At 44.2% G+C, this 61,669-nt stretch overlaps 3 protein-coding genes across 3 annotated transcripts; 1 reads left to right on the plus strand and 2 right to left on the minus strand.

The window, feature by feature from the left end:
- Positions 1 to 3,289: 3,289 nt before the first annotated feature.
- Positions 3,290 to 11,068, minus strand: LOC124045159 (zinc finger protein Eos-like). The gene is made up of 8 exons (XM_046364402.1): positions 10,759 to 11,068; positions 9,557 to 9,611; positions 9,275 to 9,385; positions 8,201 to 8,479; positions 7,882 to 8,049; positions 6,857 to 7,015; positions 6,500 to 6,637; positions 3,290 to 6,383 (listed from the first exon to the last, which is right to left on the minus strand). Exons 2-8 carry the CDS (start codon positions 9,594 to 9,596, stop codon positions 5,440 to 5,442), a joined length of 1,839 nt encoding a protein of 612 aa, XP_046220358.1. The 5' UTR covers positions 9,597 to 9,611; positions 10,759 to 11,068; the 3' UTR covers positions 3,290 to 5,439.
- A 679-nt stretch (positions 11,069 to 11,747) lies between these two features.
- dnajc22 (DnaJ (Hsp40) homolog, subfamily C, member 22) lies at positions 11,748 to 16,161 on the minus strand. Its single transcript, XM_046366086.1, is given in 6 exon segments — positions 11,748 to 11,864; positions 11,867 to 11,956; positions 12,201 to 12,306; positions 12,703 to 12,889; positions 13,400 to 14,036; positions 16,023 to 16,161. Coding segments are annotated over 5 exon segments (1,038 nt in total). The 5' UTR covers positions 13,959 to 14,036; positions 16,023 to 16,161; the 3' UTR covers positions 11,748 to 11,768.
- Positions 16,162 to 16,504: 343 nt separating this feature from the next.
- Positions 16,505 to 50,891, plus strand: lmbr1l (limb development membrane protein 1-like). The gene is made up of 13 exons (XM_046366085.1): positions 16,505 to 16,929; positions 39,952 to 40,036; positions 43,368 to 43,401; positions 43,704 to 43,843; positions 44,344 to 44,571; positions 44,733 to 44,801; positions 44,900 to 44,964; positions 45,502 to 45,574; positions 45,721 to 45,807; positions 46,024 to 46,178; positions 47,356 to 47,587; positions 48,492 to 48,653; positions 49,414 to 50,891. Exons 1-13 carry the CDS (start codon positions 16,864 to 16,866, stop codon positions 49,497 to 49,499), a joined length of 1,482 nt encoding a protein of 493 aa, XP_046222041.1. The 5' UTR covers positions 16,505 to 16,863; the 3' UTR covers positions 49,500 to 50,891.
- Positions 50,892 to 61,669: the final 10,778 nt, after the last annotated feature.

The following is a 61,669-nucleotide window of genomic DNA, read 5'->3' on the forward strand; positions in this document are numbered from 1 at the left end:
TAACATTTGTTTTTTTTTATGGTCATCCAAGTTTTTTTTGCTCAAAAATGCGCAAAGGGGATATATTTACAATTATAAGCCTGGTTTGAGCCCTAAATGCTGATTGGCTGAAAGTCGTGGTATATATCAGACCATATACCATTTGTATGACCCCAAAATATGTGTTACTCTTCTAATTGGTAACCAGTTTATAATAGCAATAAGGAACCTGGGGGGTTTGTGGTATATGGCCAATATACCACGGCTAACAGCAGTGGTATATTGTAAAAAATACGGGATGTTGTTGACAAGCATATTCAGTTCATATACAGTGGGGCAAAAAAGTATTTAGTCAGCCACCAATTGTGCAGTTTCTCCCACTTAAAAAGATGAGGCCTGTAATTTTCATCATAGGTACACTTCAACTATGACAGACAAAATGAGAAAAAAAATCCAGAAAATCACATTGTAGGATTTTTTAATGAATTTATTTGCAAATTATGGTGGAAAATAAGTATTTCTTGTTTTTTAAAATTGTGCTGTCTGGTTTGCTTAATATAAGGAATTTGAAATGATTTATCCTTTTTCTTTTTATACTTAAGTATATTTTAGCAATTACAGTTACTTTTGATAATGACAGAGAGCTTCAAGCGGGGTGGTTTCTGTAAGTCTTCCCAAGTGGTTTTCACCCACTGTTGCTTGTATTTTGCTGTCCCATTCCTCCATGCAGATCTCCTCTAGTCATTGATGTTTCCCCTCGGGCTTTTCAATGAGCTTGATGCATTGATCAACTCCTTTCCAAATATTTTCTGGGGTTTAATCTGGACATCTACCTTTGACTCACTCTCAGCCTCCTTCTTGAAATCCTCTCCTCTTTTGACCTCACCCTCTCACCTTCCCCTCCTACTCACAAGGCGGGCGCTCGACCTCATCTTTACTAGATGCTGTTCTTCCATAACTGTTGCGGAAAGACCCAGCCATTGTCTTCAATGCCCTTGCTGATGGTAGTCTTTGTTACTTTGATCCCAGCTCTCTGCAGGTCCAACACTTCACTGTCCCCCGTCGGATGGTTCTGGGATTTTTGCTCACTCGTTCTTTGATCATCTTCCCTCTGACCTTCTCCAACCTATCTCCTGAGATTCTGCCTCCTCAAGCCCCAGATCGAGGGAGATTATCCTTTGGTCTTGTATGTCTTCCATTTCCTAATAATTGCTCCCACAGTTGATTTCTTCAAACCAGGGCTCCGGGCACGGAAATGGAGGAAAACTCGCCTGCTTTCGCTCCCTCCTCTCTACATTTTCCTCCTCTGTCTCTGCTGCTAAAACCACTTTCTACCACTCTAAATTTCAAGCATCTGCCTCTAACCCTAGGAAGCTCTTTGCCACCTTCTTTCTGGTGAATCCTCCTTGACTCCTCCCTTCTGCAGTCTTGGCCATTTTGGAGTTTGGAGTGTGACTGTTTGAGGTTGTGGACAGGTGTCTTTTACACTGATACCAAGTTCAAACTCTTTGCCATTCTCTCCAGATGAAATCTCGCGTCTTGGAGGCCCAACAAGAGGACCCTAGCCTCTTCTTCTCCAGACCATTTACGGAGGTCTGTGAGAGCCAGAAATCTTGACTTGTTTGTAGGTGTCTTCAAGAGAGCTTATTTTGCACCCTTCTGAAAAAATAAATCCCTCCGATGTTAACAACTACAGACCAGTATCCCTTCTTTCTTTTTCTCCAAAACTCTTGAACTGTCATAGTCAGCTCTGCTATCTCTCTCAGAATGACCTTCTTGATCCAAATCAGTCAGGTTTCAAGACTAGTCATTCAACTGAGACTGCTCTTCTCTGTATCACAGAGGCGCTCCGCACCGCTAAAGCTAATCTCCTCTGCTCTCATCCTTCTAGACCTATGGGAGAAACTGCCTCTCCAATTGGTGGCTGCATCTCTGGCGCGGCCCACTTGGATTGCCCTACCTGAAGCCAGCTCCACCAATGTCTCGGAGAATCTGTCTCCTCACCTTGCTCTCACCTGGTCCCCCAACCTCTGTTTAGGCCCTCGCATTCTGCACAAGTCCTTGGCCCACCTCACAGGAGTTGCTGGTGCTATGCAGACGACACACAATTAATCTTCCCTTTCCCCCTTCATGACCAGGTGGCTGGACGACACGCATCTCTGCATGTCTAGCAGACATATCAGTGTGGATGACGGATCACCATCTCAAGCTGAACTTCGGCAAGACGGAGCTGCTCTTCCTCCCGGGGAAGGACTGCCCGTTCCATGATCTCGCCATCACGGTTGACAACTCCATTGTGTCCTCCTCCCAGAGTGCTAAGACATCATGCCTGGACATTTTTCCTAGGCTACTGTCAGTGGTGTAAAGTTCATGCTCTACAACATGAAAATACCTTTAAAGTACTACTTAAGTCGTTTTTTGTATCTGTACTTTACTATTTATATTTTTGATGACTTTTACATTTACTTCAACTCATTCCTGAAGTAAATAATGTTCAACCTTATAGTTTCTCCTGACACCCAAAAGCTCTCTCCACTGGCTTACATTTTGAATGCATTACAAGACCATGGTGCTTGACGGAGCTGTGAGGGGAACGGCACCTCAAAATCCAGGCTCTAATCAGGCCCTACACCCAAATAAGGGCACTGGTTCATCCAATCTGGCCTCTGACCACTGAGGAAGTACAGTTGCTCACAGTCAAAAAATGCTTTAATTGTAAATTATGTGTTGGAGTTTGCCCCTGGCTATCTGTACATTTAAAAACAAGAAAATTGTGCTGTCTGGTTTGCTTAATATAAGGAATTTGAAATGATTTATCCTTTTTCTTTTTATACTTAAGTATATTTTAGCAATTACAGTTACTTTTAATAATTAAGTATATTTAAAACATTTTACTAAAGTAGGATTTTACTGGGTGACTTTCACTTTTACTTGAGGCATTTTCTATTAAGGTATCTTTACTTTTATTCAAGTATGATAATTGGGTACTTTTTCCACCACTGGCTACTGTAGACTATCTGAATTAAGATGTAGGCCTATCAGGAGCTATGCTATAGGCAACCTACATCTATCTAAGCAAACCATGGCAAACTTTAATTACAATCATAAACCCAGATATTAGTCTGTAGCCTATGCCTATTGAAATGACAAGTCAATCTGCTAAATAGGCCATTTATTACTCTTTGTAGTCTTAAAATCATATGGCACATAATAATGGCACAATTGCCAGAAAACATTTGTTTTTTTTAAAGTTTTTTTTTGCTCAGAGATTGAGATCCTCTGTACAACATTCATCACTCAAACTCTCCAATCGGATATATCTATAGTTATGCACATGCGCAAAAGGGAATTATTTACAATTATAAAATGGGGTTTGAGCCCTGAATGCTGATTGGCTAAAAGCCATGGTATAACAGACTGTATACCATGGGTATGACAAAAATGTACTTTTATGTTGGTAACCAGTTTATAAAAGTAATAAGGCACCCTGGGGGTTTGTGTATATGGCCAATATACCACGGCTAACGTCTGTATCCAGGCACTCCGCGTTTAGTCAAGCTTAAGAACAGCCCTTAGCCGTGGTATATTGGCCATATACCATACCCCTCGTGCCTTATTGCTTAATCATAGCAGTCAAATAAATTAAATCGACAGCCATTGATAGAAAATTATCTGGCGAGTTTAATAAGGACAAATGATCATTTCTCTTGCGAATTATTCAAATGAGTTTATTCGGAAAAAATATTATTTTGATTTTTAAAAAACGACTTAGCTTCTAACGTAGTTACAAGTTACGTTGATTTGTTGATTTTCCTTCTTTATTGGCTTGATAACATAATGAAAAAATAGTTTTATTGTATAAATGTGGAAACTCTTCTCTTGCTGTAAAAAAAATGTTGGCCTAGTTTTCAGTCCTTTTGGGGGGGTGTTTTCTGGTCATTGGGCTACAGATTTGAGCAAAACCTGGCAACCCTGATTGCTCTGTTGGTGCTTGAGGTTACTTCACAGTTCATACATAATTCATTTGTCATCACACAGTGGAAAGGATAAATTAATGAGAAACTGATAAGCACATTCATACGTCCTATAATTATCCTATGTACATCAAGTGCATTCATAGTACAATTTGATTAGAGTTTTTTACCAATACATTTGTTTGTCATTTTTCACAGGAGGATGCAAACAAAGACTAAACATTTCACATAAAACACTGAATTTGGTCTCAAACATTGTACACTTCACACACTGCAAAAACTCAAATGCATTTAGAGGTTTTCGGTTGCTTTAAAATCGCAGGAGGTAACATTTTCTGGATTAATAATGGGCTGCTTGTGCTGTGGCTGGACAAGATTTGGGATATAGCTGACCACATCTACCAAAACTATGCTAAACGCACACTACAACATACATATATTCACATAACTATACAAAAGTAGAGAAACTTCGATAGACTGAAATATTTTTTTAAGTGCTTTTCTCACTATTCAGTTTCCATTTGTGCAAATGGAGTCTACCCATCAAAGTAGTCCTCGTTTCCTGGGCCATTCAGTGCAAAATTACAACATTCTGTGGAAGTTGACATCGAGTCACCTCTGTAAAATTGGGATGGAGATTACAAGACATGACATATTGTCAGTCACAATATGGTCAATAAAGCACCCATTTTAAGTGGAGGGACAGACCAATACATTACCCAGTTCTGTAGATGGCCCGTCTCATTAAGAAAATCCTATAAAACACTGTTCATCTGGTGTGCAGAGCATTCTTATACAAAGTCATAATTTAAAGCGTTACAATATAATTTATCAGTGCTTTACAGCAATCTCAGACAACAAAACCCTCCAAAGGTAAAAGTCATTTTCACTTCACACTAATATCACATTTAAGCAAAGAATCTAAAAGTGCAATCCTCAATCGCAATGACCACCTCAGTCAACTCCTATCTATCACCAGATGGTTCAAGAGTCTGATCTGCACCGTAAATTACAAGGCTCCTATTAACTCTCTACTTCTCCACCCCTGAAATCTGTAACCATCCACAGTAAACGATCCACGTCACCTAAAATATTGAAGTGCCCTTAAACAGGATATTTTACGTTCATCATAATCTCCTTTACACATGATCACGTACTCTAAAAAAATAATTAAATTAACGGTTTGCTGCTATGTAACAGTTAAGGCAATGTGTGTCTGTCTCTGTGTAACGTGGTGCAGAACAAACCTGAGCCCATGTCTTCTTAAAGCAGCAGACACCTCCCTCCCTCCCTAGCCAGTCCCAATTCGCTCCCACCTCTACCCTTGGCCTTAATGATGTGAATAGATCTGTAAGGTGGAAGCAATACAGAGAAAGCTCCACCAGTACACCGATTATCCCAATCCAGACCCTTCAGATTTGTGTAAACATTGAAGGGGAAGGGTTAGGGCCAAGTTGGGACCGAATCTCCCCTTTAACTCCCCTCGTCAGCCCACCTGGTGCTCCCCGCGGATGATGTGCGAGGTGAACTGGTAACGGCCCTGGCTGTGGTGCCCACAGACGTTGCACTGGAAGGGCTGGCGGAAGCCATGGCAGCCCATGTGGATGGTGAACATTACGTGGTCCAGGAAGAACATGCGACAGTGCTCACAGCGGAATGACCGCACTGCTCGCCCCTCCCCGTCCACCACCTGTATAGAAGCCTCCCTGGAGATGGAGGGTGACCCTAAACCGGGGGTCCTCGATCCCTTCACCCTAGTTGGGATGGTGGTGTCGATGGGCACGGGGCAGGCCCTGTCTCCTCTCTCCCTTTCTATGTCTGGGTCGTTGGCCTGACTGGGGTTGGGACGGAGATGGGTGCGGCTGCGGAGCAGGCCTGGGGTTGGGTAATGTAGATGAGGGAGGAGGTGGGGGTTGTTGGAGTTTCTGGTTGGAGCTGTAACCCTGGTGCTCTGCTGCTCCTCTGCTGTGCTCTCTGTGTCGGACTTGTCTTTGAAATCGTGGCAGCCGTGGCTGGGGCCGTTGCTGGGGCCGTTGCTGACAGTGAGGCTGTGGATGTTGCTGTGACATGAGGGAACGTTCTTGTGTCCTTCGCCTGCTTCCCGTCCAGCGAGCTCCACAGACACGGCCACATCTCCAGCTCCACCATTGACCTGGGGACCCAGAGGAGTCCGGTGGGTGTAAACAGAGCTGATGACTGGGCTGGAGTCGGACAGGCAGGCAGGGTAGGACAGGGCCAGCTGAGGGGGCTTATACCCAGGGTCCTCACCACCTCCACACTTGCGGAGGAACCTGCCCCCAATCCCTGCTAACCCTGTAGCACCAGCTTCTCCATCAAGGTCAGAGTGCAGGTCTCCATTCTTATCCTCTTCAGGGCCAGGTGATGGTTCATAAGGTAGATCACGGTTGTTGAGCCTCATGTGCTTTTCTCCTGTAAAGAAAAGGACACATCAGGGTTGACGACCTCAGGTTCATAGGACTTATCATCATGTTAAAGCAATGTTGGGCTTCAGGAACATGGAAATATATAAACAGGAGAAAACTCACCCAGAAACTTCTGTGGTGTGGACCTCTTTCGTTTGGTGACGCCGTTGACCAGCCTGTGTACGGAGGACTGTTTTTCAGTGGACGGCTGGAGGACAGGCTCTGGTTCAGGGATCAGCTCCATGCCTGGGGACTCCTCCCCTACACAAAACATAGGATAATCTGTTCAAATACATTGACATAATACTGGAAAAACAGTCTTCTGGGCCACAGTACATTGACTGGGCCAGTGAGCTCAGATTGAACTAGCACAACATGAAGGCGCAAAGTGCATTTCAGCATGTTTGTGTCGTGTGGATGATGACAGAGTCAATGTGTGTTACCCTGTACATTTCACATTACGATGTGTGTGTATGTTACCCTGTGTAGTGGGGAAAGTGCTGAGTGCTGGCTGATTGTTCTGTAGACTCTTTAAGTAGTTGTGGCTGCGTTCAAGGTGTTCCTCCAGGGTACTCTGCTGCTTGTAGCTACGACCACAGTAACTGCATTTGTAAAGTTTACCCACTGTCAGAGAGGGCACTGCAGCACAGAAACACAGCAATTCATGGGTCAATCAATGGGTAAATGCATCCTTCTCTTTTGGTCTGTTTTGGTAAAATGAGGTCTACAAAATATGACAAAACTACTGATTGTTTCCTAGGGAAGTTAGTTATTCCTGCAAGTAAGTCAAATAAAAAGATACATGTAGTTGTGCATAATGAGTTTTATTCAATCATTCAGTACTAGTTCATGACCTAGTCGTTACACTATGTACTCCCCCTTCTCCGTGAATTCCCGAAGTTGTTCTCTGTTCCACGCCTACGATGTTAAAAAACACTCAACTCTCCACCGCAACGTTCCACCTTACCAAGCAGTCGGAGAAACTGACGTCATTTCACCGAAATCTGACGTTGTGCAAGTTTGCTTTCTTCGAAAATGAACCTATTTGTTCAGAACAGCAAGGCAGAGACCCACCAGGGCTTGCCTGTCTCTATCAACAACTGTTGAATACATGTCTACATTAAATTGAAAAACACCAACAGGACATCCTGTTTTGAATACTTTTAAATGTCATTTCTTGCACATGTGGTAACTTACATTCCTGTAAAGACAATAGTTATCTATTTCCTCTGAGCCCCACTCTAGAGCTAAATTGACTTTTCTAATGCAATCACTTGCATTGTGCTATAGATTTGTACTTTTTCTAGATGCAATATGATAAAAATGTAGTACGAAGTGCAGACACCTAATACTGAGAAGTGATGGTATTACAATACTCTTACATTACATAGTGAGCTAATACCTTGTTACAACACAATGGGACTGAGGCTGGTAGAGGCACTATTCCCCTTCTGGTCTCACCAGTTTCCTGGCTTGACATTAGAAAGCAGGCTACTGTGTCTTACCAGTGTGTGTGCGGATGTGTCCAGAGAGTGCGTCCCGGCGGCGACAGGCGTAGTTACAGAAGGGACATTTAAAGGGTTTCTCTCCAGAGTGCAGCTTTGTGTGGCGCAGCAGGTTCCCCTTCTGGGTGAAGGAGGCTCCACACTGGTTACACTGGAATGGACGCTCACCTGACACACACACACACACACACACCTCGTTATCCATGTCAATACTACCAAGTTGTAGCAAGTTAGTCGATCCATATCGAATCACTATTTTTACAGCTAAGCCAAAGGAGTGTGGTCTATGAGGTCTAACCTGCAGTCTATCCATCCTCACCTGTGTGGCTGCGTTTGTGCACTGTTAGTACATTGGGCCCTATGCAGACCATTCCACACACGTCACATTGGAGCTTACAATTGGGCAGTCGGATGGGACCGGCAGATGCAGGCTGAGGACTGGCCAGCTCCCCGTAACCCTTTCCTGGTCCCCCCCATACCCCACTCCCCTCTTCTGTCTTGTCCCCTCTGTCATCATCCCTCTCTCCATCTCTTCTCTCTGGCTGTGGAGAACCTGCAGACTCATTGTCACTGTAGAGTTCTACCTTAATGGTGCTCACTAAGGAAAGTGGAGACAGGCGAGAGACGCTTTGTTAATAATCATCAGAGCTTAGCATACGGAAACCTATTTCTTAAATTGCACTGAAGTAAGTCTTTATATATTGAAATACCAATAAAAATGTATCGTAAAATAATTCCTCAAGGGAGATAACTGCCAGTGTTCTTTCAGTCAGTTTTGCATGTGATATATTAAATACAGTACAGTCAATAGGTTACCGAGATCATGGATAGGAGACAAACATTGAGTATACAAAACATTAAGAACACCTGCTTTTTCAATGACATAGATTGACCAGGTGGATCTAGGTGAAAACTATCATCCCTTATTGATGTTACTTCAATTCACTTCAAATCAGTGTAGATGAAGGGGAGGAGACAGGTTAAAGAAGGATTTTTAAGCCTTGAGATAATTGAGACATGGAGTGTGTGTGTGCCATTCAGAGGTTGAATGAGCAAGACAAAATATTTAAGTGCCTTTGAATGGGTTACGGTAGTAGTACACCCATTTGTGAAGAACTGCAACGCTGCTGGGTTTTTCCACACTCAACTTTTCCCTTGTGTATCAAAAATGGTCCACCACCCAAAGAACATCCAGCCAACTTGACACAACTGTGGGAAGCATTGGAGTCAACATGGGCCAGCATCCCTGTGGAACACTTTTGACACCTTGTCGAGTCCATGCCCCGATGAATTGAGGCTGTTCTGAAGGCAAAAGGGGGAAGGGGGAGGGGTTGCCACTCAATACTAGGAAGGTGTTATTGTTTTGTACACTCAGTGTATAGCAATGACTGACCACTAAGAGATCTGTTTGGAGAGGACTGTTTACAGTTTGGAGTGGTCAATGTTGGAACCCTCAGACCTCCACAGAAATCACCTCGCTCCTTTGCCGACTCTCCTCCACTGCCTGTGAAGACACACGTACGTACGCACACACGCATACACACACACAGTATGCACTTGTATTTCATGTATTGAACCAGGCCTAAATATAATTAGACCGATTGTGTTACTTCTAAAAAATACTTATTGGAATAAGACTTGGTAGAACAAGAAACACCCACTGTTTTTTCCATACCTGACATATGTGAAAATCCATTGCAGTCATCAGCATTCATTCTCTCACCAGCTGACTATGGCACAGAGAGAAAAACAGACAAGTCAGAGCAATGATGTGGTCCCACTCATGAGATATTCTAGCATACAACAATTGTTCATCTTGAGCATGCTCACTTGTCATTCAAATTGATGCCATTTGGGGTACAATTGTATGATGCTCACCATGTTAAATATATTCCTTATGGCAGCTTTCTTTTTCAAATATCTGACTGCAGTAAATGCAGTAATAGATTGTTTGACACAAGTTTGTATTGTCTGTCTAACTGGCTATTTTCTCTAGTCTATCTAGATCACCTATACTCAGTTGCCAGGAAATGCACAGAAGTTCAACATTTATAGTCAGTGCTGAAGTGTGACACTTGAACTCTCCTCCCTCCTCCACCACAGACCCAGGAAATGTGGAGTACATGTTTTATCACATTTCTCTGGTTTATCATCATGATAAGTAAATCAATCATAGCATTGTATTATTTTCATGTATTTTAAATGTTACATGGATCTTCTAATCAAACCCAAATGTAACATTTTGGTTACTGAGTGATCCTGGTGAGGCCAATATAAAGCTATCCATCCATCAGCAAGGGGATGGACGGTCTACCCCCCAGCCTTTGGTACCGCCGGTGCGCCAATCATATTAATGGAAGATATTCATTGGGTGAATTAATTATGGAAAGCGTTAACTCTTTAGATCCAAACGGAAGCAAACAGAGCAAAACGAGAGTTTCTGTTGGACAAATTCAAGTAGGTCCCTCCCCTTTTCGTTCCGTTTAAGAAACGTTTTTCAACAGAATCGGCGGAATGAATATACCCCTGACATTCGTTTCGTGTTGCCATGTCACTGTGCTGGCTTTGATGGAACAAGTTGATGATGGAACGTGACAGGTTAATAAAGGACGCGATAAATAAATATTGGTGCAAACAAGCATCAAAAGTCAACACAAATGCCATTTAGATGGGCACTTCCCCGATTGATGCAGCTGTCATCCGAAAATGACATGTCAGTCAAACTAGCGGAATAATGTTTCTTCTGAGACGTTGCTATGGCACCCACCACCCGACGAAATGCTGTCCACCTGAACTAGCCCGAAACATATCCATGCCAAAATGTCACTTTCTTTGACAAAACGCTGTTGTTAACAAGTGCATCACCCTCTTCCTTACCTGACGAACGACTATTGTTGTCGTTTTTAAATGTCAGAATATCTGTTTGTTGTCTCTGGCGACGGCAGCATCTCCGGATATAAATTTTACCTGACAACTTCCGGGCCCATATTGGGCCCGATGCAATCCGGGATCCTTGGGACGTCCATAAACCATTGAAGTTGAAACGTAAAATGGGTAAGAGTTATGGTTTATAGGGTAGGGACGTCCCAAGGAACACGGATAGCACTGACCGCTGGCATACAGGCCGAATAGCCTACAACAGATTGGGCGCGTTCCTCTGCCCAGGCGTTGCTGACGCATACCAGGTCTTGCAACGCCTGGATAGGTTTTACCCACTGGCTAACCACATCAAAAGTTATAGCAATTTGGTGTCCGACTGCACAGTCGATGACGTGGCACGCAACCATTAGTTGAAACATGCAACTTCTAGGGAAGACGACTATAACCTGATCAGTAGCCAGTGATTGCCGAAAACATCGATGCACAAGCTAATTAAAGATGTGGAAAACAGCAGATTTATTGAGGCACCAAAAAGTACGTATTTTAAATCAGAAAGGTGTGATGTTTGGGCATTTTTCTATTATAATAATTGACAGTCATTATAGATGGCGTTCTACAATTCACCACAAGGTGGAAGCAATTTATTTTTGTCATTATAAGAGAGCAACCATAATATTGGAGTCACTATTATCAAGAAGTTGTATACAGAACATATGTTTTAACATCAACCCCAATGTACAGCTGTCTAACAGCTTGAAATTGTTTTACAATATTGCTATGCTGCTGTAATCCTGTTATAAGAACCCGTGTGACATGTTTGTCTGAGAAAATAAAATACATATCATTAAAAAAAAGAGAGCAACCTGGCTACGACAAAATGTAATCTGCATCTAGAAAGTATCCCTTCTTGGCTTGGATAAAACACATGATGACAATTGATCCTGTGAGCGGACGAACAAGTCCGTGCCACGTCATTGGCATTTGGGTTGACGGGTCGAGCAGGGAAATCATTTATTTCGATGCTCAGGCTTCTGTCCTCTGAGCAGAGTCTCATAGGCTTCTTGGATCTGTATAAACATCTTCTGTGCCTCTTCCATCTTGCTGCCAGGGTTTGGTCTGGGTGCCACACCTTCACCAGCTCTCTGTAGCTATGTGTTATCTCATCCATAGAAGCCTCCTTATTCACTGACAACATCTGTAACACAACACAGACCTGTACAGCATGGGGCAGGCATAGTAGGGCATGCTCATTGAAATACAGAAAATCGAGCCAACCAGCAGCATCAATAGGATTTGACTGCATTATTGCGGTTGTAACCTCACAAAGGCAGCCACATCGATTGGATATTGCTATGGTAACTACCCCAGGGGCAGCAACATCAATGGTATGGACCCCTCTGCTATAGCTCAATGTTTCAATGTTACACAGTCATACTCACTTGCAGTGCCTCTCTCTCCCTCTGACTGCGCTCTGTGAGCAGGATCTCCAAAACCTTCCTCCAGCTCTCCTCCGAGGGGCCCCAGCCCGTGAAAGCACCCAGTATCCTATTAGTTTTAGTTTAGTTCAGTTTAGGTTTGAAAGATACTCATTATACATCGGACCAGAGGAGGCTGGTAGGGGGAGCTATAGGAGGACGGGATCATTGTAATGGCTGGAATGGAATTAATGAAAAGGTATCAAACACATCAAACATATGGAAACCACGTTTGACTCAATTCTATATATCCCATTATAGCCATTACAATGAGCCAGTCCTCCTATAGCTCCTCCCACCAGCCTCAGGACTAATCTTCCTGGGTTCATACTCAAACATAAACAAGAACAAAATCCTATCCCTAAAAAGATCAATTCAGCAACTTCTTAAACTTATATTATTATTATTATTATTATTATTATATTTGATTGTCTGTATGTTTGTTTGTTTCTAGTTATGGTTGTACCTGTAGGGTAGCAGCAGGAAATACTCCACCACCGAGCGGAGCCAGGGAAAGAACCAGAACATGTCCAGCAGGGCTGCCACACAGTCAGACAGGTAGTAGAGAGTGGCTGTGGTGTTGTGGAAGATACTGTATCCCAGTGGAGCTGAGAATGCCAGCCAGACGAGGGCCAGACGGTAGAGACGAGGACCTATAGACAACAGGAAGAGACACATATGGATACAAGTAACACAATATTAGTAACAAGGAGGAGAATTGATGATTCAGCGTTAGACACCAAGAGAAAATTGTGTTTTTTTATGACTGAAAACATAGGAAGGACAATATTTTCTACTACTCTATAGATATAGCAACAGTATCTGCATGTCTTTTGTAGTAATAGCCTCCAGGGCCAACAACGTCAATTTTTTAATTAAAAAATGAAACTAGGCAAGTCAGTTCAGAACAAATTATTTTTACAATGACGGCCTCGGAACAGTGGGTTAACTGCCTTGTTCAGGGTCAGATTTTTACCTTGTCAGCTCAGGGAGCTCGGTTACTAGTCCAACGCTCTAACCATTAGGCTACCTGCCGCCCCTACTTTATAGATAGTACTTGCTGTAAAAGGCCATCATAGGCAGGTTTGGCTGGACTTTGGCCTATTGTAATAGTGGAACATAGTTGGTTGGAGATTTCAAATCATGGGCCATGGTCTACATACCCAGTTCTTGTTGACTCCCAGAAGATGGATGGGTTTTGAACCTGCGGTGCTGTGACGCTGTGACGCTGGCAGCGATACTGATGGGCAGAGGGGAGATGGTGCTGCCATAGAAGATAGGGGAGGTGATGACACAGGCGATGAGGGTCTTGTGTAGGTCAGTTGTCTGCTCTCCCACACTGGAAACCAGGTGGACCCCGGCGCCCACACACAGCGGCAGTACAATCAGGTAGAAGAAACTCAGTGAGTTCAGGCCGATCAGTGCCACCGTTCCGAAATAGATCCCTACGGAAATCTGACCAGCAAATCTGGCAACGCTCACAGGTGGAGGTCTGGCTATAGGGTGCCTTTTGCTATCTCTTAACCCTCCTACTGTCTCCCGGTTGGCTTCTCCCACATATGCAGGGATACGAAAGAACTCTCTGGCCCAGCCAACTCCAAAGCCCCCAAGGGTTAGCATCCATAGCAGGGCATGGCTGTCTCTTCCTAAGTACAGGTGATGAAGGCCCAACGGTCCACCCATTGCCCATAAGGCATAGGTGACAGTCACACTTTTCGTCATGATGATAGGATGGATAGGATCTCAGTGGATCAACGTTTGGACTATAGAAGAAAAACAGTCATCCTTGAAGACGAGAGTCTGCATTTCATAAGCAAAAAGTTGATTATTTATGAAAGAAGGTTAACTCTGTCACAGGCTGAAAGTAATGAGCAAAAACGATGATATACGAGAACATACACAGCAATCAGGGAAATACATACACGTCTTCATTGAAGGAAATAAATATGACACACATTGTAACTATGTAACAGTTATCATAGCCTAATTATGTAATTAGCACTGAACAAAAATACAAACATAACATGCAACAATTTCAAAGATTTTACTGTCTTACAGTTCATATAAGGAAATCGGTCAATTGAAATAAATTCATTGGGCCCTAATCTATGGTTTTCACATGACCAGGAATACAGATATGCATCTGTCAGTCAAAGAACAATGTAGGGGTGTGGATCAGAAAACCAGTCAGTATCTAGTGCGACCACCATTTGCCTCATGCAGCGCGAGACATCTCCTTCGCATAGAGTTTATCAGACTGTTGATTGGGGCCTGTGGAATGTTGTCCCACTCCTCTTCAATGGTTGTGCGAAGTTGCTCAATATTGGCGGGAACTGGAACACACTGTTGTACACGTCGATCCAGAGCATCCCAAACATGCTCAATGGGTGACATGTCTGGTGAATATGCAGGCCATGGAAGAACTGGGATATTTTCAGTTTCCAGGAATTGTGTACAGATCCTTGCGACATGGGGCCGTGAATTATCATGCTGAAACATGAGGTGATGGCGACGGATGAATGGCACAACAATGGGCCTCAGGATCTCGTCACGGTATCTCTGTGCATTCGAATTTGCATTGATAAAATCCAATTGTGTTCGTTGTCCGTAGTTTATGTCTGCCCATACCATAATCCACCGCCACCATGGGGCACTCAGTTCACAACGTTGACATCAGCAAACCGCTCCCCCACACGATGCAGTACACATTACGCTGTCTGCCATCTGCCTGGTTGCTATCTGCCTGGTACAGTTGAAACCGGGATTCATCTGTGAAGAGCACACTTTCCAGAGTGCCAGTGGCCATCGAAGGTGAAAATTTGCCCACTGAAGTCAGTTACGACGCCGAACTACAGTCAGGTCAAGACCCTGGTGCGGACGACGAGCCCACAGATGAGCTTCCTTGAGACGGTTTCTGACAGTTTGTGCAAAAATGATTTGGTTCTGCAAAACCACAGTTTCATCAGCTATTTAGGTGGCTGGTCTCAGACGAAGAAGAAGCCGGATGTGGAGATCCTGGGTTGTCATGGTTACACATGGTCTGCGGTTGTAAGGCCGGTTGGACGTACTGCCAAATTCTCTCAAACGACATTGGAGGCGGCTTATCATAGGAAAATTAACACTCAATTCTCTGGCAGCAGCTCTGCTGGAAATTCCTGCAGTCAATTGCACACTCCCTCAAAACTGTGGCATTGTGTTGTGTGACAAAACGGCACATTTTAGTTTGGCCATTTATTGTTCCCTGCAAAAGGTGCACATGTGTAATGATTATGCTGTTTAGTCAGATTATTGTTAAACCACACCTGTCAGGTGGATGGATTATCTTGGCAAAGGAGAAATGCGCACTAACAGTGATATAAACAAATTTGTGCACAACATTTTTGAGAAATAAGCTTTTTGTGTGTACGGAACATTTCTGGGATCTTTTACTTCAGCTCATGAAACATGGGACCAACACTACATGTTGCGTTTATATTTTTGTTCAGTGTAGCTCTCTGAACATTTGTTCATGTTTAGGAATGGGAAGAACGAAGGGACAGAATAAGAGATAAAAGATCAATAATACACACTATTATTATAAACAGTAAAAACAGTACACTTTGGGTGCTACCGATCCATAATATGATAACAAAGCTGGACTGATAAGAACAAGAATATGCCGTTTTCATTGAACAAAATGAATCACTGCAGTATATCAAATTCTCTATGAATTTACCATTGAGTGTACCATTGATTAGACTTACATAAATATGATTTTGAGTTATTTTGTAAAAGATACAAACTTACGACACAAATCAATCTTGGCAGTACAAATTCTTCCGTGGTTTAGAGATTGTTATTGCATCAGTAATGGACTTTGGATGGTGACAATGAAGTTGATAGGCCTTCTGGGCCCCGAATAGGCACAATAAACTTGATTCACACTTCCTGGATAACTGCAATGATAAAACAGGCGTAAATATGGTAATTTGGGACAGAATACTTTCAATGTTTTAATAGTGGTGGAAAGTAAACAAATGTATGTACATGCATGTTCCTGTCAATATTATGCTTCAGAAATGTATTATTTTATTATAGTAAAATACTTTGACAAAAATATCAGTGTCACACTGTGTTCAATTTGCATGAAACAATGCTTGGACCAATCAGCTCACAGCGAAGTCTCATCTGCCAATCACAATATACCCTATGGAAATATTCAACCAATCAATACCAGATTTTTACATTTAATTGGGGGGGTGCGGTCCCCCCAACCGCCACCGCTCCCATGTTGTGTTTGCAATTAGCTGTGTTCTAATCTACTGTCATAAATGGAACTGTAAATTCGAATCTTGAACAAAATGTCAGCAAGAAAATTACATCTAGCCACTCTCCTGGACCGCTCTCCCCTTTCTCCACCCCTGCCCACGGCCCGCCCCGCACGCTTAAAACGCACTGAGGACCGTGATGCTTGCTAGTGGAGTTGAAATAGGGGTATATGACCGTTGTTTTGGCATTAGTTTATGACACATATAGGTAGCTTGCCACAATGTTCTAACCGGCGAGAGGTGCTTTGTTGTTTTATCTCCCGGTCACCGCGCTTTTAGCCACGTTTTATGATATTTTAACTCATGCGTTATGGTTTCGTATGATGGAAGTAGACGACGTGTCGGTTAGAGAGCAGCTTTTCCACAACAGAGTGCGAGAGACGTTTGTAAGTAACTTTAACCTCATATAAAAGCATTTCAGCGAGATGTTCATCCGTGCTAACTACATTGTTGAAATATTTGTAACTATTTTGTGTGTTCAATGAAAACCATGCCATGGATGCAGTGGTGTTAACTACTTAAGTACACATACACCCCCACAAAAAATGCAGTATCTGGGTTCCGTAGGCTACTTTACTATTTATATTTTTGCTAACTTTTTACTTTACTACATTCCTGACGAAAATGATGTACTTTATACTCCATAGATTTTCCCTGACACCCAGAAGTACTCGTTACATTTTGAATGCTTAGTCGGACAGGGAAATGGTCATATCCACGCACTTTATCAAGATAACATCTCTGGTCATCCCCTACTGTCTGATATCTGGCGGACTCAGGAAACACAAATGCTTCGTTTGTAAATTATGTTGTATTGTACCCCAGGCTAAACGTAAATATTTTAAAACCAGACAATTGTGCCGTCTGATTTGCTTAATATAAAGAATTCGAAATCTATACGTTTACTTTTGATACTGAAGTATATTTAAAACTAAATGCTTTTAGGCTTTAACTCAAGTAGTATTTTATAATAACTGTAGCCATATGTTATTGCGGGGGACCCTACACCTGGTACTGTGTGTGTGCCTCCAGCTGGTCATTATCCAGTAATGTAGCTGAGGCATAGCCCAATATTGGACTAAAGAGCCCAAGGTTACTCCTTAGTCAAGGCACCTTACGTGTTCTGTTTAAAGGGCGATTTTTGGCTCCGGAAGCCAAAACAGCCAAATTCTCCATCTAAACGTGAATTGTTTTTCAATTGCGGTACGGTTCTAGAAACAATTTCACTAATGTACACTTACTGTACACCAAGTTGGGAGTAGGTCACTATTATTCGCGTCACAAGCAAGTCTCGAGTCACATTCTAAGAACGAGTCGAGTCGCAAGTTTAAAAAAAATCTTAAGCCCCAAAAAATAATTTGATGCATGTAACAACTTGCTCAACTACAAAGCTTTGTCTATTTTATTGAGGCTACCAGACTGTCCTTTATATTATTTTGTCTACAACATATTTATAATAAGGGTTCCGTTGAGAAAATTGGACCTCCCTGAAATGACGATGGATAGCACTTACCAAACCATCCCTGAGTGCTTGAAAAAAACAAAACAAATGACCCTCCCCTATACCCAAAATAATGAAAACAAAGTGGATAGCAGAGAACATGTCTACGTTTACCTTTGCTTCTTGAACAGACCAGAGCCTTGGATGTGCAGTTCTAGAAGCTGTTCTCTGTCCTGCAAGCATTAGGCTACATGGCAACGCAGGAATTCTGATGGTTGTGTGTTTGCAGACCATGGTGGACAAGAGTAGGGGTGTAAAGATCTCCTTTATAGTAAAAGCATTGCAGAAATCTATCATTTTATTTGCAGGTCTGAGGATAAAAACATTTAATAAACATTTCAATGCAATTCTACTTCATTTTACATATAAGCATCATCTTTTTTTAATGCCACACAAATGACTGAAATTGCAGGCCAAGAATGGACAGAGATAGGCCTGTGTGTTCATAGAAGTATATTTCTCCAATGCCAACTCAGTGTCTTGTTTGTAATGAAATTGTCCCTGTTTGCAAATAATTACATCGGAGACATCATTAGGAATCTGAGCATGGTACTTCCAACAGTTCGGCCTACATTTCCACCCCCGACACAGTATGCTTACCGACTCAAACATTAAGCTTTAACTGCTGGCTACTCTTCCGTGGCGTAACCCAATGGGAGAAGATCACACGTGTATCACCTAAATGCTGTCTGGGTTTGAACATCTTATAATGTACAGAAAGTCAATAGTTTAGTCAATTGATGGTGGCAGAATTATTTTTCTTCCCAAGCAAAGTAGAGTTTCTGTCTCCTCTGCTATAGATGGTTGTAGCTGTCTCTGAATGTCGTAGAAACAAAACATCAATATCCCCATATGCATCATAGTCGTGTCTTTCCTGGGTATTATACAGCTTTTTTGTAGCACAAAGCATTGTGAAACAGCAAAGTTATCAATCATTTTATATAATAGGATCTGTTTTATTTTCTTAAATCTTTAGGTAACGATGGGTAGACCTGTGCTTTCTGCCATTTTCTTTGACTCCTCCTGAACTGCCACTGTAGTCCTACATAGCACAGCCATTGGTTAGGCAGCACACTAACAAGTTTTTGATCAGCAAGAGCAGAACAAGCTGAGGCTCGTGATCAAGACTATACATTTGACATTTTTTTAAATTGAACCTTTATTTAACTAGGCAAGTCAGTTAAGAATTTGTTCTTATTTACAATGACTGCCTAGGAACAGTGGGTTAACTGTCTTGTTCAGGGGCAGAACGAAAGATTTTTACCATGTCAGCTCAGGGTTTTGATCTAGCAACCTTGCGGTTACTGACCCAACGCTCTAACCACTAGGCTACCTAGTGGTTAAAAAACCTATTCCCCCTCAGGAGACTGAAAAGATTTGGCATGGGTCCTCAGATCCTCAAAAGGTTCTACAGCTGCACAATCGAGAGCAATCCTGACGGGTTGCATCACTGCCCGGTATGGCAACTGCTGGGCCTCCGACCGCAAGGCACTACAGAGGATAGTGCGTACAGCCCAGTACATTACTGGGGCCAAGTTTCCTTCCATCCAGGTCCTCTATACCAGGCGGTGTCAGAGGAAGGCCCTAAAAATGATCAGACTCTAGTCATACTGTTCTCTCTGCTACTGCACGGCAAGTGGTACCGGAGCACCAAGTCTTGGTCCAAGAGGCTTCTGAACAGCTTCTACCCGCAAGCCATAAGACTCCTGAAAATCTAATCAAATGGCTACCCAGACTACTTGCACTACCCAGCCTAGTTTTATTTACACCATCCCAGCTATCTTAGAAATATAACTTTGCTCTGTGCTTTTCTGAGCGTGCACTTCGTAGGCTATGGATTATTTTATTGTGACTAGATGTCGACCGATTATGAATTTTTTTCGATACCGATTTATTGGAGGACCAATAAATAAATAAATAAATAAATTATTATTTGTAATAATGACAATTACAACAATACTGAATGAACACTTATTTTAACTTAATATAATACATCAATAAAATCAATTTAGCCTCAAATAAATAATGAAATGTTCAATTTGGTTTAAATAATGCAAAAACAATGTGTTGGAGAAGAAAGTAAAAGTGCAATATGTGCTATGTAAGAAAGCTAACGTTTCAGTTCCTTGCTCAGAACATGAGAACATATGAAAGCTGGTGGTTCCTTTTAACATGAGTTTTCAATATTCCGGGGAGGGGTTTTAGGTTGTAGTTATTCTAGGACTATTTCCCTCTATACCATTTGTATTTCATTAACCTTTGACTATTGGATGTTTTTATAGGCACTCTAGTATTGCCAATGTAACAGTATAGCTTCTGTCCCTCTACTCGCTCGAACCAGGAACACGACGACAATAGCCACCCTCGAAGCAGCAATACCCATGCAGAGCAAGGGGAACAACTACTCCAAGTCTCAGAGTGAGTGACGTTTGAAACGCTATTAGCGCACACCCTGCTAACTAGCTAGTCATTTCACATCGGTTACACCAGCCTAATCTCGGGAGTTGATAGGTTTGAAGTCATAAACAGCTGCTGGCAAGCGCACGACGTGCTGTTTGAATGAATGCTTACGAGCCTGCTGGTGCCTACCATCGCTCAGTCAGACTGCTCTATCAAATCATAGACTTAGTTATAACATGATAAAACACAGAAATACGAGTCTTGAGCCATTAATATGGTCGAATCCGGAAACTATGATCTCGGAAACAAGAAGTTTATTCTTTCAGTGAAATACTGAACCGTTCCGTATTTTATCTAACGGGTGGCATCCATAAGTCTAAATATTCCTGTTACATTGCACAACCTTCAATGTTATGTCATATATACGTACAATTCTGGCAAATTAGGCAGCCCAAACTGTTGCGTATACACTGACTCTGTGTGCAATGAACGCAAGAGAAATTAGACAATTTCACCTGGTTAATATTGCCTGCTAACCTGGATTTCTTTTAGGTAAATATGCAGGTTTAAAAATATATATATATGCCATTTAGCAGACGCTTTTATCCAAAGCGACTTACAGTCATGTGTGCATACATTCTACGTATGGGTGGTCCCGGGAATCGAACCCACTACCCTGGCGTTACAAGCGCCATGCTCTACCAACTGAGCTACAGAAGGATATACTTCTGTGTATTGATTTTAAGAAAGGCATTGATGTTTATGGTTAGGTACACATTGGAGCAACGATATGCACCGCATCGACTATATGCAACGCAGGACACGCTAGATTAACTAGTAATATCATCAACCATGTGTAGTTAACTAGTGATTATGATTGATTGTTTTTTATAAGATAAGTCTAATGCTAGCTAGCAACTTACCTTGGCTTGCTGCATTCGTGTAACAGGCAGTCTCATCATGGAGTGCAACGTAATCAGGTGGTTAGTGTTGGACTAGTTAACTGTAAGGTTGCAAGATTGAATCCCCCGAGCTGACAAGGTAAAAATCTGTCGTTCTGCCCTTGAACGAGGCAGTTAACCCACCGTTCCTAGGCCGTCATTGAAAATAGGAATGTGTTCTTAACTGACTTGCCTAGTTTAAATAAAGGTGTTAAAAAAACACACACAACGGCCAAATCGTTGTCCAAAAATACAGATTTCCGATTGTTATGAAAACTTGAAATCGGTCATTCCGATTTAATCGGTCGACCTCTAATTGTGGCCACACCAGACCATAAGGCAATAAGCATCAGAAAATGCATCCCTCCCTACTCCGTATCAAAGGCTTGGTCTGACAAACTCTGTTTGCCGGAAAATAGCTGCTGGCTAAGGACGCTGCTGGGACACGTAGTATTTACTTTATCGCTCTTTACTTTAATTGCTGTTTGATCTGGCTTTTGAATTTAGCGCATTTACCGGCGACATGGTTTTGTCTTCGCCCAATGTTTTTTGTTCAGCTTTTTTCAGCACCGGTCTGGTAAGGTTGAACGCCCCCTCTACTCTCGACAAAAGCTTCTCCCGTGTGGGTATTACTCCTACTCCTGTTGTCTGTTGCACTGCTGTTTGGATCCCACCCAGCGATCTGTTCCCCATCTGCCCTGGTCTGTCTACCCCTTCCACACTCGCATCCAAAACGCATGCACATAAATACACACACACAAAGCAAATTTTGGACTGAACTGCAAGCAATTATTGTAGGATTAGATATACTGAACAAATATAAACGCAACATGAGACAGTTTCAAAGATTTTACGGAGTTACAGTTCATATAAGGAAATCTGTCAATTGAAGTAATTTCTTTAGGTCCCATCTATGGATTTCATGTGGGTAGGTAGCCCCCCCCAGACCTGTCAGGTGGATGGGATTATCTTGGCAAAGGATAAATGCTCACTATTAGGGATGTAAACACATTTGAGAGAAATATGCATATTTTGTGCATATGGAACATTTTCTGAGCTTTTTATTTCACGGGACCAATACTTTACATGTTGGGTTTATATTTTTGTTCCGTGTAGATTTACCACACAAGTATTCGGACCCCTTTTACCCCTTTTGTTACGTTACATCCTTATTCTAAATGGATTGAATAAGAAACAAATATTTGTTACATCAATCTAAACACAATACCCCATAATGACAAAGTGAAAACCGATTTATAATTTTTGGGGGGCAAAATTTGAAGAAACGAAATAATACCTTATTTACATAATTCAGACCCTTTGCAATGAGACTTAAATTGAGCTCCGATGCATCCTGTTTCCATTGATCATCTTTGAGATGTTTCGACAACTTGATTGGAGTCCACCTGTGGTAAATTCAATTGATTGGACATGATTTGGAAAGGCGTACACACCTGTCTATATAAAGGTCTCAGTTGACAGTGCATATCAGAGCAAAAACCAAGCCATGAGGACAAAGGGATTATCCTTAGAGCTCCGAGACAGGATTGTGTTGAGTCACAGATTTGTGGAAGGGTATCAAAAATGTTCTGCAGCATTGAAGGTCCCCAAGACTACAGTGGCCTCCATCATTCGTAAATGGAAGAACTTTGGAACCACCAAGACTCTTCCTAGAGCTGCCGCCCGGCCAAAAAAAGCAATCGGGAGAAAGGCCTTGGTCAGGGATGTGACCAAGAACCTGATGGTCACACTGACAGCGCTCTGCAGTTCCTCTGTAGAGATGGGAGGACATTCAAGAAAGGCAACCATCTCTGCAGCACTCCACCTACCAGGCCTATATGGAAGAGTGGCCAAACGGAAGCCACTGCTCAGTAACAGGCATTTGGCAAACTCCAAGCGGGCTGTCATAAGGCACCTAAATTACTCGGATCATAAGAAACAAGATTCTCTGGTCTAATGAAACCAAGACTTAACTCCTTTAGCCTAAATACTAAGCATCACGTCTGGAGGAAACCTGGCAAACCTGAAGCTTGGTGGTAGCCTCATGCTGTGGGGATGTTTTCCCAGTTCCTGCTGCTGAAGACTAGTCAGGATCAAGGGGGAAGATGAAAGGAGCAAATTAGAGATCCTTGTTGAAAACCTGCTTGGGACCTTCGACTGGGGCTAAGGTGCACCTTCCAACAGGACTACGGCCCTCCGCACACAGCCAAGACAATGCCAGAGTGGCTTTGGGACGAGTCTCTGAATGTCCTTCAGTGGCCCAGCCTGACTTGAACCCGATCAAACATCTCTGGAGAGACCTGAAAATGGCTGTGCAGCGACGCTCCACATCCAACCTGACAGAGCTTGAGAGGATTTGCAGAGGAGAATTGGAGAAACTCCCCAAAACGGGTGTGCAAAGCTTGTAATGTCATACCCAAGAAGATTTGAGGCTGTAATTGCTGCCAAAGGTGCTTCAACAAAGTACTGAGTAAAGGATCTGAATAATTATGTAAATGTAATATTTCAGTTGTTGCTTTGTCATTATGGGGTATTGTGTATAGATTGAGGGGAGGGGACAATTTGCTCAATTTTAGAATAAGCTGTAACCTAACAAAATGTGGAAAAAGTTAAGGGGTCTGAATACTTTCTGAATCCACTATGCATTTTAAATGTGAAAGCAAGCAAAGCACTCTCCACTGGTGTTAGTTTGGAGAGCGCAAGTGGAGAGACGCACCTATGGTGTCTTCGCCACAGTAGTTCATTTTAGCATCAAATTCCAAATGCATGCATCATAAGACAATTATCCATTTCGAGCAATTTTGACTTGCAAAAACAATGACCGCATGTTTGTGGCTTCTTCAGTATACACACGTGTACGGCGACGCAGATAGCTTATAGCCCAGGTAGTCCACTATCTTCTGCCTGTTTTCCGTTAACAAGTGCTGTAACATGGAAATATGGCTGTGTGGGAATCCTATAAAGGTGTATATAATTTTAGCCTTTAATTTTTTTTGTTTCTCACCGTTATGAAAGGTAAGGTTCTTATGCTTCCAAATTCCATTCCACACTGGCTTCCAGTTGAAGCTCGCATCCGCTACAAGACCATGGTGCTTGCCTAGGGAGCTGTGAGGGGAACGGCACCTCAGTACCTCCAGGCTCTGATCAGGCCCTACACCCAAACAAGGGCACTGCGTTCATCCACCTCTGGCCTGCTCGCCTCCCTACCACTGAGGAAGTACAGCTCCCGCTCAGCCCAGTCAAAACTGTTCGCTGCCCTGGCCCCCCAATGGTGGAACAAACTCCCTCACGACGCCAGGACAGCGGAGTCAATCACCACCTTCCGGAGACACCTGAAACCCCACCTCTTTAAGGAATACCTAGGATAGGATAAGTAATCCCTCTCACCCCCCTAAGTTTTAGATGCACTATTGTTAAGTGACTGTCCCACTGGATGTCATAAGGTGAATGCACCAATTTGTAAGTCGCTCTGGATAAGAGCGTCTGCTAAATGACTTAAATGTAAATGTAATGTAAATGGACACATTTACATTTTCAGGCCCTTAACGACCCCCTCCCCCGCACCCACAGAAGACTGTTTCTTGCAATGACTTGTGTGTAATATAATGGTCCTGAGAGCCATTATCAAGGGCCAGCTGAGACACAGAAGGGTGACTGACCCAAGAAGGAGCCCTTTCTTGAATCTGTGGCCCTTTTTTTTTTTTCCCCCTGGGGCCAATGCATGCATTCAAAGGTCTTAACACCAAGCCCTATCGCCAAGGGTCCCCTTCAAAAAAAAAATGGGGGATTGGATGTGATGCAGACAATTACATTGCTGGAAGCTACATTCTAGATGTCTTTGGCAAATAATTGGTCTGGTCTAGGGCTGTGGTGGTCATGACATTTTGTCAGCCGGTTATTGTCATGCAAAAGACTGCCAGTCTCACGGTAATTTAGCATTAATTAACAGCATCTCCAGGCCTCCATACAAGCCACATCCAGCCAGATAACATACAGTAATGTTTTTTCATATGTTTCTGTACACTTGCCATCACAATAAATACATGTTAATTTAGCTGTATATTAAATGGATTTATTATACTTTTTTCAAATGTAGTTCCGAAGGAGTGCAACAGCTGCTTGTATGCTTGGAGGACTGGCAACGCTAAACATGTTTATGGTAATTAATGCTCAATTTTTGGTCCAATGGAAATGCGAGAGGATGTGTGACAGCCGGGTGCAACTTTGCTAATCTGTGTACAATAATAAGTATCTTTTGTATTTTGAATATTATTTCTCGCTGGTATGAAAGGTTTCCGAAACTGCAAGCGTGGATTATTAAAGTTTCAAAATGTTTAAATGAAGCGTTGGGATTGTAGTTCACATGAAGCCAACTGTGTTCCGTACCTTCTGCTGAGAACCTAAAGGGGGGGCCCTTGGCTTCTCAAGAGCTTAGGTCCGGGGTGTTTTAATTCAGATTCTCAGTGTTAAAGAGTCTCCCGTTTCTATCGGAGCTCAAGGCGAGGCGCCATTTTAGCCATGAGCTAGCCTATGCTTCCTCTTCCAAAGCCTTGGTTATATAATGTAATGTTTGTGCTGTATTGAATTTACCTGACATGTTGACACTTGGCTTCAGCATGTTCACTTCCCTGTGAGATGCTACCCTGGTCTGGCCTGTTGGCACTGTACAGCTGCTCCCAACCTCCCGCTGAACTTCAGACCTGATTTAGTATTGCTTCAACAGGGCACATGGAGATGACCCTTAACCCCACAAAGCACAGCAGTTCTCATGTAGACTTAGCTACTCCAGAACAAGCCTTGTTCCATGAGCCAAGTAGATAATGGGTACTGTACTTTAGGCACTGTACAAACTAACATCTGATGACATGTATACTGGACAAAATTATAAACGCAAGATTCAACAATTTCATTGATTTGACTGAGTTACAGTTCATATGAGGAAATCGGTCAAAATACATTTATTAGGCACTAGTATATGGGTGTCTAATGACATAGTACTGATATCTGTTGGTCACAGGTACCTTTAAAAATAAGGTAGGGGCGTGGATCAGATAACCAGTCAGTATCTGTTGTGACCGCCATTTGCATCATACAGTGTGACAAATCTCATTCGCAATAGACTTGATCAGGCTGTTGATGGCCTGTGGAATGTTGTCCCAATCTTCAATGGCCGTGTGACATTGCTGGATGTTGGCGGGAAGTGGAACATGCTGTCGTACACATTGATCCAGAGCATCCCAAACGTGCTCAAAGGGTGATATGTCTGAGTATGCAGGCTATGGAAGAACTGGGATATTTGAACTTCTAGGAATTGTATACAGACCCTTGCGAGATGGGGCCATGCATTATCATGCTGAAACATGGCAGGACAAGGACTCCGTGTCTCGTTATCGCTGTGCTTTCAAATTGCCATGCAATTGTGTTCGTTGGTTGTAGCTTATGCCTGCCCATACCATAACCCCACCGCCGCTCTGTTCACAACGTTGACATTAGCAAACCACTTGCCCACACAACGCCATACACGTGGTCTACAATTTTGAAGCCGGTTTAACGTACTGGCAAATTTTCTAAAATATTTGGAGGTGGCTTAAGGTAGAAATTCATTCAATTCTCTGGTGACAGCTCTGGTGGACATTCCTGCGGTCAGCATACCAATTGCATGCTCCCTCAACTTGAGACATCTGTGGCATTGTGTTGACAAAACTGCACATTTTAGTGGCCTTATATTGTCCCTTGCACAAGGTGCACCTCTTGTGATCATGCTGTTTAATCAGCTTCTTGATATGCCACACCTGTCAACAAGATTAATGATCTTGGCAAAGGAGAAAGGCTCACTAATAGCGATGTACATTTTTTTTTTTTTTTTGCAAATTTGCGTATGGAACATTTCTGGGCTCTTATCTCAGTTTATGAAAAATGGGACCAACACTTACATTTTTGTTCATAAATTGGTAATTTAATTTGTTTTTCTTTTCTATATTGAATACATTTAAACATTCACATTGGAGGTTGGAAAAAGTATGCGAACCCCTAGGCTAATGACTTCTACAAAAGTTAATTGGAGTCAGCGAACCTGAATTCCAATCAATGAGACAAGATTGGAGATGTTGGTTTAGAGTTGCCCTGCCCTATATAAAACACTCTCAAAATGCGAGTTTGCTTTTCACAAGAAGCATTGCCTGATGTGAACCATGCCTCAAACAAAAGATCTCAGAAGATTAAGAATTGTTGCCTTGCATATAGCTGGAAAGGGTTACAAAAATATCTGTCAGTCCACGGTAAGCCAAATTGTCTATAAATGGAGAAAGTTCAGCACTGTTGCTACTCTTCCTAGGAGTGGCCGTCCTGCAAAGATGACTACAAGATCAGAATGTTTAATGATGTTAAGAAGAATCCTAGTGTCAGCTAACTACTTACAGAAATCTCGAACATGCTAACATCTGACGAGTTTACGATACGGTAAACACTAAACAAGAATGGTGTTCATGGGAGGACACCACGGAAGAAGCCACAGCTGTCAAATATTGCAGCACATCTGAAGTTTGCAAAAGACCACCTGGATGTTCCACAGCACTATTGGCTAAATAGTCTGTGAACAGATTAAACTAAAACTGAGTTGTTTGGAAGGAACATACAGCACATCAACCTCATCCCAACTGTAAAGTATGGTGGAGGGAGCCTCATGGTTTGGGGCTGCTTTGCTGCCTCAGGGCCTGGGCAACTTGCTATCGTTGGAAAGACTTGGGAATTCATTTATCAAGACATTTTGCAGGAGAATGTTAGGCGATCTGTCCGCCAATTGAAGCCTAACGGAAGTTGGGTGATGCAACAGGACAACGAGCCAAAACACAGAAGTAAATCAACAATTGTTTCAACAGAAGAAAAAAAAATGCCTTCTGGAGTGGCCCAGTCCTGACCTCAACCCAATTGAGATGCTGTGGCATGACCTCAAGAGAGCGGTTCACACCAGACATCCCAAGAATATTGCTGAACTGAAACAGAATGGTAAAGAGGAATGGCCAAAATTCCTCTTGACTGTTGTGCAGGCTTGATCTGCAACTACTGAAAACGTTTGGTTGAGGTTATTGCTACCAAAGGAGAGTCAACCAGTTATTAAATCCAAGGATTCACATACTTTTTCTACCCTGCACTGTGAATGTTTTACATGGTGTTCAATAAAGACTTGACAACGTATATTTGTTTATTAGTTTAAGCAGACTATTGTAGTGACTTAGATGAAGATCAGATCAAGTTTCATGAAGAATTTACGCAGAAATCCAGGTAATTCCAAAGAGTTCACATACTTTTTCTTGTACTGTACAAGAATCTAGCCCATTTTGAAATTGGTGTCACCCCAAAAACATTTTGAAGCGTCACACAACAATAACATTTGCAATCTTATAAAGGCATAGTCATTCACAATGCTTTATTAAGAAGTGTAATCGACTACTGAGCGTGTTACATCTAACCTGTCCAAGCAGGAATGCATGACTCAAAATATTGATATGCAAACTCATCCAGTGATTGTCATGAATTTTCGGTTGGCAATTTTGATATTTTAGTAATATTTTACTTTCAATAGGGATTCAGATTTTTCAGATTTGTTTTTTTTTAGTTCAAAAGAGAATTGGTCTTAATCTTTGAACTAAAATGTATATAGGCCTAATTCAATTGGTGCCAATTCACCACAGGAAGTGGAAACTCAAAACACATTAGCTAAATCATTAACTCTAAATATAACCCCTACTGCTACTAGCCATGTATTAATCTAACAGTAAATGTAATGTCCTAAAACAAATAGTTAAGTGAGTCTTAGTGCACTCCCAATGGCTGAAGCACAATTTGTTATTTCAAAGCCTTATCAGATATATTGTTTAACAGTGTGCTTTGAGCTCTTTTTTTATTTAACTAGGCAAGTTAACAAATTATTATTTACAATGACTGCCTATCATTGTTAAATTCAAACCCCTCGTCTTTTTAATATGGACAACAAGTTGCTTTTCCCTCCCAAATGCATTTTGAAATGTTATACTATCACGATAGGGGCAAGAGTACGAAAGGCAGAAGGTAGCTCAAATAACCTACTTGTCTCATTCCTCCATAATCAATCCTATTGACCAGCTGTAACACCACGTATGTGTCTTTGCCTGATTCATTCATCTTCTCCCCTTCCACAGTTCAGACAGGGCCTTGGTTCTATGAGCTACTAATGTGTGCTTAAATGTCGCCTTCACCTAAGCATGCTGCTTCCCAAGTACCACAGACCCAGAAGTTAAACATGCAGCTGACCAAATAACACAAGGTTTTTAATTCTGGGTTAACCGAGATTATTTGGCCATTTTTAAAGGGGTTTTAGGCCCAGTTCTCATCAATCTGGATACAAACCCCTCATTTTGCATCCTTGAAGATGACTTGGAGGTTGGCATATCAGACAATGTGATTTTTCAAACGGTGATTCTTCTGTGTTCTGTCAGACGTCACTAATCTATTTTTCAACTTCCTCTGATCGGAGTATTGCATCATATGGTTATTTCCCAAACACACATGTAGGCCTTTGCATTTCCACACCATTGGTTGGGTTGTTTTTGGCTGTTGTGTGTAAATCCGAAGCCTCTCCAACATAATCCAGGTAGAATCAGAAATTCCCCAGGGCAGCGGTTTATGCCCCCTTTTCCCCCTATCCTTACTAATGAAATGCCACTGGCCTTAAGTAGAGCCAGTGTGTCTATGTATGTGGATGACTCAGCACTACACATCCGCTACTACAGCGAGTGAAATCACTGTTAACAAAGAGCTGCGGTTAGTTTAAAAATGGGCGGCAAGGAATAAGCTAGTCCTAAATATTTAAACTAAAAGCATTGTGTGTGTGTGTGGAACAAATCATTAACTAAACCTTGAACCTCAACTGATTTATTGTAATACATGTGGAAATTGAGCAAGTTGACGTGACTAAACTGCTTCTAAACTGTCAAGGTCAAAACCTGTTGATAGAATAGTAGCTAAAATGGGGAGAAGTCTGTCCATACTAAAGCTCTGCATTCTTAACAACGATCTCAACAAGGCAGTGCCTACAGGCTCTAGTTTTGTCACACCTGGACTACAGTTCAGCCATGTGGTCCGGTGCCACTGAGTTACAATTGGCTCAGAACAGGGCAGCACGCTGGCCCTTAAATTTACACGGAGAGTACATTTTAAGGGCCACGGAAATCTCTCATGGCTCATTGGATGAGACGTTGACCTTCATCACTACTTGTCAACACTTCTTACAAAAAAACATGCTGAATGCATGACGACAGAACTCTATTTCACATCCGGTAACTGATGCAAGCAGTTGAACAACTCCCACAAATACACCTTATGGAACTGTGAAGACACACACGCAATGGGGATCCTTAATAAATAGAAATATCCTCTTATTCCACTTGTAAAAAGTGTTGCTTGAATTCCAGAATGATCTTGATGATTAAGCCAATCTGTTGATTTGTATTCTGTGCTAAAAGGCTACCTCGATAGTGGACTTGTTCCATGCAGTATAGAAAGGACCTCTGTAATGTGTAAAAAGCTAGGAAGGAAGTGAGCAGTTTCCAAAACTTTCATTTCACTGCTTCAGCACAAAGGTTTATTCAGGGCATGAAGTTGAGCCAGCTTTCTGCCCCTACCACCACCTCAACACAAAAGCTCAGCAGCATTTGTACTGTATCATAACTGTAAACCCACTCTAAACTCCATACCACCACCTTGTTCTCAACCACCTGGTAATCTCAGGCCCCTCAGCCTGTTGTCAACTGCCAGGGTCTTGTTGTGCTCAGTGTAGTATATTGTATACAAAAATCTATTTTACTCTTGGACCAGTTCAAGTAGTAAACGTGTTTTCACCTTCAACGACTTAACCCTCCCAGGGTGTTGTGATCCCCCCCCCCCCACCTACCGGTACTTTCCCTTTTGTGGATATACCTTGCTTATTGCCCAGGTTTAGACTGCACATTGAAATATTTAATTCAGTTTGTTGGCTAATCTTCTGCTTTTTAAGCACTGGGGCAGGTCCCACTCCTCACGAATGTTTTTGTTTATTGGACAGGCAGGATAGAAGTAGAGGAACAATGGCGTAGAGCTGCTGAAATGGCACTAGGCCAGAAATGAACCCATGCTGCATAGGTATATGTGCCCCTGAGGCAGCGGCTTAGACTGCTAGTACGGCGGTTCCCAACTACAGTCCTTGAGTACCCCCAGCAGCACACATTTTTGTTGTAGCCCTGGACAAACACACCTGATTCAACTCATCGAGGGTTTGACGATTAGTTGACAAGCTGAATCGGGTACGTTTGTTCAGGGTTACAATAACGTGTTGTTGGGGGTACTCAAGAACCAGAGATGGGGACCACTGTACTAGGCCACTAATCTTTTTGTTTTGATACTCAGCATTTGTACTGTATTGTTTTTGTTGTAACTAGGGCTGGGTGGTATTATTGTATTTGACTATATACCGGTAATGATACATGGACCAGTTTTGGGTCTTTACTTTCTTTTAGAACGGTATTTGAATGTTTTGTTTGTTAAATGTGATATGCCTGTGTGTAGCGTCCATTTGATAGTTTACACTGCTACTTGAGTCATCCCTCTTTTCTCTCATGCCACTTTCCACACAGACCTAGCCCTGTCCCGTCACTCAAGGAGCGATAGGACAAAAGAAATGTCCCCTTTTCAGGACCCTGTCTTTCAGATAATTTTTAAAATTTCGGAACACTGCAAATCTTTATTGTAAAGGGTTTAAACACTGTTTCCCATGCTTGTTCAATGAACCATAAACAATTAATGAACATGCACCTGTGGAACGGTCATTAAGACAATAACGGCTTACAGACGGTAGGCAATTAAGGTCACTGTTATGGAAATTTAGGACACTAAAGAGGCCTTTCTACTGACTGAAAAACACCAAAAGAAAGATGCCCAGGGTCCCTGCTCATCTGTATGAATGTGCCTTGCATGAGGACTGCAGATGTGGCCAGGGCAATACATTTCAATGTCCGTACTGTGAGATACCTGAGACAGGACAGACAACTAATCGTCCTCACAGTGGCAGACCATGTGTAACACCTGCACAGGATCGGTACATCCGAACATCACACCTGCGGGACAGATACAGGGTGGCAAAACAACTGCACGAATTACACCAGGAATGCACAATCCCTCCATCAGTGCTCAGACTGTCAGCAATAGGACACCGTCGCTGGACCAGACAGGACTGGCAAACACGGCTCTTTGCTGACGAGTCGCGGTTTTGTCTCATCAGGGGTGATGGTCGGATTTGCCTTTTATTGTTGACGGAATGAGTGTTACAACCGAGGCCTGTACTCTGGAGCGGGATAGATTTTGGAGATAGAGGGTCTGGGTCTGTCACAGCATCATCGGACAGAGCTTGTTGTTATTGCAGGCAATGTCAACGCTGTGCGTTACAGGGAAGACATCCTCCTTCCTCCTGCAGGCTCATCCTGACATGACCCTCCAGCATGACAATACCACCAGCCATACGGCTCGTTCTGTGCGTGATTTCCTGCAAGACAGGAATGTCTGTTCTGCCATGGCCAGCGAAAGCCCGGCTCTCCATCCCATTGAGCACGTCTGGGACCTGTTGGATTGGAGGGTGAGGGCTAGGGCCCCCCCCCCACCCAACAGAAATGTCCGTGAACTCGCAGGTGCCTTGGAAGAGTGGGGTAACATCTGGCAGCAAGAACTGGCAAATCTGGTTCAGTCTATGAGGAGATGCACTGCAGTACTTAATGCAGCTGGTGGCCGCACAAGATACTGACTGACTTTTGTTCAGGGACACATTATTCCATTTCTGTTAGTCACATGTCTGTGGAACTTGTTCAGTTTGTCTGTTGAATCTTATATTCATACAAATATTTACACATGTTTGCTGAAAATAAATGCAGTTGACAGTGAGGACATTACTTTTTTTTGCTCCATTTAGTTGGTCTTTTCTTATCAGGTTTTAGCTAAATCATGTTAGCTGCTAATCGCTGGCTAGTTAATACATCTACTGAGTCAGCAAACCTGGCTAGCTCTACAGCCTGATACCAGTGATGGTGTAAGCCTAAATCAGAATGTTTGCAACAGGATCTTCTAAATCAAAGGGGAATAGGCGAAGCATGAATATGTTGGCTACATGAAGAAACATTTTAATGTAGGCTAAGATTATGGGGACCCCTAGTAAACACTGACCAACACTTTGGTTCCTAAGCTGTCACTAACTCTTCCCTGGCATTTTCATTCGTTGTCCTGTCAAACACTATTCAAAGTGCCCACTATTTCTATCCTGACTATATCATTAGAATAATCATTCTCTTTCTATGATTCCAACAGTGTTTTGATCTACATTGCAATTAGAACATTTGGTAAAAAGATTAAAATAAGAAGGCCTAGATTATTTTGTTTTTGTCCGTATCCTGCTGCCTGTGTGGAAATGATCTCAAATGAGTGTAGGAAATGCAGGCAATTTGTTTTTATTGAACAGTATGATACAATCAGAATGGAGACTCATTGAATTCACATGTACGTGTTGTCACACTAGGTTCACGCACTATTCATAAAGCAAATTTTGAACTTTTACTAAAAAAACAATACTGTTACAAAAAAGAAAAAAGAAAAATATTGAATGATATTTTGACAATATCGCACAGCCAAGTTGTTTTATTTGATGTTTAGCTGTATCGGACTAGCTATACATCACAATTGGTAAGTGTGTCAACAAATCTACAAGACAATAGTTGGCCTGTGGTAAATGGGTAATCTAGCCCTATGCCCTTCAAAGAAGATGCTGTTTTTGTTACATTCAGGTCATGTTGGCAAAACATTGTAGGCAGCCTGTCCTGGTTGCTGAGTTCTGTCAAATATTTAGCCTGTTTTGTGACTGTCTGAGTCCGTGTCCCTTAGCCTGACTGCCCACTCAAAGTGTGGCATCTATTCTCACTGCCAAAATGAGAAACCATCCTGGAATGGCAGAAACTTTAGGAACTTTACTGTGGTTAGGCTAGTTGGTATGGGTCAGGACTGAGGCCTAATGAGTGAGTGAACCACTTGTTTTCCCCCTCGCCTCTCATTGTTGGGATGTGATCCTATGGCTAGGAAGCGGTGGGACCACCATTTGATACTGAAACGCGTCCTCTTCCATTGTCAAATGTACTTGATACATATGTCAGAATAATGTAGGGTCTAAGCATTGACTTAAGGGGGAGTGTGCATGCATGAACTATTATTTTTTCAACAAGAAGTTGACCTATTACTATAGTGAAATAATTCCCTGCTTGAACAGATATGCCTACAATTACAATAAGAGATAATAATAATAAGTGATGTCTAGTATGTTATCATATTTCAATAGATTGGGTTTAGGGCCATTATTCAGTCCACACGGACAAGGTGTACTTGGACATGCGTTGTTCAATCTGTAGGAAATGCAGGTCCGCAATGCTGTAGTTAAAAGGAGTGCACTATATAAGGACCCTTACTAAGCAGAGGAAGCCATTTTTGTCACGTCTCTCTGCCACTCTCCCAGAAGGGGACTTTCACATCTGTTATTCTCACCTCAGGATGAAGTCCTGCATCCTGTCACCCTCCTCTCACCCATCTCCCTCTGAGCTGCATGGAGCTGGGCGGGGAGGATGTGTGTTTTGTGTCCTTAGTTGTCTCTTTAATAGGTTTAGTTTGTGTAGGATCTCCAACTTCCTTTAGAGCACACATCCACTCACTCAACACCTCCCGGTCGCGGAGTGGTTGAACCACTTAGGTTGGAGTCATTAAAACGACTTCAACTGTAATGTGGAAGATGTGGTCCTTGTCCACAGGTACATTTGTTAAGAGCAATATATTTCCCCCTTTTGAAGTTGTCCTTTCCAGCACGGTTCCAGGCTGCAGATATAGTTGATGCATAACCCAGCCAGCTTTGTCATGCTTGGCTCGGATGTCCCCCCCCCCAGACAACCGGGTCAGCAGACGGCTTAAATGACTATCCGCTTAAATAGGATTAAATCAATGTTCAGTCGGTCAAGGAGTCAACTCTTGCAAAATACTACAGACTAGATGGGTCTAAATCTATTCAGGCTGGCTGCATGTTGAGCCTCGTTGGGGTTTAAGGTCTGTGTAGTCTTCTCCTAATCACTCACACTCACCCCCTTTCTCCCTCTCTCCAACTGGGTAAACTGGTTACTTGCAGACACCCATCTGTCCCTCTTGGTCTTAGACATTCATGACAATTTGTAACCAAAGTGGTGTGAGCCTGAGTTGTCGAGATACTTTAGCAATGAAGGCTTTCGGAAAACCAGCCCTGGGCGCTCACTTGTCATTCCAGTGGATGATGGTACTGCATTTTGATGTGGAAGTTATAGCTTGTGACCTGAAAAAGCTTGATGTCAGTTCAAAAACATTTGACTGAGGTTTGAGTCAAACCCCACACATCTTGACTAGGCCTACCTAATAATATTTACACAACTATGCCCGTGTCTGAGTCCTTATGATTGTCCTGCTTTGTCTCCCTGTTATCTTACCTGGCTTATCTTGCTCTGGTGCCATGTCTTGGGTCCTGTTCTCTCTCTCCTCTTAAATGTTCCTCCTCCTATCTGTGCCTCTCACCCCCCCCCGCCCTCCTCATCTGTCTGTACACACCCCATGGAGCCCCCAGCCTTGTCAAGCTTCTCTGCTAAACTGTGTACGTGCTTAACAAATGTTTTGTCGCACAGCAATGCAGCCATAATGACTACAACTCCAAGTGATGGTGATCAACATGGTCTCGTTGGTTATCACCAGTGTGTTAAGTCATAGCTGTGTTTATTTTTTAATGATTTATTTTTTACGGTTGACTTCACCTGTGTGGTTATCTGAAGCTGGTGTATTATCCACTTAAATCAAATAAAAAATGACTTTTGCTATGGGCACAGCCTACTGCAGCATGCCGGTGGAAAACTTGAGTAATTTATTTGAAAGGGGTCCATTTTTATAGAGCATAAAAGTAAACAAGTATAAGTGTAACGATCAACTATAGGCTACATAACTACACTGAACAAACATATGAACGCAACATGTTGGTCCCGTGTTTCATGAGGTAAAAGATCCTAGCAATGTTCCATACTAATTTGTCTACATCCCTGTTAATGAGCATTTCTCCTTTACCAAGATAATCCATCCACCTTGCAGATGTGGCATATCAAGAAGCTCATTAAACTGCATGATCATTACACAGGTGCAACTTGTGCTGTGGACAAAAGGCCACTCTAAAATGTGCAGTTTTGTCACAACAGAATGCCACAGATGTCCCAAGTTTTGAGGGCGCGAGCAATTGGCATGCTGACTGCAGGAATGTCCACCATAGCTGTTGGCATAGAATTTTATGTTAATTTCTCTACCATAAGCTGCCTCCAATGTTGTTTTTAGATAATTTGGCAGCACATCCAACTGGCCTCGCAACTGCAGACCATGTGTAACCATGCTAGCCCAGAACCTCAGGGAAGCTCATTTGCGAGGTTGTTGTCCTCACCATGATCTGACTGCAGTTTGGTGTTGTAACAGACTTCAGTGGGCAAATGTTCACCTTTTGATGGCCTCTGGAGAAGTGTGCTCTTCATGGGTGAATCCTGGTTTCAACTGTACCGGGCTTGATTGCAGATGGCATATATGGTGTCGTGTGGGCGACATTTGCTGATGTCAACTTTGTGAACAAAGTGCCCCATGGTGACAGTGGAGTTATGATATAGCCAGGTCATATCAATGGCAATTTTAATGCACAGAGATACCGTGACGAGATCCTGAGTCCCATTGTCGTGCCATTCATCTGTCGCTATCACCCCATGTTTCAGCATGTCTCAAGGATCTGTACACAATTCCTGGAAGCTGAAAATGTTCGTTCTTCCATGGCCTGAAGACACACCAGACGTCACCCATTTTAAGCATGTTTGGGATGCCCTGGATCAACGTGTATGAAAGCGGGTTTCCGTTACCGCTAGTAAATCCAGCAACTTCATACAGCCATTGAAGAGGAATGGGACAACATTTCAGACCACAATCAACAGTGGCCTCCATCATTCTTAAATGGAAGAAGTTTGAAACACCAAGACTCTTCCCAAGAACCCGATTGTCACTCAGAGCTCTAGGGTTCCTCTGTGGAGATGGTTGTCCTTCTGGAAGGTTCTCCTATCTCTGCAGCACTCCATCAATCAGGCCTTTATGGTAGTGGCCAGACGGTGGCGGCAGCATGCTGTGCGGATTATATTTTTCAGCTGCAGGGACTGGGAGACTAGTCAGGATCGAGGCAAAGATGAACGGAGCAAAATGGAGCTCGCTCCTTGCTGAAAACCTGCTCAGGACCTCTGACTGGGGCGAATGTTCACCTTCCAATAGGACAACAACCCTACGCACACAGCCAAGACAATGCAGGAGTAGCTTTGAGACAAGTCTCTGAATGTCCTTGAGTGGCCCGGACTTGAACCCGATTGAACATCTCTGGAGTGACCTGAAAATAGCTGCGCAGTGACGCTCCCCATCCAATCTGACAGAGCTTGTGAGGATCTGCAGAGAAGACTGGGATAAACTCCCCAAATATACAGGTGCGCAATGCTTGTAGCGTCATACCCAAGGAGACTTGAGGCTGTAATCGCTGTCAAAGGTGCTTCAACAAAGTACTGAGTAAAGGGTCTGAATACTTTTGTAAATATATTTCTGTGTTTAAAATTTGCAGACATTTTCTTAATCAGTTTTTGCTTTGTTATTGTGTGTAGATTTGATGAGGGGTGGGGGGAAATATAATTATATCATTTTTTTAATAAGGCTATGTTATGTAACAATGTGGAGCAAGTCAAAGGAGTCCAAATGCACTAGCTACAATGTGCTCCCAGTCCCCGGGTACAAGCTCTGAAAGCTACCTTATTGGTAAATTAAAATATTTTAGGGACAATAATAACAACTATGCAAGTGAGTGCAAAACGCTAGTCTAGACTGTAAACTGCAGTGAATAGCCTGTCGTTTGAATGCTTATCATTTAGAAATAACTGCATCTAGCCTGCCTGATTGGGCAAACATTTGGATCAGTTATGAGTCTTTTTGTTGGCAGTTTAACTTAAAAGCTCCAGGCACATTTGCAGGCCAGTAATATGTTGTATTTCATCAGGATGTTTTGGCTAACAGAAACATGCTAATGCAGCGATCTCTATTGGGGCGCATATTAATTATGATAATGCATGAGCGTGGAGGAAGTTGTATCCACAGTTCCCCCATTTTGGCTGATTGCATACTTATAGGATATGTTTCTTAATTTGTGTTAATTTAGAGGTGGGTCCAAGATGTGGTGGGGTGTTTAAATAAAGACTAACCCAGTGGTTCTCAAGCCTCTCCTAGGGGATCCCCAGCCGGTTCATGTATTTGATCTATTTCAGAACTAGCACACCTGATTCAATTTGTCAATAACCTTTTGATTAGGTGAACGAGTTTAGGGCTAAAACCATAGTGACATGTCTGGGGGGTTCCGCGGAGAGGTTGGAGAACAAATGGTCTAACCTAACCAGGTAAATCTCCGGACCTAAGTTGGAGGGTATGACATGGTAATAAATCAGCTGTAAAACGGTTTTATATGGGCTATGATGGGGCCAGATTTCTAATCTGGTCGTATGGTTTAAACAAACAAAATAGACAACTGCAATTGCACAGTAGAACTAACAGGGCTGAGCTTGCTTTATGCAGGGTTTCATCATGTAGGCCTTTGCATCGTTCATTTAAAAGTTACTCACACAGTATGTCATCACTATTGGTGTGTGGATTTGATTGCTAAGGTCTAGGTAGCCTAGCCACCTGAAGTTCGATCATAAACCAGATTTGATCACATTTTCTTAACACAGGCCTATTTTAGGCTATAAATGCATAACGTTTCCACTGGCCAGAGGGGATCAGCACTCATAGGCTTCTCTAGGCTATGCGCTCTGGTGGTAATAGGCTTCCATAGTTTTTATACATTTGGTATTTTTTCTGTTTTTTTCTCGTCTTGTGGCTGCTTCCCAAAACACACAACGAGCCCCGCCCTCTGACACTCACGCTGCGCGGTTTCTCCTCTGTTAGATTCACTTAAGGGGCCCGCATGCTAATCACCTGAAACAGCTCAAAACAGTTTGCATATTAAGACATTTTGTGAGGTTTTGGACTTCGGTGAGGGCTGTTCGAGTGTGTATATGTATATATATATATTTATTTTATTCTAGAGGAAAGTCGAAATCTTCGCCCCTTCGTCTGATTGGTCAACAGTAGGGATTCCACTTTGCATCTTACTGTTATTCTATTTCTATGATTCTAACAGTTTACCCTAGTGTATTTTTTTCCTAACCTACTATGGTTTGTATGACTCATTTCAGAAGGGCTGTTAGACTTGGGTTGGTATTATGTTGGTCCAATATGTGTGTATTCTCCTACTTATATTTGGATAAAAGTGAACCAAGCTGCACACGTCCCTAAAAAGCTAATGAAGCAACTGTCAAAGCACATCCTGCTAATTGAAAAATGGTGCCAAAGTTTTGTTTTTGTTTCCTCTGCAGATCTGTGTCCTCCTCTTCACCTGCCTCTACATTCTGTCCTACCTCATCCTCACTCACTTCAAGAAGAATGCGGACTATGTCACGGGTGAGTATGGGTTTGAGGTCGACCGATTAATCGGAATGACCAATTTAAAAAAAACTAAGGCCAATTTCAAGTTTTCATAACAATCGGTAATCAGCATTTTTGGGTGCTGATTACATTGCACTCCACGAGGAGACTGCGTTGCAGGCTTGGCCACCTGTTACACGAGTGCAGCAAGGAGCCAAGGTAAGGTGCTAACTAGCATTAAACATATGTTTAAAAAAAACAATCTTAACATAATCACTTAACTACACATGGTTGATGATATTACTAGCTTGTCCTGTGTTGCATATAATCAATGCGGTGCCTGTTAATGTATCATTGAATCACAGCCTACTTTGCCAAACGGGTGGTGATTTAATAAGCGCATTTGCGAAAAAAGCACTGTCGTTGTAGTTGCGAACTGTGAAGACCATTTCTTCCTAACAAAGACTTTAATTAATTTGCCAGAATTTTACATAATAATGACGTAACATTGAAGGTTGTGCAATGTAACAGCAATATTTGGACTTAGGCTTGCCGCCCATTCGATAAATTACAGAACGGTTTCCGTATTTCACTGAAAGAATAAACATTTTGTCTTAAATGATAGTTTCTGGATTTGACCATATTAATGACCTAAGGCTCGTATTTGTGTGTTTATTATATTCTAAGTCTATGACTTGATAGAGCAGTCTGACTGAGCGGTGATAGGCAGCAGCAGGCTTGTTCGTAAGCATTCATTCAAACAGCACTTTCGTGCGTTTTTGCCAGCAGCTCTTCGCTGTGCGTAAAGCATTGCTCTGTTTATCACTTCAAGCCTATCAACTCCCGAGATTAGGCTGGCAATACTAAAGTGCCTATAAAAACATCCAATAGTCAAAGGTATATAAAATACAAATGGTATAGAGAGAAATAGTCCTATAATAACTACAACCTAAAACGTCTTACTTGGGAATATTGAAGACTCATGTTAAAAGGAACCACCAGCTTTTATATGTTCTCATGTTCTAAGCAAGGAACTTAAATGTTAAATTTCTACATGGCACATATTGCACTTCTCCAACACTTTGTTTTTGCATTATTTAAACCAAATTGAACATGTTTCATTTATTTGAGACTAAATTGATTTTTATTTATGTATTATATTAAGTTAAAATAAGTGTTAATTCAGTATTCTAATTGTCTTTATAGATGTATATAAATAAAATAAAATAAGTATCTATGACATCAAATGACTTTGTTGGTCAAGATGTGTTGGTATTTGTACTGATAGTGCAAAAGCCATGACATGGAGACCTAGTGGAATGTCAAGTGAAGAGGCGACTCCGGGATGCTGGCCTTCTAGGCAAAATAACTCTGCCTAAATCTTTTTTTATTGGCCAGTCTAAGATTGCTTTTTCTTTGCAACTGCCTAGAAGGCCATCATCCCGGAGTCGCCTTTTCACTGTTGACGTTGAGAATGGTACCTTTTTTAATGAAGCTGCCAGTTGAGGACTTGTGAGGCGTCTGTTTCTCAAACCAGACACTCCAATGTATTTGTCCTCTTGCTCAGTTGTGTACCGGGGCCTCCCGCTCTATTCTGGTTAGAGCCAGTTTGCGCTGTTCTGTGACGGGATTAGTACACAGCGTTGCCAAGAACCTGAAGATCTCGTACAATCTCTTACATGGAATAGTCTTCATTTCTCAGAACAAGAATAGACTGACGAGTTTCAGAAGAAAATTATTTGTTTCAGGCAATTTTGAGCCTGTAATCGAACTCCTAAATTGTGATGCTCCAGATACTCAACTAGTCTAAAGGCCAGTTTTATTGCTTCTTTAATCAGAACAACCGTTTTCAGCTGTGCGAACATAATTGCAAAATGGCTTTCTAATGCTCAATTAGCCTTTTAATTGATTAACTTGGATTAGCTAACGCAACGTGCCATTGGAACACAGTGACGCTTGCTGATAATGGGCCTCTGTACGCCTGTGTAGATATTCCATAAAAAATCTGCCGTTTTCCAGCTACAATAGTAATTTACAACATTAACAATGTCTACACTGTATTTCTGATCCATTTTAATGGACAAAAAATTGGCTTTTCTTTCAAAAAAAAGGACATTTCTAAGTGACCCCAAACGTTTGAACGGTCTCTCTCTGTCCATAGGCAATCATTGTAATTAATAATTTGTTCTTAACTGACTTGCCTAGTTAAAAAAATTACATGCATACAGTACCAGTCAAGTTTGGACACCTACTCATTCAGGGTTTTTATTTTTATTGTTTTCTATATTGTGGAATAATAGTGAAGACATCAAAACTATGAATAACACATGGAATCATGTAGTAACCAAACAAATGTTTTAGGTTCTTCAAAGGAGCCATCCTTGGCCTTGATGACAGCTTTGCACACTCTTGGCGTTCACCTGGAATGCTTTTCCAATGGTCTTGAAGGAGTTAGCAGGTGCTTGTCAAATTGTGACTGAGAGACTGACGTGGACAGCCTGCGCTAAAAAGCAAAGTCGAGCTCATGCCTTTTCAAGCGACTTTTTTCATATCATTAGTCACGTCATTCTATGTATTAAATATCAAAACATATAGCCCAATGTTTGTAGAACTGAAGTTACATGAATAACTCTAAATTTTAGCGTATAGGAGTGCCCATTATGTTTGTTAGCTGCATGTGTGCACTTCCTCAATTGTTTGGTGAAAATATCCTTTCTATTTTATTCATATCATGTTTCTTTAGACTGGTCTTAAATCATGGATTTATTGTGACGGTGTAGGCTATATTTCATGGATTTACAACACTTTTTTTCAAATGTAGATGTTCCAAAGGTCTGCATTTGTGACTTCTGTGTGTGGAAGCCAGGAGATGCTAAATTAGTTGAATTAAAGGTCAATAGCCATGAGACCGACCCCAGTTATTTGCTTGACAATCACCAACTGATGACATTTTCGTGACGGCCCTAATCCTATGAGTTGAACGTTGGAAGTGTGGCTGTGCAAATGCAATTTGGTTTATGTAATCGCTCCAATAAAGTCTGGTTATTGAAAAACCTCTGTAGCACATCCGCATCCAACATAACAAGTCTGGCCTGTAGCTGTTTGGAGGTGGGCCAGCCCACTGAGCCGAGCCAGCCAGTGTGTTTTTATTGGGTTTTGGAACGAGTCAGCTAAACTTGTTCTGCGTTACGAGTACAGTGTTTCCAATGAATGGCCACCGCGGTCAGTCAATACCACCAGCAGAGCATTTGTGCCTCGCAGCTTAATGGTGTGATGTTGAAGATGTGTTCAGTGACTCGATGCTGATGCTCGCTTGCCTGTTGGTTTAGCTGTGACACTCACTTGTATGTTTTCTGCCGTTTTCCAGATGACGTTGAAGATGCGACTGCCAACAAAATTGCGTAAGTGAAGAGACCTAATGATTTAACTGACCTAGCAAGCAGTCTGCGATTAGAGTGGCTGTGTGTGAGCAGAGTATTTGAGCTAGTATCTGAGTCGATGTGACCTACGAGGTGACACAACTTGGCCTGTGTGACTGTCCTCCTTGCCCTTTTGTCCTTACACACTGATATTCCTTTCCTCCCTCCCCACCCAGAGCAACTAGCATCCAAAACACACAATACTTGTATTGTCCAAGTGACATAAAAACACAACGTGCGTCGATCACTCTACAGACACCCTCGTTCTCTCTCTTCCTGTCTAGGCTGTGGCTGTGTACTTTTACCCTATCTGTGTCAGTGTGCGCTGTGCTGCTCCTCCCCATCTCCATCCTGTCCAATGAGGTGCTGCTCATCTTCCCTCACAGCTACTACATGCAGTGGCTCAACGGATCGCTCATTCACGGTACTGACCCACGTTTACACCACAACACCCAATACCGCTCCACGTTTTCAACCCATAGTCGTTCGTTCATTGTCAGAGCGCCCGTAGCCCCAAACCTCAAACACCAATCTGTTTTAACTACATTTTGAAGTGTTGCTAGTCAATGAGCTCCAAAACGAATGATTAATTACTATGGTTTTGGGAACCTTGCACCGTTGCCTGTTATGTAATAATAACCCATGGTGCGTCTGTCACAGAAATGAAATGTGAGCTCCACCAACCAGCAGTTAAAGGGAAGTGGGGCCCCAAATATAACATTATCCACTCTAGTCCCTGTTGCTCATTTCCATTGAGCTCTACAGATTTCTGTTCTGTATACACCCCCCAAAAAACAGTGTTTCCCTAAACGGCGAGGCTGCGCCTCACTGTGGTGGTTTGTTGCTGAATTTCTATCCCTCTTTTTATGATATTACCTAACTTTTTGTAATGAAATGTTTTGACCTTCTCTTTCTCTCCATCAGGCTTATGGAACCTAGTGTTCCTGTTCTCCAACCTGTCCCTGGTCTTCCTCATGCCCTTCGCCTACTTCTTCACCGAGTCGGAGGGCTTTGTGGGCTGTAAGAAGGGGGTGATGGCACGGGTGTATGAGACTGCGGTGGTGCTGCTGCTGCTCACTCTGCTGGTGCTGGGCATGGTGTGGGTGTTTGTGGCTCTGCTAAACAACCACAGTGCCAGGGAGAGCCTCTACGGTGAGTTGATCTTTGCTTTTCATTCAAGCCATTTCTGCAACTGTTCGCAAATGGCTAGTTATTTAATTTTTATTGAATTGGTGTCCTTTTGTTAATTTATTTGGGGGGGAGAACCATGTATCAAAGTCCTTTTTCTAATGACCTGTTGTCTCCCATCTCAGACATGTGGGAGTACTATCTCCCTTACCTCTACTCTGCCATCTCTCTGTGTGGAGTGCTGCTGCTGCTATGTGAGGTCACCTCCTATGTCTCGTCCATCTACCGCACTGGCTGCTTAACTTGTGATGTGTCTGAATGCTGCCTGACTCCTCTTCCCGTCTCCTTGCAGTGTGCACTCCCTTCGGGTTGTCCCGCATGTTCAGTGTCACCGGGAGCCTACTGGTCAAACCACGGGTGAGTGGTAATCCACGAACGTTTTCTCAATTATGCAGACAATAACCGAACACGGGTGACATTGTTATATCTTTGGTATTTTATTAGGATCTCCATTAGCTGTTGCAAAAGCAGCAGCAACTCTTCCTGGGGTCCACATGAAACATAATACAGAACCTCAATAGACAAGAACAGCTCAAGGATAGAACTACATACATTTTTAAAGGCACACAGCCTACATATCAATGCATACACACAAACTATCTAGGTCAAATAGGGGAGAGGCGTTGTTGCTTTATCTGTTTTTTGAAACCAGGTTTGCTGTTTATTTGAGCAATATGAGATGGAAGGAAGTTCCATGCAATAAGGGCTCTATATAATACTGTACGTTTTCTTGAATTTGTTCTGGATTTGGGGAAAAGACCCCTGGTGGCATGTCTGGTGAGATAAGTGTGTGTATTAGAGCTGTGTGTAAGTTGACAAACCATTTTTGGGATATCGTTGACAATAACATGACACTAATGACTCGATGACATCCAATCCCCTGTATTTCCTCAGCTGTTGGAGAATGTGGAGGTGGAGATGAACTGTGCTGCGTTCGAGGAGGCTTCTCTCTCCAGGACACTCAACAGTGAGTGGGCCAGTGACCATGGGCTACAATAGTCTCAACATGGGACAATTGAATGCATTTCTATTCGGAATCGTACACTGCCTGTACCCACACGTCCATGACTCATCCTAGAGGAGGTGGTGTTGACCGTGCTCTGTTTCTTGTAGGGGGTAGCACGGCATGCTGGGTCAGTGTGAACGTGGAACCTTTGAGGACGCAGTACCTCGGCGTCCAGGCCAAACGAATCGCCCTCGGTAAGACCGTCGGTCTATAAGTATAATACTGTATTTTTATTAGATTCTCTTGACTTACTAGGGTTGGATCAAATTCATTGAAAGATTATACAACATTGTTGGATTTCATTCGGGCAGTATAATTTTTTCCCCCCCAGGAATAGCTTCACTGCTCACCGGGAGACTGACAGCGTTGTCTACAGTGGTCCTTGTCCTCATCATTCTCTTCCCCCCCAGAGATGCGGAGGAGAGCGTCACCATGGCAGCGGAACCTGTTCTACCCTCTGGCCATGCTGCTGCTCCTAGCCCTGACAGTGGCCTGCGTGTTGATGGTTTGTTTCAATGTTCTGGAGCTCCTGTTCGACGAGACGGCCATGCCCAGTGGAATGGGGGTGAGAGGACTCTACCAAGGGGAATAAGGGACGGGCTTTGTATGGATTCTTCTCAACAGCCCACTGTTGATTTTATAGCATGTAGGGCGTTTACACACTGCCCAATGTTTTTTCTTGACTTAATGCATCTGATCATAAGCACTGAGCTCTGATCATTTTAAGAGCTGTGCAGCTTTCTTGCCAAAACGTTTGAGGATTTTGCATTCTGTTTCCATGGGTCGCAATCTGTTATTTCAGCTCGCGTCATGCCAATTTAAGGCTTAGAAAATAGAAAGCTTGTGGTACACTTAGTGCTCCGTTGACATTTTTAGAGGGATGCTTGTTTTTGTAAGAACATGTGAACAGTTTATACCAAAATGTCTCAAAGTCCACATCCATCTGTCCTATTGTTTTATGTCCACCGGATTTGAGAAGTGAGCCTGTCGAGTAGCCTTCATTCTGGCACAGCATCCAGTCTAGCTCATGCGATTTGAGAAGTGAGCCTGTCGAGTAGCCTTCATTCTGGCACAGCATCCAGTCTAGCTCACGCAATGCGTTTTACCAGATTTCCTTTTAAAAATGTTTATTTCCGCTGGCCTCCGTTTCATTTAGTCAGCCTAATTTTGACCTTCCTACTACGGTTAAAAACTCCAATAACTTGAACGGATTAGGATCGAGACAGTCTGGACCGTTGATTTGTCTTAGTGGATTATCTACACAATAAAACTAATAATTTAACCCAATGGTGAAAATGGATTTTGATTGGACACCCTATAGCCGGGGTACTTAGCCTAGGAGGTCCCGCAGCCTGCTGGTTTTCTGTTCCACCTGATCATTAATTGCACACACCTGGTGTCCCGGGTCTAAATTGGTCCCTGATTAGAGGGGAACAACTAAAGAAAATGCAGTGGAACTGGCCTCAAGGTCCAGAGTTGTGTTTTGAGGGCCTATGGCATGAGTTTACTCCTACCTGTAAAGATATGTTGAATTCTAACGATGCACATTGACCTATTGCCTCTAATGTTGACCCTGAATAGCCTGTTCTATGTTGAGTGACTGAGGGCCATATCTTTCATATAGATTTTAAGACTAAACAATTCTAAGGACATAAACTTGCGGAGGGAGGGGTGGGTACGGACATTTTTTATACAGGATAACCGATTTTTTACATTGATCGTACGTTTCCTCTGCGTGGTAGGACCCTCGCCTGGGGACGGCTTCCTTCTCCATGTTTGGTTCCCTGGGAGCAGCAGTGCAGGTGGTCCTCATCCTGTACCTGATGGTGTCGTCTGTGGTGGGCTTCTACAGCTCTCCTCTCTTCACCTCCCTGCTGCCCCGCTCTCAGGACACCAACCTCACACAGATCATTGGGAACTGTGTCTCTCTTCTGGTCCTCAGCTCAGCACTGCCGGTCTTCTCTCGCACTCTGGGTAAGAGCCCTCCCCGTTCCCCAGGTTGAGTTTCTAGATTCTTGTCGTCTCGTATGGTTGAACAAAAAAATAGATGCGTAGACCCCCACAGTGGTGTCATAATACCCATGAAACCTAGTGGTTAAACGGGGAAATGGTTCCAATCGTTTTCCCACCATAAATGTGTCCTATAGGGGATTTTAGAAATGCCTAAAGGCTGTTTCCTGTAGGCTTACCCTGACATGACGTTTTGATTACCATGTAAATCTCTCTCGTACAAAGGTGACTTATCAATTGTTTTTATTTCTTTATTTAACCTTTATTTAACTAGGCAAATTGTTATAAACAATGACGGCCTAGGAACAGTGGGTTAACTGCCTTGTTCAGGGGCAGAACGACAGATTTTTACCTTGTCAGCTTGGGGATTCCGATCTAGCAACCTTTCGGTTACTGGCCCAACTAGGCTACCTGCCCTCACACCCAGGGTAAGCCTACACGAGAAACAGCCCTTATTTCAAGTGTTTCTAAAATCCCCTATTGGAAACATTTATGGTGTAAAAACAATTGGAACCATTTCCCTGTTTGACCACTAGGTTTTTTGGGTATTATGACACCACCACTGTGGGGCTCTATTGCCTACTGTAATTAGACAGATCCTCTGGTTGTAGTATCATTTCTGAACACAAGAGGGCATGTGTATGCAGTCAATCACTATGAACACTGACCTTGGCCATGGTCAAGTACTGTGCTTCAGAAATGCACCCTTCTTTCCTTCCTCTCTTGAAGTATTCACAGATCTGAATCGGAAGGATTAGTGAAAGTAATATGGATTTGAATTTTATTTATCCATGGGGGGGGGGTGAAGATATGCTGAGTAGTTTATAGTGTCAAACTAATCACATTCTGTCTCTTACCTGTTCTTCAGGGATCACACGGTTTGACCTCCTGGGAGACTTTGGGAGATATAACTGGCTGGGGAACTTCCACATAGTGTTCTTGTACAACATTCTGTTTGCCGGCCTCACCTCTGCCTGCCTCATCAACACTCTCACCTGGGCTGTGCAGGGAGAACTCATACGTGCCTTCGGTACGTAACGCAGTCAATCAAGTATTTATAAAGCCAGGAATATGTCTATGAACCTGACACCTGCCTTTCTATGTTTAGATGTTCGAGTCTATACTTTTGTATAACTTCACATCTTCAACTTAGTCATGTTTAAATTGACTACATGATTTGTCCACCTATCTTGGCTGTAGTCGACTCCCACAATCCGTTTTTGGATATGCATCTTTCTTAGGTATTTGGTAGTCGTATTGTGTTACTTTCATTATGCAGTAGAAGGGTTGTGCCAGCTGCCAATAGTCGGTGTGTTTTCAGTGTGACTGAACTGTGAGCTAGCTTCCAAGGTGTTCTCTTCCCAGCTCTGGGCCTGGCCATGTTTCCCAATGGGTTGGTCTCCTTTCCTCAGATAGAAAGGCCTATACAATTCTCTCAGGAAAGAGGGGAGTAGGAGTCCCCTAGGGGCCTGTGGGCCTGGCTGCTGGGCCCCCTCCCGGGCCCCCCACACACACACACACACTCGCCCTCTGCCCCTCCACCCAACACAAACAGTTCGGCGCGTAGAGCTGTGGACACGCACCCCCCCTTCCTCACGGGATAGATAGCATCTCTCCTCAACCGCTACCTCCCCAACAGCTTTTGTTCTGTTCTGTGATTGATGGACTTTCTTTGCACCCAAACTAGCCTTTTTAAAAAATATTTTATTTTTCTCTCACACTGTCGGTGGTAATCATGCCATTAACGTTCCACTGTCGGTGGTAACCGTAAGTGTTGTATGTCTCCACAGGTCTCCATAAACTTCCTCTGACAGTGTCCCGCACAACCATCCCCCTCAAGCTCCTCCTGGCAAATGGCCTGTCAAAGATCCAGTGACTGACATTCCCTTGACCAATCAACCGTGATCTTTAATCCCGACTGGGACCTGAGCCCCCTGGATAGCATTCCCATTGGACCAAAGGCACCTTGTCTTCAGTCCTCCAGTCAATCTGTGTCTGGATCACCAAAATGAAGAGACCGGAGTGGAGGATTAGAAGTGCAGTTTGGACAATGACGCAGTAGAGCTCTGCTCACTGACCAATACAAGTTGACTTGGGGAACAAACTTTAACGGTCTCGCTTTTTCACTACAGTACTGGGGTGCTATTGAAATCACTATGTGCAGTAATCTGAGGCAAAAATGATTACATTCTGGAACTGCTAAAATCTAGAACTGAAAGGGATCTTATCAGGGTTTTTGGGTCATGGCTAGAAGGGGTTCAACTTGTCAGATATTACTTTTCGTAGCAGGTTAGGAGAATTAGGTTTAAGGTTCGGAGAGGGGTTGGGGTTAGTTGAAATGTTTTTTTTTAAAAATCTGCTTTTGACGTTAATTTGAGAAAAGCTGGGTCCCTTCTAGCCATGACCTGGTTCTTGTTGACCTTGTGACATCATACAGTACATCCTGGATGTCCTAATGCCTTATGAGAAACTCACAATGGGTTTGAGAGGTGGCGGTGGGACCGACTTACTTTGCTCTTTGGACACGCACGTGTAAAAGTCAGCAAATCTATTTTTGGAACATTACGTTGCAACTGACATTTCCTTTTCCTGATCAGGGGTTGAGCGGTTGAGTCCTCTCTGCCTCCCCTCTCCCCACGCCTTCCTCTCTCTCTCTCCCTCTCTCATGTAAGACTACTATTTCTGGGCCTCACTCCTTTGAATCCCACTTCCATTTCTTTTTAAGACTCCTTGTCTGTCTGTAATGGTGTTGTGTCCGTTAATGAGAGGATGTTTTTAAACCTGCGTATTTTACATGCCTTGACCTTCACATAGTGGAGGAAGAGAAGGGGACAGGACAGGGTTGTGTTCATTATGTTACGGCTTAAAGCATTTTGCAACAACAAAAAATGAGCATTTCAGTTCTCGTCCATTTGGTGCCGGATGAAAACAACCCAGGATTTGTTTTAAACTGATAACATTGAATTAGTGAACAACGTATGAAAAGATACCTGAACACAAAGGGGAAAATAGACAAGGGAGGTTATTGGTTGTATTAATGGCATTTCTGTTCCCTTTAAAACAAAAAAAAAGCATTAAGGAACTTCCTTAATGCAAATTAACACTCGTGTGTCCTGCCTTGGACCAATCATACTGTGAATAGCTTGTTAATGTTCAAGTGCAATACTGTTTACGCTCCATTGCCAATTCCCATGACGTGTTTTTCCTGAACTTTTATATTAGAATAATATAAATGAATGATCTCTAGCGGTTTTATTTTAGATCTCTTTATCGTGATCCTGTGTCGTGCTTTTCCTTTGCTGTATCAGCATGTATGTTAAGTTTGTTTTAATTGTTGTTATTATTAGCTGTTAGACAATCAGTTCCTTTCTCTGTCACCAGCAGGGGGCAGGGTCTCCCAAACTCACCGGCAGCCTTCTGAAACTTGCCCTGAGGTTCCGTCAGAGAACCTTCCGTCCTTAGGGCAATGGTTCTGTTTGGCCAGTCATTGCACATAGCGTTGACTCATTTCATGTCGCGTAACAAGTCTTTCGAGTCTATTGTTTGGGGAGCAAACAGCTTTTTAGTGCTCTACTTTTAGTGCTCTAAAATGTATTTTTTTCATGATGTGGAGAAAAGGGACAAATGTATTACATTTTTCTATACATTACATTTACATTTAAGTCATTTAGCAGACGCTCTTATCCAGAGCGACTTACATAAACTGTCTTGTCTGATATCTATGTATTGGTATGAGTAATAAGACTGTTACAGTGCAGTTATATAGTAGTTTATCTATACATGATCAGGTCTCATTATCCAGCCCGTACGGTTTACGTCTGCCCCCCCTCTGTGCGGTTTACGTCTGCCCCCCCTCTGTGCGGTTTACGTCTGCCCCCCCCCCTCTGTGCGGTTTACGTCTGCCCCCCTCTGTGCGGTTTACGTCTGCCCCCCTCTGTGCGGTTTACGTCTGCCCCCCCCTCTGTGCGGTTTACGTCTGCCCCCCCCTCTGTGCGGTTTACGTCTGCCCCCCTCTGTGCGGTTTACGTCTGCCCCCCTCCGGTTTACGTCTGCCCCCCCCTCTGTGCGGTTTACGTCTGCCCCCCTCTGTGCGGTTTACGTCTGCCCCCCCCTCTGTGCGGTTTACGTCTGCCCCCCCTCTGTGCGGTTTACGTCTGCCCCCCCCTCTGTGCGGTTTACGTCTGCCCCCCTCTGTGCGGTTTACGTCTGCCCCCCCCTCTGTGCGGTTTACGTCTGCCCCCCCTCTGTGCGGTTTACGTCTGTCCCCCCTCTGTGCGGTTTACGTCTCGTCCCCCCTGTCTGTGCTACGTCTGCGTCCCCCCTCTGTGCGGTTACGTCTCGTCCCCCCTCTGTGCGGTACGTCTCGTCCCCCCTCTGTGCGGTGTCGTCTCGTCCCCCCTCTGTGCGGTGTACGTCTCGTCCCCCTCTGTGCGGTGTACGTCTCGTCCCCCTCTGTGCGGTGTACGTCTCGTCCCCCCTCTGTGCGGTGTACGTCTGCGTCCCCCTCTGTGCGGTGTACGTCTCGTCCCCCCCTCTGTGCGGTGTACGTCTGCGTCCCCCCTCTGTGCGGTGTACGTCTCGTCCCCCTCTGTGCGGTGTACGTCTCGTCCCCCCTCTGTGCGGTGTACGTCTGTACGTCTCGTCCCCCCTCCCGTCTGCGTCCCCCTCTGTGCGGTGTACGTCTCGTCCCCCTCTGTGCGGTGTACGTCTCGTCCCCCCTCTGTGCGGTGTACGTCTCGTCCCCCCTCTGTGCGGTGTACGTCTCGTCCCCCTCTGTGCGGTGTACGTCTCGTCCCCCCTCTGTGCGGTGTACGTCTCGTCCCCCCTCTGTGCGGTGTACGTCTCGTCCCCCCTCTGTGCGGTGTACGTCTGCGTCCCCCCTCTGTGCGGTGTACGTCTCGTCCCCCCTCTGTGCGGTGTACGTCTCGTCCCCCCTCTGTGCGGTGTACGTCTGCGTCCCCCCTCTGTGCGGTGTACGTCTCGTCCCCCCCTCTGTGCGGTGTACGTCTCGTCCCCCCCTCTGTGCGGTGTACGTCCCCCCTCTGCGGTGTACGTCCCCCCTCTGTGCGGTGTACGTCTCGTCCCCCCTCTGTGCGGTGTACGTCTCGTCCCCCCTCTGTGCGGTGTACGTCTCGTCCCCCCTCTGTGCGGTGTACGTCTGCGTCCCCCCTCTGTGCGGTGTACGTCTCGTCCCCCCTCTGTGCGGTGTACGTCTGCGTCCCCCTCTGTGCGGTGTACGTCTCGTCCCCCCTCTGTGCGGTGTACGTCCGTCCCCCCCCTCTGTGCGGTGTACGTCTGCGTCCCCCCCTCTGTGCGGTGTACGTCTGCGTCCCCCCTCTGTGCGGTGTACGTCTCGTCCCCCCTCTGTGCGGTGTACGTCTGCGTCCCCCTCTGTGCGGTGTACGTCTCGTCCCCCTCTGTGCGGTGTACGTCTCGTCCCCCCTCTGTGCGGTGTACGTCTCGTCCCCCCTCTGTGCGGTGTACGTCTCGTCCCCCCTCTGTGCGGTGTACGTCTCGTCTCTGTCCCCCCTCTGTGCGGTGTACGTCTCGTCCCCCCTCTGTGCGGTGTACGTCTCGTCCCCCCTCTGTGCGGTGTACGTCTCGTCCCCCCTCTGTGCGGTGTACGTCTGCGTCCCCCCTCTGTGCGGTGTACGTCTCGTCCCCCTCTGTGCGGTGTACGTCTCGTCCCCCTCTGTGCGGTGTACGTCTCGTCCCCCTCCCCTCCCCCTCTGTGCGGTGTACGTCTCGTCCCCCCTCTGTGCGGTGTACGTCTCGTCCCCCTCTGTGCGGTGTACGTCTCGTCCCCCCTCTGTGCGGTGTACGTCTGCGTCCCCCCTCTGTGCTACGTCCGTCCCCCCTCTGTGCGGTGTACGTCTCGTCCCCCCTCTGTGCGGTGTACGTCTGCGTCCCCCCTCTGTGCGGTGTACGTCTGCGTCCCCCTCTCTGTGTACGGTGTCCCCCCTCGTCTCGTCCCCCCTCTGTGCGGTGTACGTCTCGTCCCCCCTCTGTGCGGTGTACGTCTCGTCCCCCCTCTGTGCGGTGTACGTCTCGTCCCCCCTCTGTGCGGTGTACGTCTCGTCCCCCCTCTGTGCGGTGTACGTCTCGTCCCCCCCTCTGTGCGGTGTACGTCTCGTCCCCCCTCTGTGCGGTGTACGTCTGCGTCTCGTCCCCCCTCTGTGCCTCTGTCCCCCCCTCTGTGCGGTGTACGTCTCGTCTGTGCCCCCGTCTCTGTGCGGTGTACGTCTGCGTCCCCCCTCTGTGCGGTGTACGTCTCGTCCCCCCTCTGTGCGGTGTACGTCTGCGTCCCCCCTCTGTGCGTCCCCCCTCTGTGCGGTGTACGTCTCGTCCCCCTCTGTGCGGTGTACGTCTCGTCCCCCTCTGTGCGGTGTACGTCTCGTCCCCCCTCTGTGCGGTGTACGTCTCGTCCCCCCTCTGTGCGGTGTACGTCTGCGTCCCCCCTCTGTGCGGTGTACGTCTCGTCCCCCTCTGTGCGGTGTACGTCTCGTCCCCCTCTGTGCGGTGTACGTCTGCGTCCCCCCTCTGTGCGGTGTACGTCTGCGTCCCCCCTCTGTGCGGTGTACGTCTGCGTCCCCCCTCTGTGCGGTGTACGTCTGCGTCCCCCTCTGTGCGGTGTACGTCTGCGTCCCCCTCTGTGCGGTGTACGTCTGCGTCCCCCTCTGTGCGGTGTACGTCTGCGTCCCCCTCTGTGCTCTGTCCCCCTCTGCGGTGTACGTCTCGTCCCCCTCTGTGCGGTGTACGTCTGCGTCCCCCTCTGTGCGGTGTACGTCTGCGTCCCCCTCTGTGCGGTGTACGTCTGCGTCCCCCTCTGTGCGGTGTACGTCTGCGTCCCCCTCTGTGCGGTGTACGTCTGCGTCCCCCTCTGTGCGGTGTACGTCTCGTCCCCCTCTGTGCGGTGCGGTGTGCGGTGTCGTCTCGTCCCCCTCTGTGCGGTGTCTGTCTGCGTCCCCCTCTGTGCGGTGTCTGTCTGCGTCCCCCTCTGTGCGGTGTCTGTCTGCGTCCCCCTCTGTGCGGTGTCTGTCTGCGTCCCCCTCTGTGCGGTGTCTGTCTGCGTCCCCCTCTGTGCGGTGTCTGTCTGCGTCCCCCTCTGTGCGGTGTCTGTCTGCGTCCCCCTCTGTGCGGTGTCTGTCTGCGTCCCCCTCTGTGCGGTGTACGTCTGCGTCCCCCTCTGTGCGGTGTCCCCCTCTGTGCGTCTCGTCCCCCTCTGTGCGGTGTCTGTCTCGTCCCCCTCTGTGCGGTGTCTGTCCGTCCCCCTCTGTGCGGTGTCTGTCTCGTCCCCCTCTGTGCGGTGTCTGTCTCGTCCCCCTCGGTGTGCGGTGTCTGTCTGTCTGTCCCCCTCTGTGCGGTGTCTGTCTGCGTCCCCCTCTGTGCGGTGTCTGTCTGCGTCCCCCTCTGTGCGGTGTCTGTCTGCGTCCCCCTCTGTGCGGTGTCTGTCTCCCTGTCCCAACACCATTTGTTGCCTTACTTTAATCAGGCCCAGAAGAAAGCCGTTGTATTTTGGCCCGTCTGTCATCGGAGGCCGTCCCTGATAACGCTATAACCAACGTTTCCTCCACTCGGATGCCACCGCCAGATAAACCAAAAAAAAAAGGCCAAATCAAGAGGAGAGGCGACGCTCTCGCTTTCTCTCTCACCTCCACCCACTCCCCCTTTCTTCCATCTGTTTTCCTGGCATATTATTCATTTCCTCTTGGAGGCAGAAAAATAACCCGGTTCTGATTCATGACTCCTTGATTTTTGTTTGCATTTCTTTTTCTTGTTTTCTTTTGTTTGATGTTTTTTAAATGAGCTGTCTTTTTGTTTTTGTGTTGCCTTTTCCTCCACTAAAAGGGAGTTTAAGTCTAAATGTTCCCGTAATGCTACTTACTGTACATATCAGAGGCTTGGTGTGCCCTGTGGGTTGTAGGCACACACGCCACCGAGACATGTCAGTTAATGAATACAGGATTGATATTAATTAGGTTTGTTCTGGGTGTTTCTGTGTGGGAGTCTGTCTGTGCATCCACTTCTTCTGTTCACATTTCATTGACCCCTTCTCCCCCCCACACTTAACCTAATTCATTTAGTGAATGTGCAACCTAGACTAGTGAAATTGTTGCAAAGCCACAAGTAATGGCAACTCTTGTTCGTCACAAGGCGTTTTGAGTTGCTGCGTTAAGTTTCTTAATTCTAGGAAATTGAGAGGATTTGATAGTTGGGATTTTGTATTAATGTCATAACTTGAAACAACTGGCAGAGAAGGAAAGCAACCAGATCAATGCGATTCTGCAAAGAACCCATCACATGTTAACCTCTTTCAATTTAGCCATGAAAATGCTGGACAATTTGGTACTATTATAGTCTAGATTAAACATTCAACATTCCTGATAATTGCTAGTCTAGAAAGGGAAACCAACAATTCTCTATCCTGGAATTTAGAGAACCATTTTCTCTCCATATGGTTGAGATACATGTACAAAACATTTTAAGAATACCTTCCTGATATTGGAAATCAAAATGGTGTAGAAAGCGTTTCACAGGGATGCTGGCCCATGTTGACGCCAATGCTTCCCACAGTTGTCAAATTGGCTGGATGTCCTGTTGGGTGGTGGACCGATCTTGATACACACGGGAAACCTGAGTGTGGAAAAACCAAGCAGCGTTACGGTTTTTGACAAACTGGTGCGCCTGGCACCTACCATCATACCTCGTTCAAAGGCACTTCCATTTTGTCTTGCCCATTCACCCTCTGGATGAACAATCCATGTCTCGATTGTGTCGAAGCTTAAAAATGTAACATCTCTCCCCTTCATCAACACTGAATTTGAAGTGTTTAACAAGTGACATCAACAAGGGATCATAGCTTTCACCTGGTCAGTCTGTCACAAAGAACAGGTGTTATTTTGTTCAGTGTACAGTCAGGTGCATAATTATTGGCACCCTTGATTAAAAATGAGCAAATAAGACTGTATACAATAATGAACTACGTTGCTCCGTATTTGTTGTTTTGGCTGATCTTTATCAAGGGTGCCAATAATTGTGCACCTGACATGCATATAGCCTTTGTGTTTGTAATGCACTGAACAATGCGCTCCACTGAACATGTTGCCATTGACCCTGAACTTAAACCTCACCTTTATGTGTAAACAAACACAGCAAGAACTATGCCATGAGGTCTAGGTCTGGACTCACCCAATTCTTTGTTGAAATACTAGTTTGTGTTTACTGAAACACTGAGGAAGTTTGATATTGTAGTACTGTCTGTATGTTTTAGTGTTTTTCACTAGTTTAAATACCTGGCAGTTGGTTTTAGTTGTAATGAAGGTTCATGGGTCAAAGGTTGGTGGTAGCAACGTTGGTCCTAAAAATTCACTGGAGAGAAGAGTGTGCGGATTTGACTTTTATTCTCTTATTTGTGGCGCCACCCACCCAGAGCTTACTTTTTTAAAATTTAAAAACGAATAAATTACTTGGAGGTAAGTTGACTGTCTCAACTGTGATTCCACTGAAACGAGTGACGTTAGAATAGCACCTCCAAAACAGGAAAATAAAGAGCCTTGATACCGTAGTGCAGGGGCTGCCCAGTTGGGGTCTCAACTTACTGTTGCAAGTTAGAATGGTAGAATACGAAAGGTGCAATTTTGAAATGTGGTTGTGCGTCATCATTTTCTCTTATGTCAGTCACTGATACACAATTAGCCCATGTCAGCTCGCATATTTTAGTGGCCAGCTTTCTAAACAAATGTAGCAATCTAAAATGTTTTATTGAATTACCAGCCGTGGGGGCCCCCAATTTAGTTTTGTCAGCTATGTGGGGTGGGAGGGGTTGATGTTGGTACGCAGACCCGTGAGCAACTGCACCCCTTGAGTTTTTGTTTTTTTGTGGCCCCCACTCCCATCAGTTGCCCATCCCTGTTGCAGTGGCTCTGCAATCAAAGAAGTGTCACGTTCATGTAATGTAACTAAATACACAGCATTTGACTGCTAGTTCAGCATCCATAGGACCATATCGGAGACAAAACAGGAGTGGGGAGACGGGCAGCGTGTATAACGGGATAAGATAGGCTCTTTATTGTCAAAACACAAGAATGAAGGGGGGGGGACACAGATTAGCTTTCCTGACAGCCGGCCGTTTGATGTGCCTGCCAAAGTGCATTAGGGTTCTATTCTTCCCGCTGTTAGCTGACTGGCGACACAGAGCTGCTCACAGGAAAAGGCGAGACTTTCGTGCTAATCAACTGATAATGGCGGTCACACTGTCCGTTTGCCACGGCTGGACTGGCGGCAGGCGGACCCTCACTCGCGGCACACTTCCTTCACACACTGGACTGGCGGGCTGGCAGGCCTCTGATCCATATATACGTCCATAAACCATCAGTATAACACATGAGCATCTAGTTGACGTGGACTGACGTTACGCACAGTAAATACTCCGGACCCTGATTCAGTCTAGTCTTGGACTACAAAGTTAAAGATTCACCATTTGAGTATGTTTTTTAAATATTTTTTTTTTCAGTCCAGAACTAGGCTTAAATCTCTGCCTGGGTAAACCAGCCTTTAGAATGACAACCCTTGAAGTGGGTAGCAACCAACTCTTTCAAGGGGACACCTTGCTTGATGTCAGCGATCTAAACGATGAAGCTGTGTAGAGTGTGGTCATACATAGGCCTACTGTATGGTGTGGAGGACAGCTGCAACTGGTATAGTATCAGGTATAGATAGAGCTCTATATGACTGATTGTTATAGAAGTATGCATGATCTCCGACCTGTTTGTTTGGGCCAGGAAGTTCCACCCTGGCCCGCTATTGTCCAGTCTGCTGTAGCATCAAGTCCCAACAAAGTATGTAACTATAGTGTGTGTGTGTGTGTGTGTGTGTGTGTGTGTGGTGAATTTGTAAAGTATTCAGACCCCTTGACATATTTTACATGAGCCTTTTTCTAAAATGGATAATTGTTTTTTTTACATCAAATTACACCCCATAATGACAAAGAAACACATTTTAAAGACTAAAACGTTTTATATTTGCTATCACATTTACATAAGTATTCATACCCTTTACTCAGTACTTTGTTGAAGCACCTTTTGGCAGCAATTACAGCCTAAGGTTTTCTTAGGTATAATGCTACAGGCTTGGCACACCTGTATTGGGAATTTCTCCCATTTTTATTTCTGAAGATCCAGTCAAGCTCGGTCAGGTTGGATGGGGAGCGTTGCTGCACAGCTATTCAAGTCTCTTCAGAGATGTCCAATCAGGTTCAAGTCTGTGCTCTGGCTGGGCCACTGAAGGACATTTAGAGACTTGTCCCGAAGCCACTCCTGCATTGTCTTGGCTGTGTGCTTAGGGTCGTTGTCCTGTTGGAAAGTGAACCTTTGCCCCAGTCTTGAAGTCCTGAGTGCTCTTGAGACAGTTTTCATCAAAGATCTCTGTACTTTGCTCCGTTCATCTTTCCCTCGATCCTCACTAGTCTTCCAGTCCCTGCCGCTGAAAAACATCCCCAAAGCATGATGCTGTCACCACCATGCTTCCCCGTAGGTATGGTGCTAGGTTTTCTCCAGACGTGACGCTTGGTATACAGGCTAAAGAGTTCAATGTTGGTTTCATCAGACCAGATAATCTTGTTTATCATGGTCTGAGAGTCCTTTAGGTTCCTTTTGGCAAACTCCAAGCGGGCTGTCATGTGCCTTACTGAAGAGTGGCTTTTGTCTGGCCACTCTACCATAAAGGCCTTATTTGTGAAGTGCTGCAGAGATGGTTGTCCTTCTGGAAGGTTCTCCCATCTACACAGAGGAACTCTGGAGCTCTGTCAGTGACCTTTTGGGTTCTTTGTCAACTCCCTTACCAAGGCCCTTCTCTCCCGATTGCTCAGTTTGGCCAGGCGGCCAGCACTAGAAAGCATCTCTGTAGTTCCAAACTTCTTCATTTAAAAATGGAGGCCACTGTTCTTGGAGCTTCAATGCTGCAAACATTTTTGGGGACCCTTTCCCAGATCTGTGCCTCGACACAATTCTGTCTCGGAGCTCTACATACAATTCCTTCGGCCTCATGGCTTGATTTTGCTCTGACATGCATTGTCAACTGTGGGACCTTTCCAAATCATGTCAATCAATTGAGTTTACCACAGGTAGACTCGACTCAAGTTGTAGAAACATTTCAAGAATGTTCAATGGAAGCAAGATGCACCTGACCTCAATTTAGAGTTTCATAGCAAAGAGTCTGAATACTTATTTCCATAAGGTATCTGTTTTTATTTTTAAATGTGAAAAAATTATAACCGGTTTTCGCTTTGTCGTTATGGGGTATTGTGTGTAGATTGAGGAAAATATATATATCAATTTTAGAATAAGGCTGTAACGTAACAAAATGTGGAAAACGTCAAGAGGTCTGAACTTTCCGAATGCACTGTATCTACGGTGAGTGGAGGAACTGTGCTGAAACCTGGACTCAAACGAGATTCACATAGCACATTGGGGGCAATGAAACAATGGAAGCCCATTCATTCTCAATGAAGAAAGCGAAGTGGGCGGGGAACCCTGGGGGAGATGCGAGGGATGTGAACCGGGGGGGACCAAAGTTGGAATAAGCTTAGCTTTTATTCAAACACTCTGGTCAATCGCAACATGTCAATCGACGCTCGCTATAGTTTCCAGACCCTACTGGATTGGCAGCTGATACTTAGCACTACCTAGCATGCTTGTGGTCCTTCTGTAGCTCAGTTGGTAGAGCATGGCGCTTGTAACGCCAGGGTAGTGGGTTCAATCCCCGGGACCACCCATACGTAGAATGTATGCACACATGACTAAGTCGCTTTGGATAAAAGCGTCTGCTAAATGGCATATATTATATTATTATTATTATTATTGCTAGCACCAACATGAGGGGAAAAGTAAGCGTGGCTATCCAAATTTACTCGTTAAAAAGAATCTCTGCTTGAAGGGATAGATCAGTTCTGCCTTAGGCAATGAATTTGCTATGCAGTTGTTGGTTAAGTAAAAACAACTAAAACAGCTTTGGAGCTGTGAAATCAGCAAACGGCTTCCAGTGTTATACCTATTGTGGACATGTCCATTGGCTGCCCTGAATGGCATTAGTAATAACCCCATGCATCCTTGTTACAAGTTCAAACAATGGAATGTTGATTCAGCCAATATAATAAGGATTTATGACTTCCAATTTGAAGTGTCATTTTCTATATAGCCTACACTTTCTCCTTCTGAACTTCGGGTGAGGCTGCGTGACAATGGACACACCATCAGCCGCTCTGCCCAAAACACCAGCTACCCGGTGAATGCTTGATCATTTTTGAATCGGGGCCTTAAACATGTTAATGTACACATGACACCTGACCACGCGTTGCTTGACATATACACTGTGATTAGTGGGTTCTTTAAGGTGAAGGGCATCCAGTTTACACACAGAAATCCAGCTTCACTTTAGCAGCCCTTTCTTTCTTGCTCTCCCACACACACACACCACCCTGCCTCTTCCTGCACTGATAACAGACAGGGGTGAGAGACAGTATGACGGGGTTGTGATTCAGTTTTAACGAGGGGGCCAGGGAGTACAGTGTCAGCTCTTTGACCCCCCCCCAAAACGCTGGCTGACACACACACAAGTACACACCCCTCCCAACGGCCTCTGTCTGAGGAAGTGGATCCTGCAGTGTCTGTTCAGCTCAAGAGACAAGACCAACACTTCTTTAAGATGTCAAAGCCAGCATTGTTCAGACAACAACTGCTGCTGCTTTACAGTAACTAGACGACATCACAAACAAAGTTATGTTTGAGGAAGTATTTTCCTGAATTACTAATAGCGTCACGCAAACCAGAAAAACGTGACAAAATGACATGATTGTTTTTGACCGTGGGCCCCATGTGCAACACACCCATTGGAGATTAAAATAAAGATGTCTGTCCCTAACTCGGGTTGAATCCCAAATCAAATGTTATTTGTCACATGCTCTTGTAGCGGATGTGAAACGGCTAGCTTAGTTAGCGGTGTGCGCTAAATAGCGTTTCAATCGGTTACGTCACTTGCTCTGAGACCTTG

This window comes from Oncorhynchus gorbuscha, linkage group LG10 (assembly GCF_021184085.1).
Source record: "Oncorhynchus gorbuscha isolate QuinsamMale2020 ecotype Even-year linkage group LG10, OgorEven_v1.0, whole genome shotgun sequence".
Taxonomy (NCBI): Eukaryota; Metazoa; Chordata; class Actinopteri; order Salmoniformes; family Salmonidae; genus Oncorhynchus; species Oncorhynchus gorbuscha.

Excerpts from the sequence above, each read along its gene's own strand:
- lmbr1l (XM_046366085.1), top strand. The coding sequence starts at position 16,864 with ATGATGGAAGTAGACGACGTGTCGGTTAGAGAGCAGCTTTTCCACAAC. Across the intron at positions 16,930-39,951 it reads ACAGAGTGCGAGAGACGTTT|ATCTGTGTCCTCCTCTTCAC; the intron begins GTAAGTAACTTT and ends TTTCCTCTGCAG. Across the intron at positions 44,802-44,899 it reads TGGAGTGCTGCTGCTGCTAT|TGTGCACTCCCTTCGGGTTG; the intron begins GTGAGGTCACCT and ends GTCTCCTTGCAG.
- LOC124045159 (XM_046364402.1), bottom strand. The coding sequence starts at position 9,596 with ATGAATGCTGATGACTGCAATGGATTTTCACATATGTCAG. Across the intron at positions 8,050-8,200 it reads GCACAAACGCAGCCACACAG|GTGAGCGTCCATTCCAGTGT; the intron begins GTGAGGATGGAT and ends TGTGTGTGTCAG. Across the intron at positions 7,016-7,881 it reads ACACATCCGCACACACACTG|TGCCCTCTCTGACAGTGGGT; the intron begins GTAAGACACAGT and ends TCTGTGCTGCAG.